Source organism: Vidua chalybeata, chromosome 8 (assembly GCF_026979565.1).
Source record: "Vidua chalybeata isolate OUT-0048 chromosome 8, bVidCha1 merged haplotype, whole genome shotgun sequence".
Classification (NCBI taxonomy): domain Eukaryota; kingdom Metazoa; phylum Chordata; class Aves; order Passeriformes; family Viduidae; genus Vidua; species Vidua chalybeata.
Genome location: NC_071537.1, coordinates 6,355,847 through 6,427,935, shown reverse-complemented (window position 1 = coordinate 6,427,935; position 72,089 = coordinate 6,355,847). Strand labels below are relative to the sequence as shown.

Sequence of the window (72,089 nt, the reverse complement as noted above, 5' to 3'; positions counted from 1 at the left end):
GACTTTGCAAAGCATTTCACTTCTGACAAATGATGTGTTCTGAGAGAGCATATCTTGTACGTGGTCTCTTAAAACCTCCTCCAGTCAGATGTCATTTTACATTTCTCTTTAACAACAGACTATACAAATAATTGGGATTTAACTGCAATATGTTTTTCCCTGCTCTTATAACCCTGCACAAGTGACTGCATTAGTTTTGGCTGGCAGAAACTCCCCAAGCACATCCGGTATCAGCTCTGTCAAACCAGACCTGCTGTCCCTGGCCTTGTTCATTCACATTCCTTGGTCAAGCCACCTTCTTTCCCCCAGCATTAGTTCATTATCTCCCTGCTATCTGTGCCTGTGGCTGTAACTCCATCCTGGAGAACACTAATTCCCCATACTGAGAGCCAAAGAAAAGCCCCACAAGTTCTTTTTCAGAGCCCTGGACAAATGGCAGCTGATTCACTGATCCCTGCCCACCCAAAATGTTCCTTATGCTCTATATTTTCCCTGCAAGTGACACTCCTGGGTGTGCAAGACTGCTGTGCTGTTTCCACCACCAGCTGGCTTTTGGAAATCCTGGCTTTTTAAACTCACAAGGTCACTTTGACACATGGAAAGAAAGCTGTTGAGTGACCTTTATTTTTCCCCTACAGTGATGATATGCATATAGTAAATTGAAGATAATTTGAAGAACTGAGAAAAAAACTCCTTTTCAGTTTGTGAGTTCTCCCTCACAAAGTGGCATTGGTGTTCAGGCAAGGAAATGCAGTATCTGGGCTTGCATCAGTGAAGCCCTTGCTAGCAATATGAACATCATGCTGCAGGACAGGAACACAATGGCACAACTCAAATTCCTTTGCTGGTAAATCACAGAATATCATATTTTAAGATCCCAAACTCTTCACAAATAAATGAGCTGAGAATATTTTATGAAGTTTCTGTAAGCTATTAATTTATTGTGGTCTATTTAGTGATTGCCCTTTATTAAAGGGCACACTTCACAGTTGTCTTGACTACAAACATATCAGGAAAAATAAACAGGTCTATTTTCATGCATTCATAAATGGAACAGATCTAAATTTAGCTTAATAAGGGCTGTTTATTCGAGTACTAAAATGCTTAGAATGGAACACTTATAACCTAATAATCATGTAAAACTGTAGACTTCAAAGTTGCCGTGGCACGACTCTGGTTGACCGCTCACTTTTGACTTTGCAAAGTGAGGTACATTCACTCTGTTTCTCACCTGTGTCACTGAAACCCCCTGACCAGAGCACATAAACCACATCTAAACCAAAGATTTTATGCTAAAGGCAAAATATGTAATACAAAATTAGCTAAAACTGGTGAAAAATAAACATAAACAAACCAAAACCACATCATTTCCACTGGCATTTTAGCTCTCACTTGGGGAAAATGAAGGTGTGTGTCTCCCTCTCTTTGTGGGATTTTTTTGTCTGCATTCCAGCATGGGCACTGGAGAGCCACTGTGAACTGAATGATCTTATCCCGTTAATTCTTTTAGACTTCATTTTAGCAAAATTTAAAATTAAAATTAGTCTCACAAATAAAAATGTTGGGATATTTGAATTCACTGGAGCTTTTGAACACTGGTTAAATTTTAAAATCTATGCTGGTTAAACATAAATTATCATTTTTCTTATGAATTACTTTTAAAAAACATTACAATATAGAAGAACTGTAGAGCTACACAGCCATCCACTAAAATGAGATTTCCCAATCTAATAATTATTTGACTGAGCTAATATTGAAACACTTAATAGCACTTAAACAAAAAATGTTCAAATTTCTTTAAAAAGTAGTACTCTGATCATGAGATTTAAATTATCATATTCATTAGAGAAATCCTGTGCTGTGAGCGAAACTCTAACACTGTAGAGAACCAAATTGACACACAGACATATATTTGCCTTAAAAAGAAGATAGACACTAATGTGGGATATATTGGCACATGGAAATATTCTTTGTCAGGGCTACTGTATTTTTTTTTTTCCTAGACCAAGTTATCATTTAACTTTCCCCCCTTTTTTTTCCCTAATTGAAAAGACAATATTTTGAAAGAGTGAAATAACAGCAACTTCAAACCATGGTAGGAGCAGGCAGCAAAGAGACGCATCTTCATTTTCATCCTGAGCACAAACGAAAAGTGCTTATTACCAGTGTTTATTTTTTTAGCCCGCAGACCAGAGCATCTAATTGATCCTACCTGGGAGACAGGGCCTGAATAAAGGGCCATTATGCTGGGATGAGATCTGCAATTGCCTTGAACTTGCCAGGAGTTCAGGTGTGGTGTCCCCGTGGCCCCAGCCCCGCAGGAATGTCGCTCCCTGCGCTCCTGCTCCCGCATCTGCCTCGTGCAGCCCTTGTAGGCACCGGCTCCATTTCACCAGAATAACCTGGCCATTCATCAGCAATGAGGTTCAAATTGTACTTTCTCTTAACACAACATTAACTCTCAAAGAGCTGGGAATTCAGTATTCTGTTCCCTGAGCTTGGATTCCAAATCAGTCACTGAGAACATTATATGAGCGGTAATCCCATTAAATATATCATCTTGCAAATATCTAAATCCAGTTAATTAACTTGTATTGCAAAAGAACTCCAAGATATAGTTTTCAGTGAGCAAACTTGCATTTTAGGTTTCTAATTATGTCAAAAATAAGTTTCATATATCCTCTTCACTTAAAAATTTAAAGTCAATTACCAATCTATAAGCATCAGCAAAACAGGTGTTATACAAAAGTTTTAAAAATCTGAGTGTTCCTTATTAAACTCTATTTTTGTGGAGAGATTATATACTCTAGAATAGAGGCCCCATAAATATTGACAAAGACAAACACTGTCTAAGAAATTTGAAAACATTTTGTACTTATTAACTAAACAGGAACAAATGACTAGACAGGAGATAACTGAGGTAATTTTGCAGTTTGTGCTGAATGCAGTATTGCAATTCCTCCACTTGGAAATCTATTTACCAAAGGCTAGAACTGGAGTCAGTTTCCCAGATTTTTTATTCTTTCAATGTTTCTTGAAAAGATCTCTTTTCTGTATATGCCAGCCAATGTTGCAACATCACTTAAACCAGTACTGCTTTATGTTCATAAATAGTCACACATGATTTTAAACAGAACTCCCACCAGTTTTAGGCATAAAGGACCAGGCCCTTTGTTTTCAAGTTGTGGATAATGGCAAAGATTTAAAAAATGGGGCAGAAGGGATAAACTGTGCTGTCTTTAAAAGACTGACCACAACAGACAGCATATTTGCCTATTAAAATAGAAAAGAGGATATTTTAGAAAAAATCAGCCACAGTATGTGGTTTGTTGTTTTATTAATTGAATTCTGCCCATATAAAAAAATATTACTACTTTTTTTTTCCTTCAAATTATTCCTATTATGATTTCTCTTATGAAAACAATGATTCATGTTTTAGACTGAGTGTGTGAACAAGAAACAAAAGCAGTATGGAGTAAAACTGAAAAAGAATTCTGAATCATTTCCCTCCAGTTTATCAGTACTTGAGGTCACAGTCCACTCACCAATTATCCAAATGGTACTCGGTCTCAAAAGAGCTAATAACTATTTATTCATCAAAGAGAAACTTCTGGATTCACAAAACCTCTGTAGCCACATCCTCACTTTAAACTGCCATGAGCTGTATCATGGAGCTGCAGCGTCGCTGGCCAAGCATCACAAAAAGTCAGGGATGCATGAACAGTGCTATTTTCCCCCCATTTTGTGGAAATTTATCTCCCTTCCTGGCTTCCCAATCTCCTTTTGCCTTTATGTGTTTTGCTGTTGTGGCTTCTGATCTGCTGGCCTTGCTCAATTCCTTCTACTGGAAACTCTCATTTCTCCCAGCATTTAGGACATCTGCCTCAGGGATAATTCAGAGCTTCAAGATTCCTAATTTTTAACACCCTGGGCTGTAGTTGCTTGTGACTTTGTATCCATTTTGGATACAGGGGCTGAACATCCAGGCCTCCAAAGCAAAGAGAAAGCCTTGAGGTTATGTTACAGCATCATCTGCAGATTGCAAGTTATAAAAAAATGCAAGTATTTTTCACCTCATTGATTAAACAGCTGCTCCATGAGTTGAAAGTGACCTTGAAGAGCTTTGCTGTCTGCAGCCCAGTGTGTTATCTGCTCTTGGCTCCTTTCCTCCAATGGTTTGGACAACTCAGTGCCAGAAACTTCACCTCACATTTTCCAGCCAAGCAACAATTAGATCAACCATAAAGCACATTTTCATTCCCTTTTGGCTACCTTGAGAAACACATGTCATCATTTCTTTATCTTTGGACTCTGGCAAGAATGCACTGTGGCCAGGTAATTTACTCTTCGGTATTGTTTACTACTTGAATTTAAAACAAACAAACAAACAAAACCCTTGTGAATTTTCCAGAAATGCCCATGATATTATTACTTGACTATGAAATAAAATATGTTCTTTCAGCTTGCCTAAATATCCAGCTGTATTCCCAGTGAAAGGGTTAATACCTGTATTTTACCCATTTTGGATCAAGTTGTTGAAAGAGGGAAAGCTTCATGCACCATAGGAACCTGCACTAGTACCCTAATGACAGTATAATTAGAAGTATCATTGTGGTAATGATTCTTTTCATCTGGCAAAAGGCCTTCACTAAAAAAGATCTCTTATTCACTTAGTTTCACCTGCCCATTTTCTTACCTCTGCAACACTCCTTTTCTAGGTCAGCACCAGAAGTTAATACTGGGTGTTTGACAAGGCTTCAGATTTTGTGCTCATCAAACTAATTAAAGAGAAACACATCCAAAGCCTAGTGAACTATTTTAGTTTTTAAAAATGCTGCCCATTCATTTTGTTTAAAGATTTACCTGGCTCAGTGGGTTTGATTAATGAAAAGGACAATGGGGCTCTTGTCAGTGGAACCTGCAGTCACTTGGTTCAGGGTCAGCAGGTTGAGGGAGAGGCCTCCATGTCTATATTTAGTCTCTCTGTACTTTAAAAATCCAAAGAATTGAAACATTACTGATTTTATCATTATGCCACAGTTTGGAGGAAAAGACTGTCTTGCTCTCAAACTTCATTCAACTCTTTGTGTTTGTTTCAGTTAAATAGCAAACAACAGATTGTTCTGGCTGTGGGTAGGTAGGATGGCTTTATGACAACACCAAAACCAAGTCTAAAAGTGGGGTATGGGCTTCAAGTGAGCTTAAAAGGTAAATTCTTTTAAATTGCTACAGGGAAAAAAATTACACTAATATATATGTTTGCATAAACTCTGAAGGGACAAAGGAAAAACAAACCAAAAAGGAGGAGATATGGTACATATTGAAATGCCAGTGAGGTTATAAAATAATCATAAATGCCTTGATCCTGTGAACATTTTGGCATACAACAAGCAATAGTATCACAAATACTCCTATTAATAGATTGGGGTTTTGATTCTGCCATAAATTGGAAACCAGATAAAAAGCCACATTCTTATACTTCCAGAAGCAGCAATAAACAAGATTTCTGCTGAAAAGAGTGGTCCCTTTTGTTTTAAGAGAAGGATGCAGCCTCCACCTGCCCTGCTGGCCTCTGGCTGTGTGTCCCTGTCCCCCTGTCTGCTGGTGTGTTGGGAAGGGCTGAGCGATTGTCCCTCTGCTCCCCACCTGCTGCTGGGAGCTGCTGCCTCCCTGTGCCACAGGCACAGCAGGGAAGGACCCAGCAGGGATTATAATCTGCCCTCTAGTGATTCATACAGTTCACATTTGGCAACATTTAATGTTATTTATGCATTACATAATTACACGATCATTACATAATGGCTTCATTATGCAACAGTGACTGTGCTCCCGCTTTACACCTTTCCAAGAGGTTCTTGAAGGCAATCAATGGACTGAGCATCCAGCAGATTGCTGATAATGATGGCTTGTGATCATTAATAACTCCTTCTACTGATAGGTTTATAGGCATATAAGACACAAATCATGCCTATCGTCCTGGGACAGCTACTGTTGCACAAAGCCATCTGCAAGCACAGGCCGAGGTTGTGCAAAACAGCATCCAGTTGCTTCACTTCAGTGCCTGGGGCCAGTGTTTTCAGTTGTGCTATTGAGCAATAATGCCCAGATCCTCTCCTGAGAGGCTGAGTGAGATTTTTCTGACCAATTTAATGAAGCAGGGCTCAAGCACACCTTGGCATCTTTGGCCACAAAGACATTTGTGGTTTGGAGGGAAGGGCGTGGTCCCCAAGTTTTAGTCTTGCAAGTACTCTTTGACAAGAAAAAGGCTTCGTTATGTGTTACTGTACCTTGATTTTGAGACAGTCTTTGAGGTCAGGAATTAATTAATTGCTCCATGCCAGAAAAACCCAACAGTGCATCATGGCAGAGATCTACTGCCCCACGACCAGCTCTGCCTCAGGAATCATGGAGAGCTTCCACTGTGATCCTGCTAATTCAGCTGGTAAAGGGTCATGAGGGCCTCGGTCCTTAGTTCTGCCTGTGATGTACACAGGCCCCTGAGTACAAATAGGAGAACAAATCCTCCAGGAACACAACCAAAAGGAACATTTTCCACTCCTGCACCCAGAGGAGCTGTGTATGCTTTGGCCCTGGGTTCCATCTCCCCCAGTCAGCACTCACTGCAGTCGCCCCCAGTACAGCTCTCCAAACCCACCCTCATTCAAAAGTCACTTTATTCTTGCAAATAAAATACTTCTGGGCTGGCTTGATCATTTTATCATCCCTATTATCTGGGAAATGCATTTGGATGAAGGGACATTTATTGAACTGTCTTTTATCACACAAGTATGTCTACCAAAGAAAGATTTCCGAGATTCAACTCTGTGTATTTAAAATGCAAAATTCAAAGAAGTTTTATTGCCAGACTTTCACTTCTCAATAATTATGTCTTAATTGTTCTGCAAGTTTGCATTACAATTGGTCATACATTCCATGAATTAGCATTAAAAATCCACCTTCCTTCTGCTTAATAAATCGAGAAGTTGCATTTTAAATGCTGCTTTTTAAATGCAGCCATGCTCTAGCATTCTCCCTAGGTTTTTAAATAGGTAAATATTACACTGGGCTGTTTGCAAGGGAAAAAAGAAAAATATTAAAGAGAGATGAGATTGTTGGGGGAAAGAAAAGTGTCATCTTTTCCACATAGCAAGTCAGATAGCAAATATAGTCAGCTAAGTAAAAGGAGATCAGACACTGAACTCAATTTTTATTGTATTATATTTGAAATACCACTTCATTCCCATGACAGAATTTTATGCAGTCTTTCACACTGTACTTCTGCAAGAGCCATTTGCAACCATCCTGCCTATGGCTTTTCAAGACCTAAATTTCCAGCATAGGGAGGTAAATTTTTCCAGTATGTCATTAATCAGAGTGCACCCACCCACTGAATCCTGAACATTTCCTGCAGCAGCTTTGAGATAAATATTTCCTGATACCTGCAAGCCCTGTAAGAATAATATTGTTTACAAATTACAAATTCTGGTGCCTGATGTTCCAGGCAATGCAAAGTATTCAATGTTCCTTCTTGACATAGTTCCATGTTTCCAGGTGTTAGGCTTTTCATTATTTAAAAGCAGGTAGTAAAGAAGACAATAAATATTCATAAAATGTCAGACGTTCTCCAAAGGGCTGTTTGAGTTAACACAGGCCAAAAAGCTCTCCCTTTTATTAGGTTTGAAAATGATAGTTATTTGAAGGAAATTATGTCACCACTTCTAGTATTTTACCAGAAGAAACTGCTTAGCACCATATCTTTAAACCACCAAGCAAGAAATTCCAGAGAGTTTCCACTTCTCTACAGTCTCCTGAAAACTCTTGTTAGTGTTGCAAGGCAATGAAGATAAAATAAGGAGTAATCTTCTCATTCTGGGTCAAGAATACCAAGGCCATCAACACTGTTTTTGCTCAGGACCTTCTCCAGATGATGTGTTCCAAAGCTGCTTGCTGATTACCCACATTACTGCTGGCCCTCTCCGTGAAGTCCTTTGCAAACCTTTCATCTGCATCCTGAGTTCTTTGGAGTACACGAGGAGACCCAGGGCCAGCTCACTTCCAAAACACAGAGCCAAGGTGGGGAGACAGTGCACATGGCAGGTGACTCAAGATTAAACAAAGAGCAAGGATCAGGAAGCAGAAATCACATTTCAAGTGTTCCTGCTCTTGGTAAGATGTGGGTGTAAAACTAGAATCAATCTCCCTGGGTTTGAATGTGGAATGGTCTCCAGCTCCTGCTAGAATTTTGGGTCTGTGACAAACACTTGCAGAGAGTATTTGTTTGAAGTCTGCAGATCAAAGTCAGTGCATAAACCATGCTGCCACTTATACCTTCACAAAATTCCCAAGCTACTGAAGAACCCACATGGCTGGTGCAAGAAGAAAAAGAATTCTCTGAAACAGCTGAAAGCGATGTCTGTACTTCAGGATTTCACACTGGCATAAATAGATGCAACTTAGCTGTATGGCTTTACAACACCAGCAAGGACTGTTCACCTCTTGGTGGAGGATTCTTGCTACTTGTACATGTGCATTTTAAAACAGGATGAACAAATAAATGGCACCAAAATGTACTGCTATCCATGTTTCTGACCTCTCAGGATAGGGTCAGGAATCAGCAACACTGCATAGGATATTAGCTAATTAAGAGGTGGAGATGGACATTCATTCTGTGTGGTATACTATAATATATGTTTTCTGAGCAGGGGCAATCTAACAGAACCTCTTTATCTTTTATTATAAAATACTCTGAATTAGCAAATTAATTCTGCAGCAGAGAATATTTGCAGCACATCTGTTGAAGTATGCCATCAAAATTGTTGGTGACACAGTGGTTGTCGTAGAGCTGATGGTTTGCCTTTCTGACTTTGGCTGGTTCCTTCAACACAGTCATTCTGAAGGCCCCAGATGTTCAGTCTAACAACTCACAGGCCTTATTTGTGTTACAAGCCCCTCACTCTTCAGGACGGCTGTGCTTATTCCTGTAATGACAAAGTAGGTATTTCTTTCAATAACATTCACTTGCCATTAGAAAAATACCCTAATTATGAATTCAGAAGTGACAGATTGTGAGATTCAGTTTGCAAAGATGATGTCACTGGTGGGGAATTGGTGGGTAACCTCCAATTACCTCCTTGAATAAAGACATCAGTGTTGTATCTCGAGAAATAATGGCTAATGATATGTCTTCCAAAAGGAAATAGTGTTATTAATTACCTTACTGTGAACACACCACTTATTGACAGCTTTGAAGGCCATTCATCCAATTAAGTATAATGACTAAAAGCTTCATTTGGCCTTCATGGTTATACAGATGGGCTAAGAACAGAGAGCAAGATTCTGATTTCATTTATAACCTTCATAAATATTCAGAGAAAGTCACAAACACCCATGGAGCTCCCCTGGTTTCTATTGCTGTGATTAGAGTCAGACTGTGGCAGGTAATGATGGCATAGAAAGCTCTGTAAATTGATACCTCTAATACCTTGAAGACTTATTGTTGTGCAATAATACAATCTGTCATCTCTTCTGATTGTTACTAAGCACTTTGCTTCCAAGTACTTTCCTATCAACATTTAGAGGGTTTTGCTTTCCCCAGCTATCGTCCAGGCCTGCTTATATTTCAGGGACAGATGATTTAGGTGCAAACACTTCCCTGTATAAGTCACTTCTTACTAACTGTGATTTCCACATGTTTTCCCCTCCCTCAGATAAACCTAACAATAATTCTAAAAAATCCTTCATTCACATTATACTTTCCCTCACTTCTACAGATCTGCTTCTGACTGTATTCACATGCTGTTGTTAAGAGTAACGCAACTGGAGCCAACAGAATTTCTTTGGAGAACAGAATCTGGCCTCATGTATAAATGATCATTTTCATGGACCCATCTAGGCATCTCTGAAGTCTTCATTAACGTGGCACTTTGCTGATTAATTATTTTAATGGGTGGCAGGACAAATCCTTGTGCTCAGGTAACGTGTGTCTAGGACAGCAGCATGGCTGTTCACATTGCTTCTGCCACCACTGGCTTTTTTCTTTGAGCAGCAACAGGTGCTAATGACACGTGGTTATCATTTTCACATTTTGGAACATCAAAAATGCTGACAGACTAAGGTGGCAACAGTTTGCAAGCACTCAGGTAGAACATCAAAGACCTTACTAAAGGTTTAATACACACCAGCACCAGCAACAGTTTTAGATCTACCTGTAGCACGGGTCTAATCGCTCAGAAATCTGATACTGATGCTCACATGACATCCAAGAATTGCTTTTTTTGTTAAGTGGAAAGCAACATTACAGCCAAATGGCAATGTGTCTGCAAGTGCTTTGTTTCTATGCAACACTGAGGAGCCAAGAAAGTCACAACCTTGTAACAGCTGACATTGTAGAATAACTTAATGCTGCCGACAGGTCTTGAGAGAATGCAGAATTATGTGTAAATATATCAAGTAAATGTTTTAAAGCGACAGGTCTTCACCTTGTGCAAACAAGTTGCAACAGCAGTATTTATCAAAAGGGTGCCTGATGCAAAGAAGTCAAATTAATTGTTTATGCAGAGAAGCATTCAGTCTGCATTGCAATGAGTACAAGCACAGAAAAGAAATGTTTCTAGAAACCACCTCCTTCACAACTGTGAATGAAATAAACATGGTGGAAGCATGATTTTAATACCTTCTGCCTCTTTGCATGAGCTGTATTGGGAATACTTAGAGCTGACACGAAGAAGGGAGAATAACTGCTAAGCAGGTCAGAAATGTGACCACTTTGCAGATAAGCCTTACACAAGAAGGTACCAAATTGTGGAAAAACACACCCTTGCCTGAGTAGGCCTGGAAACCCATCAACTCAGGGACAAAATTCTTGTTTTGAGCTTGAAGCCAGTAGATATTAATTTATTTCTGCTCTGTTAACTTATTTCTGCTACTAATGTCTCATACTCCTAATGCTACCTGCAAGATGGGCAAAGGATCCCAAGGACTTTGCTGTTCCTGGCTATTCTTCAGGAGCTGCATCTGGCCCCAAAATTTCCAAGGTAGGGCAACCATTTCTGCTAGTAAGAAAATGGGACGTGGGGATGGAGAATCAAAATACAAATAAACCAAAAATCAAAATACAAATAAAACAAAGGAAGCAGATGGAGCCAAGTGAGAGTCTGGATGCTGGAACCTTGCAGTGCTGCAGGGTTGGTTCCACAGCAGGGCTTTGCAACCTGGCCAGCCTGGATGGAGATTCACACTCAGCTGTGGTGCCAGAATTCAGGGCTTATTTGTCTGAGACATCTTTGTTTATGAAAGCAGGAGAGAATGTCTACCCTGAAGCCTTCTCTGAGATTTGAAACTAATTAAGCCACAGGCCTGTCAAGTGACTTCACTGCCACCACACCTTGTGCCAAACATCAGCAAAGTACAGTGGCTGCACAACAGTGGTGAGGCATCTTCCAGCCCTGTGTGCTGCTCCGTAATGGATCTCAGACACCAAAACCAGGCAGGGACAAATGAGACATCTCCTTACCTCTGCTGGTTGACATTGAAAGCTGAAAACAAATCTAATCAGCGCGGCTGGCCCCCCAGGGCAAACAGAAATGTCCTGACCTCTCCAAGTGTTATCCTGCTGGCCCAGCTCTTTCCACTCAGGGACATCAGAGGAAACTGAGGAAAGCACCAATGACATTGTTTCGTCAACACTTTTGACACCTTCAGCATTTCCTTCCCTGATTCTCTGTTTAACCCAGAGTAAAACAAAACCAATTACACCATTCCTCATCTTCAATATCAGTGGATGGCAAAGCTCACACCTGAGCTGCCATAAGCTGGGAGATGCAAATTTTAATCATCCAAGAGAAAACTTGAAGAGGACAAGGTTGCTGTGCTCCATAACTTGTGCCCTAAGCAAAATTGTCTCTTGATCCTGAAATTGCTTATGTGTCAGCAGCTACACATAATGAGGAAAAAACCCCCATAAAATCACCAGGGAAAACACTTTAAATGGATCATGTCACATAAAAAGAAAATAAAAACTTATGTAAACAAAAATTATTTTCCAACAAGGTCTCTAATTATGACAGCTACCATGATGAGTAAAATAAAAGAACATTGCAAATTAAAATCTAATTTTTCTACAGTATCTGAATACAGGGCCTCATTTTATAAACCTCTTTAATATTGAAATAGTGGTGCCAATTTCACATTTTATTTTTTTATTATTATTATTAAAGGTAAAATACAAGCTATAAATACAAGCTTTTTTCAAGAGTAGAACTTAAAGTTAGCAAATACATGATAAAATTTAGGGCTCAAAGAGAAGAGTGTAATACTGTTTACCTTCCACAGACCACAATATTAAGGCAAGCTTTATGTAGGCTTTCAATTTCTTAAACCAACTCACTATCAAAGTGCCTTTGTAGCAAAAAGGGATGGATTTGAAAAAAATATTTTAAGTGCCAATGAGCATAAAGAAGAAATAATTGATAACAGCAATGTTGCCAACCAAAAATTACTCAACTCAGTCTCTATGCACAAAGACATCCATCTAAAAATAAAGTTAGAAGCAAAGCATAGGAGAAAGAATCACATTTCATGTTATACCATGGCATATTTATCATCCATGGCAGGTGTTAAAGCGTGGCTGAAACAATAGTGTTGAAAATATATTCCAATAAATTATCTCTACTGCATCACTGAGGCAGAAATTAAAATGAAAAAAGAGAGGCAAAATTAAAAAATTTGTCAGAAACACATTAAAAAGAAAATAAAATCAGTGTTCTGTTTAATGTTTTTGCCCTAAGAAAATCTCCCAGTGGAGTCAATGAGACATTATCTTGGGAAGGGAGTACTGAGCTGGCCTTAACACATTAAAAGATAAATCATATATAGCTGATGTAAGTCGGGGAGGGGGGGGATGTTATGGGAAATGTTTATCTTTTCCAAATCTTTCTTGAGGGCAGTGTTAAAAAAGGTTGTTGTGATTGAAGCATAATGTCATTACTTGCCAGAGGAAATACAGGATGTTACGAGGCTGATTAACCTGCCTTCACAGCACAAGCATGTGGCCCTAAATTTGTATCATATTCACTTTTTGTCTTCTGAAGTTCTCCAAGTGCAAACACACAGGAAAACTCAAAAGGTGCAGCCACTGCAGGTAGAGGGTGAGATGGGAGCTGTGGGACACATTAAAACCAGAGCTCAGCTGAACTTTTTGCACACACAAGGAGGGTCAGCTCCAGGAATTTCATTTAGATCCATGCTTACCTAAAGGTAACTGAGGGCAAATTATGGCCCCTTCAGTCAGAGACTTCAGAGCAATATTGCTTTTGTCAGCATTGCTTGGGCTTGCACTGAACTTCTTGATGTGAAGAACAGAAGCTGATCTAAAACATGCACATTTATAAGCTGCTCTCTGTGAACTCTGTGTATAATTTTTTTTATGCTCCAGGATAGACCTACTGCTAAATAATTATTTTTCTGCTTTGTAATTAACACTTTTCTTTGGTTTACAAAACAAAGCTCTCACCCTTGGTTGTCAGTCTTTCTCCTTCAGGCTGGGGCAGCACTCCTGGAATGCAGCAGAGCACGACTGGGTGCTGCACCTTTGCTCCATGCAGGGAAGAGTTTCCAGGAGCAGCACCCAAAGGTTTGAGGAGAGCCCAACTGCTGCAGCACAAAGCACCAGAGGCAAATACATGCTTGCCAGCTCATGCCTCTTAAAACTGTAAGAACAGGCTGTTCCAGACATATATCATGAGATTCCCAACCTTGCTGACAACTCAATGCCTGTTGGAACACCAGTGAACAGCACCTTTACTCCTAAATTCATTAATAAGGTCGCTTACTCTCAGGTGACTGAAAAGGTGTGAGCTTACCCACCTCCATTACAGAGAGTCCATAACTTCTCCCAGTTCCAGGAGAAAACAGCATTATGGCAAAATTATACCAAATTTTTGATTAATAAATGTTAAGAATAGAAATTTATAAAGTCAAATGCTCCAAAGCTGAGAAATAACAGAATTAGTGTTGCCTTATTATTCACATCTGATTTTTTCCACAGGATGTACTGTGGAATTAAGAGCTGAAGTTACATTTCTTACCCCACCCCTCTCAGCTGGCAGGAGGAGATGAGCTTTAAAGACTCCTTTCTTAGAGTCATTTACAGGCCCTGAGCTGTCTCAGTGTTTCATACCTCTTAATTCACTATGTTACAACATCCACGAGTTGAATTGGTGCCTTTGCCTCAGCAGTGGATGTGGAAGCTCAAAGCCCACAGTCTGGAGGGATGGATGGATGGATGGATGGATGGATGGATGGATGGATGGATGGATGGATGGATGGATGGATGGATGGATGGATGGATGGATGGATGGACGAACAGATTTTGCAGGGAAAGGAAAAAGGTGTGACACGTATTTGAAGACTGTCACACTGGGAGAGCCTGGCTCTTGAGCCAGGTGACTCACACTGCAGAGCACGTTTGAATTTTATTTTATTTCTCCCAGTCCCCGTGGCTATAACCTCTCCAAGACAGCTGGCAGTGTCCCTACAGGTTTCTCTGCCCTTTGGACTTGCAGATTCTTATCACTCCCATTTATAAACATCTGCTTGGGCACACCAGTGGGTCCTAATTAAGCCTTTTAAAGTTCTCCTTTGCAGAGTCCCTGAGATCTGTCATGGAGAGGATAACTTACAAACAAACCTGATCCTCTTCATAGAGGATCCAGAACAGCAGGGCCAGAGGATGATTTGCTAATTATGTCCCCAGCCTGAAAGATGGTGTCTTTGACTCAGTTTTCCTTCTTCATTACAGTTTTCTGCATAATTTGTGGCAAATCCCCAAAGCCACCACCTGCCAAAGGATGCAAGTGCAAAAAGCAAGAGAAGAATAAAATGTGGGCCCTGGGGCACAGAAGTGTGACTCCTCAGGTCACACATGCACCCACGTTTTCAACAGTGAGAAATCCTTGATGTTTTTAGCCCAGCACCACCATCACCCTCTGGGGGTTCAGAGCCCAGCTCTGATGCTATGTCAAAACAGGGGTGGCATTGCCTTTAACGCTGAACATTCAGCTGCAGCTCTTGCAGCTTGAAGGCATCAAACATGATCATCACTGCATGAGAGAACTGAGACCCTGCCTTTACCAGCTCTGCACTTCCTGTGCTTTCTGCAGTGCTGGAAAAGCTTTAGCTACAAAGTGGAGTGTCCTTGTGCCCAGGACTACAACAGCCAGGGGAAAAGCCTCTTCCTGGGAAGCAGATGGTTTGGACCCCAATACAGTCATGCAGAGCAGGACAGAGAACCTGAATTTCTTATAGCTTGGCCAAGGCTCCTAATCACTAATGTGATTTTTATCCTCCTCACATTCCCCTTTCCCTTCACTGAAATTAAATTTTTAAAAGGCCAGTATAACTTCCATTTTTAAAAGGAACTAGAGAATCATCTTAATTAGAGAAAAAAGTCTAGCTGCATTATTAATGTTTGTGTTTGTGTAATTATACACAAAATAGTAATACATACACATTATTTTGGCCAAATCAATCAAAAAAACAGCTTTCACATCTCATCCTGTCCTTAGATTCATTTGCATCAATGAACAGTCTGCAGTGCATTGCAAAAGCACTTTTCCACATACGCCAGTGAATGTAAGAAAACTCAATAACCATAAAGTGTGCGGTGCCAATTAAATATTTTTAAAGTGAATCTAGAGAAACAGAAGTGGTGTAATTTTCGAGCTACAGGGCGCATTTATGTTACTTGAGTATCAAACCCTTTATTCCATTTGCTGTAACAAAGGTTCCAAAATTGGAGCGCACCCCTGGGAGCACCATTTACAAGATTCATTCGGAGATGTATCAACAGTTCAAGTCCACGAGGTACAGGAGAACATTGTAGGACATTCACAGTTCATAAACCCTAATGTAACAACTGCCAAGCCCTATAATACCTTGCTTTCAGAAGAACAATTCAGCCCTTTATACATCAAACAGCAATTTTCCTAACTGCAGTAATTTTATATGCAATGATAAATTCGTGTGGAAATTAGCCCGATAGTTTCTCAGGAAATGTAATGCAAAGAAACTCCCTAGACTTACTGCACCTTTTTCAATATGCATGTATTATTTAAATACTTAACTATAATTGCATTTCTTTGGAAAAACTGGGGTACCTGTGCTCTTGACACCAGCACAGGTCTTTTTCTCCCAGGATTAGTCTCAGTGTGGTTTGTAGGATTTACCATGACTACTTATAATCACTGGTTGAAAAATTGACAGGCAAAGTATTTTTCCAAGAAAAGTACTTTGTAGGGCTTAAGAAATAGATATCTTGGTAATCAAATTCAGAAAGGGAATGCTCATACATGTAAAGAAAGGTCATTGTTGGCTGAAGTGTGACAGACCTAGTCTGTATTAATTTATACTGACTTGATGAAAATCCATGAGTTCCCTGAATTTTGGACTGACTGCTGACAATTGCAGACCCCAGCCAAATATAACAAACTTTTACCATGGTGACTTTCAGGTTGACCCATTTGGGATAAAGAGCTTCACAAAAAGGGAGAGTGTAAAACTGAGGAGTTCTTGCTGACTTAAACAGCTCCAAGGAATGAGACTGGTAGCAATTTGAACTCTGATTTGCATAAGACTTTGTGATATCTTGCAGCATCAAAATAAATGCTCAATTTTTTCATTACTGTAACTCTAAGTGCCCTAAGTCTTCCTGAGGAAACAAAAAAATAGTCCATCAAACTCAAGCTAGATAGAATCCATTTCAGAAAGAGCCAATTTTTACTGGACTTTAATGATTAAGTTACGCCCCAAAAGCTGGATTAGATATCTTAAATTTAATATTCTTTGTTTTGTTTCCCACTTACCCACTATAAATTGGGATGAGTAAGTAATTTTAAAATGTTAGATTTTTAAGAAGTCTTTCAAAAATAGCAATGTTTACTAAATTCATTATATTTTTAAAATTTAAAATTAGGAAATAGTCACACAAGTTTTCTTTAAACTTTGAAAAAAGTTAAGCTACTAAGTTATTTGAAGTCCTGGTTAAATATCTGTATCAGTTAGTCAAAGTCTAATCCACATTTTAACAACACTATCCTTTTCTATTGCATAAAAATGCCTTTTTTACCTCACTTCATTCCACTAGTTCTGATTAGTAATTAGCTCATCCACAGCTAAGAAAAAAATCAAACAGGAATTGCAAAATGGAAGAGATATTATTTTCTTCTTTCTGTCTGTGTATAACAATACAGTGTAAGAGGGAGAGATTTATCATCTCTAAAATTATGACAGATAAGAATGAATGTAAGTAAATTGATTCAATTTTCTAATTAAATACAATATTCACTTTGTTTAATAATTGAATTTAGATGAATTTATATTGTTTTCTTATATATCTAGCCTGCCCAGGATAATTGATTTCAGTAGCATTAAGATTAATTCCTAGATTTTATATCCACAGGAATTATAATTTATACATAAATGAGGATATAAACACAAACCAACCCATAATAAATGCAAATAGAAACAAATCTATACAAGAGCCTAAATAATAAATACAAGATAAAGTGTGGCCTATATATAAGCAAGTTATTGCAGCCTTAAAGGTGTTCTGCTTGTTTATCAATACTATTTAAATCACATTTTATTATTTTGGTTTAAATCAACTCAGCATGGCTTGGTCTTTGCAGGCTGCATTGCAAGCCTCTAACAGCACATCTCCACTCCCAGCAGAAGCTTGGGCTGGAGGAGCCTTGGTGCTCCCAGTGTGCTGAACTCCCCATTTTGCTTCTGTTCCTGTTGCAGAATTTTCCCTTTTTCCCCTCCTTAACCTCATTATGTATCATACTTTACTATGCCATTCACACTTTGTTACAAGCATTTGTACATCACATTTGGGGATTGGTTCATAAGAGTTCACTAATGATATTCCCATATAAATTTTATATGTCTGTGATTTTTGCCAGTCCAAGGAATGCATTGCTTATCTTGCACAACACCCAGAGCTTTAGGGAATACCAGAATATGATTGTCCAGTTTGCCTCCTGAATTTCCTCATTGTGTTCAAATAGATTTTAGTTCAGTCAGCCCAGCTCCCTTTGCATCCTCTGACTCTTGGGTAAACACCAATTAAATGCTAACCTCACAACATTTTAATTATTTCCCAAACTCCAGATTATTATAATTTTTATGTCTCTAATATCAGTAGTTCAATCAATAAATTGAATATTCCATATTGTATTCTACAATTAAATCTATTTATAGACCCCAGGTGACTTTTAATTTTTTTCTCCCTTATTGTTAATGAGAATGTTACTTCACAATATACTTAGATAAAGTTTTATCCTTTTTACAAATTTCCCTTTCTAACCTGAACCTTGAAGAATACAGAATCATACAGGATTGTATTATTTTTTATAAACTTGTAGTTGTCTTTATTGCTACAGTAATAATTTTGCTGCTAGCATTGCTTGACTATTTTTCATCAGAATAAAAACAGAAAACTCAATATTACCTGTTTTTAGAGTCCATATTAGCTTTCATTGAAGTTTGCTCTTAGATTTCTGGAAGTAGTAGTCACTTTTAACCTCAGCATAAGAGACCTTAGCTACTTTTACACATCTCTGGGAAGTTCTGCAAAGTTTCATTAGAGTTCATTATTGAGTTCATTATTATCAGCTGACTAGAAGATGACCTAATTCCATTCCCATTCCTGACAAACAGAATCCTGTTAACATAAATAGGTCCTTGTAAAAGTATAATGGATTGCAAGGGATTTTTTTTTGTTGTTGCTTGTTTGTTTTTACATCTTTAAAGTTGTTACCCTGTGCAATTTGCATTTTGAGATAAAAAAACCATGAGAGCTGGTTAAGTTCCTGTGAAGAAATTATTTAATTAGCACAGATTTCCTGGAAAGGTGATGTTGCCTGAGGGTATGGGAAGCTGGACTAGAAGATCCAGTCTGAGGTCCCTTCCAGCCTGAATTATTCTATGGTAGACATCCCATCCCAGTGAGTCACCAGATATTTTTAAAACTGACTGGGAATTTCTTTCCCTCGAGTGCTTTGGTCATGAAGAAATTATTCAGCTCTCTTGGTTAGACTTGCTAATGGCCTCCTTGCACAAACTGTCTCTGCTACAGTAGACATGAGGAAGAGAGATGCTTAAATTCAACTTTTTCTCCTCTCCAGGGCTGTGTCCTTGTCTTCCCAGGGGCAGCTTTCCCTAATGTCTCTCCAGACTGACTCCACACGAGGCACAGGGAGCAGAGGGAAGTGCTTTTGATGTGGCAGGTCCTGAAGGGGAAGGAAAAGCTGCTGATGTAGGAACAGCTTAAACCAGAGTCCCCCTGCAAGCTGTGGAAGGCAGAGGAGATGTCTCGGGGGCTAAACAACATCCAAAGACAAGAGAAGATCCCAGAGGGTGGCAGAAGGAATCAGGGCTTCAATTTACTTCCTTTGTCGATGATTCAAAGGAATTTAAGCAATATTTACAAATACACCTTCCTTGCATAAGAAAAGGTGCAGTAGAACTCTTGCAGAATGAACTGGACAGCAAATTCCCAGGCACTCAGCTGATTACACAGATGCACAAGACTTTCCTTCCAGGTGCCTCAGCCCTCCTTGCTAGGAAGCATCACTGTCAAAAGCACTTGAACCACTCCTGTAGCAAATTTGTCAGTTTTGAAACTCAGTTTCTGGCTTTTTTGAAAGAGATATGCTCTGAAAAAGTAAAACATCATGTTTTTATCTCATCCTTAAGATATTTACAATAACTTACTATTTGTTCAAATGGCAAAAATCCCTTTTAATTACATATATTTTCTGAAAAACTTCAGAGCTACACTAGTTTTATGAGTCACTTGTTAGAAAAGACTGAGGTTTTTAAGAGGATCCAGCTGTAACTTGCCCTGAGCACTGTATAAATTCTTCAGTAAGTACTTGTGTCTGAGTGATTGAAAAAAATACCCAGTAGTTTTGTTTATCAATGCAAAAACTTGTTTAAACATATTCAGAACTGTGTTTCTGCTTTTATTGAACATAATCTCTCTGTTTCTCTTATTAAGGATGCTTTCATACAAATGATCATAATTATGAAACCATACACCTCAGAGTCACAGAGAACTGGAGAAATGTAATGGTGGTAAGTTTTGATGTTTTCTGAAGTAGGAAGACTACAACATCTCTCTAGAGTGTTTTGCTCGGGGATAAGTTCTTTAAAAGCATAGCACATTATGTTCTTTCACCCCTCCTCCCAAAAAAAAAAAAAAATAAAAGATACTTTTTTTGGCAAAATAACAACCATCCTAACTTCCACACAAATCATCCAAGTAAACTGAGTCTGATCTCTTCATTCCCAGCCGTTCTGGGAGTCACCACTTGGCACCACTCTGTGCTTGTGCTTTCCAATTACTGGAAAGAAAAGATAAATTTAAAATGAGGGAAAGTTAAGATCTTCTTTTGAGATCTTCTAAAGAAACACCTAGCTGTGATGGTACTGATGGTGCTTGGTTTAACTATTAAGAACACAAACAGTAAAATCTGCACTGCTTTAGTGGGTCACTTGATGTGCCTCAACTGATTTATTTTTGGATTCAGAGGTGCTGTCTCAATGTTCTGCCTGTGCAAACCAATAAAAGGCAACAAGGTGCCAAATGTCTCCCAAGCCCTGTGCTGGGTTTGCTGCCCTCACTGAAATGCACTCACTAAACACTCCTGGGATAACAGTTTTCCTTTGCAGTCACTAACCTCAAAAGGAAAGCTGTTATTCCAGATTGCATTGTCCTCTCTCAAGATAAGGGAGAAACAAAAGAGAACCCTCCCTGAAATTCTTCTGACATTTTTACCCAGGTAACCTCCCAAGTCCCAGTGGAGGCTCGAGGCTGTAACTCAACACATGATTTTGCATAATTGGACCCATCTTAAATTGCTCTCTCCTCAGGTTGCTAACCCTGGGTCTGACCTTGGCTTTAATTTTTAACAGTTTACTTTGCTGAGGCTTCTCCTTCTCAGCTTCAGTGATACTCAAAACAACGACAGAGCAGCTAATAACTACAAAGTGGGCAAACAACAGAGCAATCATCAAACTTTTTTGTTCTCAGATACCATTTTAGACACTGGAGATATTAGGAACAGAGCAGGATTTAAATGTGCTTTGACATGGGAGATGATACCAGGGAAGATAAATGTTCTAAATCAAACTCTGTTTAAGATAAGCACAGCATACAAAGTAGCTACTTGACTCTTGATTTAAAAGTGCAGTTATTCTGATACATACTTAAATATACAGAACTGTCTCTGGAAAATAATTCCAATGAGCTATTATGAGTAATGAAAACACAACTCACTTGGGCTGAATGCCATTTTATTTATTATTATTCCTCAACTAATTTTTACCACTTGCCAATGTTCATGCTCTGTACTATTTTGAAGCCAAATACAGGTACAGGTGCACCAACATGTAAAAGTGTTATCAAACAGCTGATGGAAAGGTTATATTCACAACTGAATCTGCGGCAAATCTTTGCCTGCTTAGCTGTGTGCCAGAAGAGGGAAAAGACTCAAAAAGCAACAGGCTGATGCTATTGCCAACTCACAGAAATCCAGGGCTACAAAGACACTGAATTTTGTGCAACTTTAATATCAGACAAGCCAAAATATTTCATTCCCAAGGACCAAGATTTATGTTTTGTCCTAAATTTTCCTCTTTGTCAGCAAAGCTAATTGCTACTGGTGGGATAAGAGTCCTCTCCCTGGGATCTAATATAGCCATTAAAACAGGGGCAAAGTGGGAATAACTCTTAATATTGGGATTTAGTAGCTCTTTTAAGCTCTTTTTGACCTGGTGTAATGCCAAAGTTTGAAAAAATAATTACATTTATTAAGGATTCCACAATTTTAAAGTTTTGCATAGAACAGAGTCTCCTGAGTTTTGCTGCTCAGGAGTAGTGGTCTGATAAAAAGTGATTCATGTTTTTTAGCAGATATGTTGCCAGCTTTTCTCACAGGAAGCAACAGGCATTGTAACCTCCAGGGGCATATCAAAATAAACACATTTTATACCTGTGGGAAGCAGGGAGGTTCACTGTTCCAATAGCCTAAATAATTAATATCCAGTAGTTGAGGGAGTTGGCAGATTAAGTATTAGGAAGAAATTGTTCCCTGTGAGGGTGGTGGCACAGGCTGCCCAGAGCTGTGCCCGCCCATCCCTGGAGGTGTCCAAGGCCAGGTTGGGCCAGTGGAGGGTTGGAAGTAGATGACCTTGGGGCTCCCTTCCAACCCAACCATTCTGTGTTTCTATAATACAAGCTGATACCATGCACAGATAACAATAATCCAAGTGTCGTGCTGAGATCCTCTCCTGTGCAAACTGCAAGGGCTACAAATTGCTTAAAGGTTTTCAGACACTGACTATGATGTCCAAGTACCAGTCCTAGGCTAGCAATGGGAAAAAGATGAAATCCTGCATATTTTAGAACGGGATGATCTTATCCCTCAGTAATTCTCAACATGCTCTAATGAGAATGCATTGCTTTCTAAAATACTTCAGAGAAAGCATCACTTTGTACCTGGGACTGATGTGAGTGGTTATTCTAGCTGGCCAGCATCACGCCAGTAACTCTTCTCAAGCTAGAATGTCAGCTACTTTGCATGGGGATTTATTGTATACTGATTTAAATATACATTTATTTGTATGGGAAGGACAGTCCCAGGACATAACAAAAAGCACTCCTGACAGAAGACCACCATTGCACTGAAAGATTTTAATAAAACTTGTAATAATAACAGCTCTGCTAACCTGCCATCTCCCCTTTGTAACTGCATTACTCTTTGCTTATATGTCAGTCTTTGAACAACTCCATTAGCCTTTAGTCAGACTAAAATCCACAATTTTTCTTTCCAAGGCAAGTCAAAGGCAGAATCAAATAAAGAAAAGATTTAATATTTTTTTTGTATCTGCTATTGTCCAAAGGCTTGTACTTGAAACAATTTGCTCTGGAAGACAATTTGTGTGATTTTTTTCCCAGGCACTAGGAAAATCTGAGAAACCTGTTACTGTTTGTGTTCACAGCATCCATCGCTCTCCTGAAGAGTGATGCTTTACTGCAGCCAGCCAGTTATTGCCTCCTGGAAGGAAGCAGTTATTGCTTCTCATCCCCTGCCCCTGAAAAACTCAACAAGCTCATTCTCCACCTTTTATATTCTGAGAGAGCTGCTGCTCCCTTCTACAGCTGCCTTATATATTAGCATTATCAATCTTCATCACAGCGACTACCCAAACTACTCCTCTCCCCCTAAAATTAACATTTCTCTTTCCAGCTCCCAATTGCTACAGACCATCATTGCTGAATGGTTTTCTCCAGCTATTTCTAAACATCTTAAAGTCTTGTGACTTTGAGAGATGCCATGATTGTGAGAGAGGCTTAGGTTTCTCACAGAACTCCCTTTTTTCCAATGCCAGCTTTTTAAAACGCATTCAACCACAAAGCACAGCCTTCTGCTCAGTTACAGCAGCTGTTTTTTGCAAGTCTACATGTTTCTGTGAAGGATTCAGGGAAATCCTCCTTATTCAGGTCTCCTCTTTATTCACATGAACTGCCTAAAACTAATGAATCAGAGCTGAATGTTCTCATAGCTCTAAGTCAGATGAGGAAGACACTGTGCGAATTTAACAGAACATGCCCTCAGATTTGGCAACTTTTCAAACAAGTCAGTGATGTCCCACGTGACATGACCAGCAAATATTACCTTTCATTTTGAATGCTCTCTGGCTAACACACTTCTGTGTAGTAAACCCAGACAGAAATTGCAAAGATTTGTGGGCTTGCAGACAAAGAACATCCTGAGCAACCCATTCTGACTGATATTTGAAATTTATCTGCTGATTTGCTTCCTTTCCCCTAGCACCAAAGTGACTTTCTGGTCTTAGGGGGGACACATACCTTATTCAAGAAATCTGTTCTCACCTTGCCATTTATTTCACTGTGGTTTGCTCTGTTTAGAATGTGGCTTTGAGTCATCCTTCCAAAGTTCAGGATAGTTTTCCAGTGAGCTCCTCAGAAACTTGCTTTGATCCCGGTTTTGGCAGTCAGCTCTTGTCACATATTTCATTTGTTACTTTAGACATAAGTCCCCGTCCAAACCAGCCCAAGAGCAAAGAAGAGGAACAGCCTCCAAATACGGTCAGAGCTAAGCCAGTTTCTGGAGTAGTTTAACACATGGGCGTGCGTAAGAATGAAGAGAACTGGAACGAGTTTTAAATAATGCTCTAAATAGACTGTGGTGAAATGTTCGGCACTTAAAACTAAACAGAAAATCCTGAAACAGATAAAAGAATAACCATGAGCCTGTCAGCAGATATAACTGTGCTGATCAACTCCAGCAATAAAATTCTGCTTAAACCCTCTGAAATCATAGCCAATGAAACAAAGGTTAAGCAAAAGACCCTTGTTGAATATTTGGTTTATAAAGAGCTAATAAAGTTTATACCATTAAGCACAACAGAGGAGTTTTTTTCCAAAGCAATTATACTGGACAGTTATAATAAAAATACTTACCAGAAAAACTACTCTTCAGTTTCCACCAACTGGATCTCAACTCAGATCACAAAATTCTTTTGCTTTTAATTAGGATTAGTTCATTTCTCCCCACTATTGATGGATGTTCCTTTCATCAGTCTCTCAACTTCAAATTCACACTATTTCACAGTACTCTGTGTGTGGATTATGAGGCCAATTACAAGAGGGTCTCAAACAGCAGTCACATTAATCAAGTGAAATGTTACATGCATTGTAGCCAAATATAATCTGCCCACTAAGAAAAAAAATAATAAAAGTTTTTAATCTGAAAGTATCAGAAAATAGGAAGTTTTCTATCTGATCCTGGAAATACAAATAAGCCTGGTATTCACATGCCATCTGCTTCACAAACACCAAAAAGCCAAGACCACATCTCACAAAGCATCCACATTTTGCAACTTGGTCCTTACAAGCAGTACCCAGAACCTGCTGCAGACAGATTCCTACTCTCTTGTCCTTGTGTTATTAAGAAAAAAAAAGCAAATTTGATGTTATCCTGTTGGATAAAGGAGTGCCTGAAGCTACATACCCAAATTGAGCTGCTCTGCAGTTCAACACAAAGGTTTGTACAAAATTTTACGAAAACCTTACTTCTCCCAGAGCTCATTTTTAACTTTTCCAAAACACAAAGAGTCTATCAGATATTTTGGCTTTGTGTACTTTGGAAAAGAATAATTTAAAGTCTCACAATATATCCTTACAATTTAAAATAGGTAACTGTGGTAGCTTTTGAATCATAACTATAAAATATTGGAGCACATATCTATAAAAGAATTAAAACTATAAATTGCATGAACACTTCAAATTGTTTCTTGTTATAGAAGTTTAATTATTTAGTTTAAAATAGCATGCAAAAACTCCTTAAAAATAGCATATTTAAAATGCTTATCCAAATGCAATTGCTATGCACAAGGCAAGACTTTTCTTTATAAAAAACCCTGACATTTTGTACTTTGTGCTTCAGTGTTCCTTAAAAATAAGAACTAAGTAATCTACAATTAGCAAAATATAAGCATATTTAAGCTATGAATTATAAGTTAATGAAATAAGCTGTTTTAATGGGAAAACATTTTATTAGGAAATGGAAAATACTCATAGCTGGAGAGTCAGCAGTTGCTTTTAAAGGATGCAATTAAGCTGCCATTATTTTGGCAAAGCTCTGGTCTCAAAGAGGCAGATTTTCCTAATGCATTGTAGAAGTCCTTGGCAAATTACACAGTATTCATTAAATTTAAATGGAGACCCTTGATGTCTCCTGTAAAGATGTCCCAGGGAGTCAATTTTCAAGGAATTCATAATGTGAGCAGCAAGTTATCGGAGAAGGAGACATTCAGCACCTCGGAAGGGCCCAGATGAATGATTTAGAGGAGGTGATACGACACATTTTGGCCACTCCACAAGACCCTGAGCCAGAGCAGAGGAAACCTGGCCAGCCACATGCTGCATACCCCAAGTTTCCTCAGACACTTCCTAACTTTCCTAGGAATGTGGTTTGTTCAATCCCTAAATTTAACACCAAATGTCAGCAGGGCTGAAAAATCAGAAGTGACAGCGCTGCTTCTGCCCAACAACTGTCCCACACCTAAAACCTTGAGAATTCATCCCTTAAGATGAATTCTCATCCCTTAAGGGATCCCTCATTTCTTAAGGGATGAATTCTTATCCCTTTCTTAAGGGATGAATTTTCATCCCTTAAGAAAACCCCCAACTTTTTGGGGGTTTTCACCCTGCCAATAATCTTGTTAGTAAGGGATGCTGTTACTCTTCCTACTACCAACATCACCCGGCTCAGGCTAGGCAAATAGATCCCTTAAAATCAGACTCCTAGCCCTACTAACCTTTTATTGTTATTGGGTTTTTTGGATCCCAGCAATGGAATCTCCCCAGTGTTGCTTCTACTCATTCCCTGCATGTCACACAGCAGACACTGTTTGGGCTGAAACAAACAAAATACATCCCACAAAGTTTCTCCCCTTTTTAGTATTCAGCTTCATTTGAACGTTGCATGGCCCTAAAACCTTTTTAAGCTGCTTACTTTTAAAGTATAAACATGTCAGTGCTTAGCCACGGAGGGTACTTTTCTGTCCTAAATCATCATCCATTTATCAAAGACCGATCTACATTACTAAATGCTGTAAAAACACATTATAAATACATTGTAATAATCCCCCGTAATAGCCACTGGCTTCCAGCACTGAATATACTGATATTTATATAAACATTACACAGTCAATGCCACACACTTTCCAGGCTGGGCTGCACTCAGTGTGGTAGCCTTCTCTCATAATTATTCAATAAGTAGTACAGAAAAAACAACTTCCTTTAGCAGATAGTCTTATTCCTATATCTTAAAAATGGCACTATTACAAAACAATAAAAAAATCCAATTTCTAATTAATTATTCCAAAAAAAGAGATGCATTTTTAAATCATCATTATTTATAACTTTACAAATATGCCCAGTGTTACACAAAAGGGCAACATATCCCAAGTGAGCTGCAGCCAGAACTTGCACAACACTCCCATAAAAACAAATCAAAAGAGGCAAATGAAATCCTGATTTTTATTCTGTGGTTCCATAAAAAAATAACTTCAATAAGTGCAACTGGAAAGAGAATTGTCCTTAATGATACTTCTAGTTTACATGTAATTTCAATAATTCTTTAACTGCTAAACTATATTTAAAATATCCTTGAAAACCTTTATTAGGGGGTTGAGATGGTTAGTAATGACAACTCCAAAGACAACTTCATGCTGGGGAAACTGGAAGCTGTTTAATCCAGTTGGGCTCTCAAATCATCAACAGGATTGTGGCTGGTATCAGCTAACAAACATTATGCCTCTGAGGGAGGGAAATTGTGTGGCTCCCTTTTCAAACGGGCACAGGAGCTGAGATTAGTTACCAGATGTGAATTACAGATGGAAACTGGTATTCAAAAGGCAGTGTGGTGCTTTCCCCTCCTGTCCCATTCCTCAGCTCTCACACACCAGGACAGTTGCAAAACCTGTGAGCCATGGGGAGACAGAGCTGATGGGATCTGCATAACACCACCTCTGGAAGTCGATGGACAGCTCACAAACTGGCTGTGATCTCCCACAACCACCACATTTCATGGACACCTCTAAGAGAAGAACCCTTTCTAAGCTTTCTAAGTCCATAGATGTATTGACAAAGGACCTGCTCACAGAGCAAATTAACCGTGAGGAATCACATCCCTGTGGAATTCAAAGCTCCAAGAAACTGGGTGGAAGATTCACAACGTTCCTCTCCCAAACCAGGACTGCTCTCCATCCCTCTTCACCATCCAGAAAACCTGCTGCTGTCAGGGGACAGACTTTGCTGTTTTGCTGCTTCACGGAAAAGGAGAAAAACTTGTGGGAGCATTAAAAAATATACTTCTGGGTGATGGGGGAGGATGCTCCAGTTTTCTGTCATTCTGGCTGAGATTTTATTCTGTCAGGTACTAAGAGAAATATGTGTCATGTTTTCCACATCAGAATTTGCACAGTGCTTGTTCTCATGCTAAATGCTGCTCTGGCCTGCAGTGCCAAAGATCTCCTGGTAATGTTTACACAGCCATGGCATCAGACGAACAGTGCATTTAAAGGGATTGCAGATACCATACTAAAAAAGACATACAGATTAGGACATTTAAGAATACACCATTTTTTTTTTTCACTAATTCAAAGTTCTGGACACTACTGAAGAAATTTCCCTTAATGGCTACCCTGCAAACATCTGGGATATTCATTTAGAGCTGTCCCTAAGGAAATACCCCTCTCTGTGGTCTGAGAGCCTTAACAGCAAGTTTAGGAGTCACATGCTTTGCATAACACAGATTAATGTCACAATTCAATAAATACTGCAGTAGTGCATTGTGGTGCTTTATTAGTGTTAGACATGCAATATTTATTTAATGAACAGAAATTAAAATATTAAGATAACATTTGCATCAAATTAAAGGATCTGAAGTTGCAATAATGGAACAAAAATAAAGTTTTTCATGCATTCTAAGTTTATAGTTCTCACAAGTGCATATAGTTATGATTCTGTACCGTTATTAAATGTAGACAAACTACCATTGATTGCACAAGACAAAATAAAACCCTTAAGTTATAAGTAGTGTTCCTATCTTTTACAGACTTCCTATATAACCTGGATCTTCAGCTTTTTTATAATACATTGTAATACATCTGGAAGCTTCTAAGATGAATAGGAATGGCTCGACCACTTGTAACATACAGTGGCTTCCTCAACGTAGAAATTATAAAAGATAAAGCAAATGCCCACCATGCTTTAGGAGACTGTGACCTTTTCAACAGAAACAAATCTCAAACCCCTTCATAAACAGATTAAAGTGCTACCTATTGCATATTAAATACTTCCAGTGACTGTATTGAAATTTTAAAGTTACAAATCCCTGAAAATAGGGTTTTCTACCGAAAGTGCTGACAGACCCTTAAATCTAGCATCATGAACACAGCAGAGCTATAATCCTTCAGCAAGTACTTCAAAGAAGGGGAAGTTAGTCAACATGCTCTAAATTCACCATTGTAAAAGCCCAGCTAACACCTCTATCATATCTACAACAGCAATGGTACAAAGAGCAGAAAAGCATCAGCTCACTTTACAGACTTGATGTAGGACAATAATCTTTCTTTAAAGCTGGAAGCATAAATAAACCCCCAGTGCAGCAGTAAACACATTAAGACAGCAGTTCTGCTTGTTTTAAGATGCATCCAAGAAAGGGCATCCTGTACAGAAAGAAATGCAGGCTAGTATCTAATGAGCATGATTTTCATCAGGTCCCCAAACCATGAAACCTTTCTAAATACAAGGCAGCATTTCCACAGCTGGAAAATTACAAATAGTTCTTGACACAGAGCCAACAGCAATAAATGCAGTTATAATCTAGGGAGAATGCTACATTCATTAGGAGGTGGAAAACCAAGCTAAACTTAAAATACAGCAGCAAGAGGTAACATACATAAATATTAAACATCCTTCTTGAATGGCAGAAAGTTTACATTTCTGACTTACAACATTAAAGTATGGCCTTCATATTTGTCATTTTAAGTAAGTAAAATACATGGCAGAGCTGTTTCAAAGGATAATTTCAAAATATAGTGCATGCATGGATGAACTCTTATGCTAATTTAGGAGAGAAAATATCAAAATAATATGGAGATGTTCAAAATTTTCATCCCTATATTTTAAAGGGCAAGAAAGACTGACCACAAGTGGAAAATTTTTATAGGTTCAAAATGATCTGCAAGAAAGTCTACAATTTTATCCTATGGGAAAGACAGAACTTCCTTTGTTTTCAACATACAAATTACTCTGTATGAGAAGTTTTCATTTGAAAGCTGCATGGTTCAAAAAATACATGTGGAGCAAAGATGCTTCTTAAAAATAATCTCAGAATACAGGAAAATGCTAAGATTTTTTTTTCTAAGCAGCAAATATGTGTATGTAATCTTTCAAGAGTTGCTCCAAAAGTAGCCTGTATTTTTACCTATAAACTCTATAAAAATATCTTCATAACTGTTAATGTCCCATTCTGCCTCTCAGCAACTTTACCTTTTCCTAAATTGCATTTGTTGTCCTCCCCTCTTTCTTGACAAATAGTTAGAAACAAAAGGTGCTTTTATTCACTTAGAGATCAGATAAAGACTAGATAGCACATTCAAAGCTTCACTAAATTTCTTCACTAATGCACAAAAATTGATCTTTTCGCTACCTTTAATCTGCTTATCGTTCTTGGTATGCAAATATGTCAAATGATCTGCTTTTAGTCAATTATGCAGTTTGATATTCTACATTTACATTCTAAAAGAAGTGATTTCAGAGGTGCTAAATATAGTAGAGTTTCATTTTAATAATTATAAGTTGGCTTGCATGTGAGAAGTCACTGGAGCACATTCTCTGGTTGGTGCAGTTGTTAATCCTCAGTGGTGTGGGTGATTTAAGCACTGATACTAGAGATGGTCTCATACCAGTTAGCTGAAAATGAGTGTGGAATTCAAAACTATCGCAGAACATTTCCCCATCAACAACATGAGAAAACCACTGGCTTCAGCCGAGCATTTGAAAATGTTTAAGAACTTCTATGGAAATACTGAGTAACTGAAATACATCCTGGTGTAATTAGAAAATGAAAACCTAATTGAGTGCAAACCCCAACTTCTAACAGCAAACATACCATGAACTAGTACATAACCTTTGGCACTTTGAATATATTACAACAAATTTACAGTCATCGGGATCTTAAGTGGATCAAAAGAACATTCACGTGGTTTCTGAGGTACCAAACTTGATACATCCTTAGGCTGACAAAAGAGACTGCCTGGTGTGGGATGGATTTCTGCACTACAAAGTACAAATGCAGAGCTCTACAGCTGGGCAGGGCTGGGACCTCTCAGGATCCATCCAGGCACAGGGATCCACACTGGTGGGTTGGGAACTCTGGCTGCACACATTTTAGGGACAGTGCTAAATGGGGACTGGGAGGTAGTTGCTAAATAAAAGAAGGAAATAAAGGAGAAAAAGCCAAAAATAAGTAAATGAAATCTGAGAATATTTGTACGAAGAAGTTTTTTTTGTAACTAGAATACTTTTGTGCTGTCCTACAATACTAATGATGTCAAAAGCAGTCAGACAGAACTTTCTCAACCCTTCCACATATAAATATTCATAATAGTACCAATTTCTGCAGTTTTAAAAATGAAAATGTATTAAAATCTTTTATAACAACAACAACAAAAAAAAATGGAATTTAATTTCAAGCTTTTTTGGTCACCTCAGCAGCAGCCATGTCATGGTGCTTAAAAAAACCCAACAGATCAGGTGCAGAAAGAAAGGAAAAGACAATTATCTTAAATCCGAATCTAAAATATTCTCTGTACATGTTTTAAATAACATTTTACTGTTTCACAGCAAGAAAAAAAATCCAAGTAAGACTCTTCTTAAGGAAATTAAAATTTAAATCTATTCATCTTAATATTTTGAGGGTTCTCCTATAGTATTTTCCCATTATACCTTCATCACTATATTTTTCCAATTCATTGAATAACAGATACCTTTTTCATACATCATTTTACAAACAATTATTAAATGATCAGGAAGATATTTACTACATTCTTCTTTCATTTGCCTCAATGAGAACTGACTTTTAGAACTATTTACATGGACTACAGACACTTTTAATGAAAAGCCTATATGTGTTTAAGCAACATGGCCTATTTCTAAAGGCATATACTTCATTGTCATAAGATTTAAAAAGTTAAGACACATATATCATGTAAAATTCAACCTTAAATTGATTTATCATGTCTATTTAAGCCAGCCTCTCCATTTCTGCGACATTTTCATTGCAGCAGACTTCGACTGAACAGAAGAATTCATTTCTTTATTCCATACTTGAGTTCTCCAGTTGTACCTCTGGCCCTGTGAACACTGTTCAAAGTACTTCTAACACATAAAATTACATGCAGTAACTTCATACAAAAAGATCCTCAAAACAACTTTATGTCATGAGCTCACTACCAAAGTTCACTCATTATACACAAAATTCAGCATTTAAGTGTAAAATAACTGGTTCCAGCATGTGCCATGACAGAAATGGCACGGGTTCTTTTTTACATTGTTGGATAAAAAGCACATTGTATAGAATACAGCATTTACTCTGCAAGGATTGTGCATCACTGTTTTCCTCTAATATGTGCAGGACTACATTCCATTGCAACAAATCACACTTAGGTTTAGTAGAGTACTACACTGGATTGAAAACAGTGGTCTTGATGGCATGCTGTAAAAAAAAAGAATCAATATATTTGCCTAATACCAATAATCATTCAAGAAAACATTCATAACAGCACAGGCTTCTCTGTTGAAACTGCCACATGGTGAACACTAAGCTATGATATAATCTGCATGGACATATTTGTTATGTATCATTAACTCTATTTTAAGTATTCTGTACCTAAATGTATTTTCAAAAAGAAAAAGAAGTTACCTAAGTAATCTAACATAAAACAACTTTTGGCAGCCTCTGCTTGTGTTTGGATTAAAAAAAAAAAAAGGAAAAAACCCATGCCATTGTCTCTCCTCCCCATTTTGCTGGAATTTCTTAGGAGAAAAGGAATGAAAAGAAGACAAAATATTGAAGTGCGATCTCCTTCCACTAATGTATTCAGCAGAAAGTACCACTATCTCAGCTTTTGGAAAATTTGCCAGCTTTCCGAGAAGGTTCATATGGCACTCTGAGAATACTGGGGGTTTCCTCCATCACTCGTACCAGGAGATTGTCAATGTAATCCTCGAGCTCACGAATGTGGGTGTCCTTCTTCTTCAGCTGCTCCTTGTGTTTCACCAGCTCCTGCAGAACCTCCTCATAAGTGAGGTTTCGGTATCCTGCAGTGGCATCAAAAGGATTTCCTTCCTGCAGGTAAGTGTAGAAAAACACCAGATTTTAGTAAGCAGTTCAGTGTCTCCAGAAAATGAATTGGTTATTCCTTTTTGTGTTTCTCATGTGCATCTCCTGACATGAAAAGCAATTTCTTTCAGCAACACCTCTGTTTGCAGCAGGGTTTTTCCCTCCAGCACCCCCACTGGAGCAGACAACTGGAGATGGGCTGCCCAGTTGAGGAAGCTAACAGGAATTAAGGTGCAATGCCCATTTGGATGAACATCTCCCACTCTGTCATCTCAGAAAAAAATCTTCTCAGTGAGGTGGACAGTCAGTGTGTCAGAGTTAGTGACCACAACAACAGCTGGCAGGTCCATTTTGGGAAACCAACCATCTTAATTATACAAGAATAACAAGAGAAGAGCCCTGAGAATTTAACTCCTACTGTAACTTCTCAGAGTCTTTGCCTCTGGAGAGAATCACAGCAAAGCATTTACTCAGCTCTAAATGACATCAGCCCTCATCTGTCTTTCACATTCATATTTGCAGTCACCAGTGGTTCTCCAGGCCTTGGCTTCTGAATCACATAATAAAACTTTCCACTTTAAATTGTAGGTGAAGGTAAAAGATGCACCAGAGCACTTAAGGCAGAAATAAAGGTGTATTTATAAAAAACTTTGCTTGCTTTAAAGCAGGAGAGGCCCAGAATTAAGCAGTAGGGAAAGCAGAATTGTTTCTGCGATGATGTCTGATGACTCAGTAAGTGCAGGTATTAGCAGAGATGGACAAATTAGTCATCTTAAAAAGGACAACGTGATCCAAAGACTGTAAACTTGAATGTCTTCTTTTGTTTGGTTTATAGAAGTATCAGCACTGTTAGACATGCTAAGCAGTATGCTTCATCTCATTCAGAAATGAAAAAATTTAGAAGATATGGAACCTACAAAATCCTGCACTTCTAACAGGGAACATGAGATAGCTTTTGTTTACAGTACAAGCATGTCATTAAAAATGAGAAAGCTTGCAGAGCTAAGGAGCACACCACATAATAGTCATGCTCATTCCTTTTCCATGCCCCATTCTTTTCTTTCCATACAGCTCCATATTTGCACATTGGCACATGTCGACCCATTAAAATATGCAGCTGGCCAAAGTTTTCAAAGGAACCTAATTAAAAGTGATGGTGCCCTGCAAATAGGCTGAAGTGTGACAGATCAGCCTCTCTCCATCAATTATACTCTAACAGTAGCTCTCAAAAATATGTGATTTTAAGGGTTTCTCTCTGCACTTGAGACATTAAATGTCACATTTATGGATGTATATTCAGTATTTTAAACGTACCAAGTTAATGGATTGTAAGTAATCAGTAACTGCCACTTTATTAATATGGCTAACCTGATGAAATTTATAAATTGGTTAGTAATCCATTTTCAACAAGTATAGAAAAGAAAGTAACTTCACTTTGTGGTCATATTCATAGCACATTTTCTTCTACATGAAAGAAGTAAAACTTTCTCTTTATTAAATTTTATTCTCTTTACAGAATTTTTGTACACACTGGAGAAAATACCATTAACCCTTATATGCCTGAAGTATAGGGTTTGCCTGATTTTCTGATTTGGCAAAGGAACAGGAATTAAGGTGCAATGATGACTTTAATTATGCAATCAATTGTGTGTAATATATATGCTTTAAAGATGTTTTATCATGCACATGCTCCATACACATCCTAATTATGCAAGAAAATTCTAGCAGAAGTATGCTAGCATTTAGAAATTAATATTGATAAAATTAAGAAGTTTTGGTATGTTCAGCTTGAGCCAATAGGTAATATTTAAAGTACATGGAACACTTATTTCTTTACAAAAATAGATACCACAGTTTTAATGCATAAGAATAATCTTAGAATGAATTATAAAGGGAAAACAAAAGATTCTAAAAGAGCCATGCAAAGAATGATTGTCTCAGTTACAAAACCCTGTTGGGGTACACACTGCCAGCCAGAGGAAAGGACAGATAAAATGAAGGCCTGGCAATCCCTGATCATCTCCTCATTGTTCTAATGAGGAATTCTGCTCTGGGAATGTCATCTAAGCTACTTTCACATCTTTTGTCCTACTTACTTCATCTTCCTTTCAGTTCTTAATTAGGCTTTAAAGAGCACATGCTGCCCTTTCAACTGGCTACTGCTCCGTTTAAACACTGCTTTCAGAGACAGGTGTTGGCATCAGAGGAGAAGACATACAAACATAATTACTTAATAGTATGCACAAGGAAGAAATGTAATAACTTGGTGAGGGCTAATATTACAGAATCTAATAATAAATTACTTCAAACACCTTAGAAAGCAATCCTGAATATTTAAAAAGAAATTCAAATGGTTTCATTCAAAACTATGGTTGAGATAGAGTTTCTTCCCCACCTAATTTGTATTTTGCATTAAATGAGCATCACCTCATAATCCTATAACAGACATTTAGGATGGCTGGTATTCCAAAAGAAAAATCATCAAGGATTTCTTTTATCACCTTTAAATCCTTTAAATAAAACAATTCACATCTTATTTCTTAAAAGAATTAAACTGATGCTTTTACTAGCAATAAATTACATGATTTGCAGTAGTACATTTGCAAGCACATAGAAACTGTAATTATGGTTACTTTACAGACAATGGCTGCTAAGTTAAATCAATTTTTTGATGTCTCTTTTTGTCAGAGATTAAGTAACTGCCTGGTAGAATTCAGTTTACTATCTGATCAAAGGCAGCATTCAAATACTCTGACATCTCCCACCAGCTACTTACATTATAAAAACTTGGGCATTTACAATAACATCAAATGCTATTACAAATCATTTACATAAACCAGCAGAAAACAAACAGTACAAAGTCATATTTGCTTGTGAAACTTGTTTTCTATATATTTTAGAGATTGAAAACAAACCCACTTTTAAAGATGTCATCTATTCACAGAACAAATTCTAGTAAGACCACATTTTTCTTCAAACAAAGACACTGTCCAGGCAATCTGTGGATTATTTTTTGTCTTTTCTTAGTACACAATTTATTCGCAGTGCTTTTAGAAACAAGAGCATTTTGAATAATCCCTTCTAGTATTTCTATTTTTTAGTGTTTTCATACATTCATTTATTATGTGTATTATTAATCCTACCATATATCAGGTCATAATTTCAATTTTGATCTGCCTTCTAAAGACTGTCCTCAAGTCTCTGATTATAGTGATGGTAAACTCCTGCCAATTAATAAATCCCTGCCTAATGAAGAATTCCTCACCTGACCATTACTTCTCTGGAGTCATCTAATCCACTCCTAAATTCAGGTTTTGGGGGTTTTTTACTTTTTGTGCAAAGAACTAAATATTTCCTTCTTCATCATATCACAGCTGAACTCCATACTGAGTGCAAAACTCTTCCTTATTTCCGAATTTACATTAAGCCTGTGCTTTTGTATTTAGGTTTTCTGGATATGTCAAAAATAACCAAAAAAAAAAGAAAAACCCCAACATTTCCATATAATAGGTTAAAAAAGAACAAAAGCTTTTAAGCTTATTATACAAGTACCAATTATTTGGCATTGACAGATGGCTTTCCATAACATTTCATAACTCACCGTTTTTTTCCTGAGATCCTCAATGCCAGAAGGATTCACATTAAAACTGTGGGGAAAAAAACATACCAAACAAATATTAGCAGTGCACACTTATTTGACCAAAATATCTACTAGAATACAGTACTGAATTAGACACACAGCTACAAAGTATTTAATATGGTTTATTTTCTTGATTTTTTAAACTTTGGAAAAGAAAATATTAGAAATAATAGGAAATTTGAATATATTCTTTGTTCACAATTCTTTGTATTTTTCGTATTCTTTTTGTCATCAAATTTGAATACCTAATTAAGAAATGCAAGAAAGGTATTATGGATTTGGCCTCCTTATCTCTCCTCTCATCTCTAGACTTAGCTTGAGCTTGTAAGCACAGAGTGCCACTTTAAATGAAATATCCTAGAAACAGGTCCCTGGGATGAGATTGATAAAAACCAACAACCAAACCCTACAGACTAACACATATTCCCAGCTTTCATGGCAGCTCCTAAATGACAAAGTTCCTATAGAAATTCCACTGAGATCACCAGCTTAGGGCTACAAAGCCAGCTTCTGACAGCTACATTTATTTTGTACTTAAAATTCAGTAAATAATCTATTATTTTATAAACCTAGTGATTATTGTGCATATCCAGAAAGGAAAGCTCTTTCATAATGTTGTTGATAGTGATAAAAACAGCCACTGCCTAAATGTCAGGCTTAAGAAATTGTCCACACAGTCTGCTGTAATTATTAGCAAGCATCTTTAAAAACCAGTGATGCTGTGTTCTTATGTACTTGCTACAGCAGGTTTGGAGAGAAAACATTCTCTGAAAATGTGTTCAGAATCTGAATATGGCTCACAAATATTATTTACTTGGTAGCATCACAGCAGGCACATTCTTTCACAGCACAGAATCTGTTTTGTTAGACTGCATGTACTGGCTTTGAGGGTGATGTGTGACTGAGAGCTACAAAAATTTTTCTTTTATTTTTTTTAATTTTGAAGATTTTTTTGTATTAGGGAACATGTATTTTGTGACTGCTCACCACTCTGTTATCTGAATTTGTAAGCCACATATTTCATGGTGTAAAAGCAGAAGGGCAAAAAATTTACAAACTAAAAGTATGTAAAATATAAATGATTATATTTCTCTGTAAAGATTTTTTTTATTTTAAAATCTCTTTTTTTTTTTTTTTTACTTTTTTTTTTTAGTCTGTGCACGATTTTTAATTTCCAAAGCAGGCAAACTTTTGCTCCCACAGAAGTCCTGTAAACCATCGGAGGGTATTTGACAGAGACTGGATTAGAGGAACAGTCACAACCAGAAACCCAGAGGTGTCATTAAGTCTGGCTAATTCCCATTCCACCTGTCTGTAACAGCGATCCCCAGCAGTCTGCCCCGTTTGCTGGAGACCCCTTTTGAATGAGGGGCCTTTTTCACGGGGTATTGTGTGCCCAGCCAAAGGCAGGGTCCCTCCCTCGCAGCCTCCTTTCAGCCCCGCTCTGATGTGTCAAACACATGATGAACTCGCTCCATTCATGGCTGCCTTCCGTGATCCCAGCACAAAAAAAATGAGTTAACTGAACTGGATCGAATTAGCTCGGTGAAAACCAAGAATGTCTCTATTTAACGAAGTGTGGCGTTAATTTGGGATATCTTTCTTTTGGGACTGTTTCCTCATGTTAGACAAGATATAGAATAATACAGCCTGACTGCTCAACTGGGTGACTTTCTGAAAGGTTAAAAAAGCAGGATCTTTCACTGCCTTGAATGACTTTATAGTTTCTGTGAAATAAGTTCTGGGACTCTTTTTCGTAGTGGCAGCTTAAAATGAAAGCAGCGGATCTGACTATGAGAAGCTGTGTTTAAAAATCAGAAGTATAAATCACTGGCAATATGGACTAGTTGTTTGGGGTTTTTTTAAGCAGTAAAAAACCTGCAATAATTTCTGCAAAATTGTGGACATCATAACTGCAATTTCAAAAGGGAACATCTGTGTATTTGCAAGAAGAAATTTGAATACACTTGCAAAAAAAAGAAAAGCTATTAAAATATTCCCCAATAAAAATCCAAATGCTATGAGGGCTCTTACTCATACTTTAAGGAGATTCATAGAAAATATACTGCTTCTCGAAGAAGAAACAGGTGCTGAGATTGCATATAATAACATTTTTGTAAATCAAAGTGTCTGCTAAGTAAGGTGGGAGCTCATCAGCCTTGCTGAGCCCTGCAAGGTTTCCTGCCAGTGCCCCAGCCCAAGGTGAGTGTGAGCAGATGCAGACTCCCACCACTGCACCCCTGTTTCACTGTCTGAGGGGCAGGTAACACCTCAAAAGAAAATCCTATAAAATTATGAATGCAAACAGTTGGTGGAGTTGTCTGTTTGGTGTATTGAAATTCACGAGAGCATTTATTTTTAAATTTAAATTTCATCACAATAATAGACTCCCAAAGTTACCACCTCACTCAATGACTGGCAATAATTGTATAAAACAGGCCTCTAGGACTGCAGCCCATGCTGTACAAGCATCACAAGCTTCCTTGAAGCCATTCTCTTGACTTCCTAAAAGCATTCTGAAATCATTGATCTGAACAATTATAAAAAATAGCATGGTTTTCTCCTGTGTTGCAGTCAGTTCATAGTGATAGTATTAGTTATAAACCAGTCTCTGGGTTTTTTTCCCAGAGTTTGATAAACTGACAGGGAACTCCTGCTATGGAAGAAGTTCCCATGTTCACAGCTTGGGAAAAAAGTATCTATTTGGATTTTTGTAGGGTTTTTTTGAGTGAAGCTTACTGTGAACACTGATTGTGAAAAACTGGCACTGTGGGATTCTATAATTATTGTTTGTCAATTATGCCCAAACTAAACTTTCTCAGTTTACAAGTAAAAAAGGTATTTCTTTTCTAACAAATGGACTTTCCATGTGCCTTATGTGCCTCCAGGTGATGTCTCATGCTGATTTTTAAGTTTGCCTCTTACAAGTAATAAATTTTCATTCCCTCAGATCACCTTCAAGACAGGAGCTACTAAAAGGGAGGTAAATCCTACCAGCACAGATTAAAAATCAGCTGCAGTAGGATCATGGAAGTGACACTGAGCCCCCAGCTTGCACATCACCCCTACCCTTCTCCAGGTAGAACAGACTTCTCCAGTCCAGCAGAGTTACTGTCCCCCATTTCACTCACCTGGGAATTCAATTAGTGTCCTTGACAGTTACTTTATATAACAGACATTTTTACCAGATTAAATCATATCCATTATTTTATTGTTCCATATTATTTTACAGCTTTGGATATAACTTTCTTTTTACTTTTTTTTTTTTTTTAATAGTGAAGTTTGTTTGAATTTCTGGGGTTTTATTAGCTTAGATTTCAGTTTTAGCTCATCTGAGATGAGACCTCTTTTCTGTTGTTTTGCTCCTGAGGGGAGAAAGTGACGAGAAATAAAAATAATATTAACTAATAATGGAGACAGATATGATGCAGGGCTGATTCTGTAGAGTGGTTTGGGTTACTATTTCATAATCACAGCAAGCATATTATTTTGTACTTTATTGTTATTTTCTTTATTTAAAAACATTTCATTAGAACAGATTGAAACTTTTTTCTTTGATAACACTTTTTTATGGTAATTAAATACTTGCATTGCACGTTGATAATTTACAGTTTGCATAGAGATAATACAGTGGACTTGAGTTCAGGATGTGTCACAAGCTTAAGTTTATGACTGCATCTTACAATTCTGTCTATTGAAATTTAATGGTAATTAAAAATTCAAACATCAGGTCTAGTGGCTGCATAAATATTTAGCTTCTGAATGCCTAGAGATTAAAACAATCTTTATCAAACCTTTCCTATAACTAAATATTTTAGTGCCATTTAGTCTGACAATATAATGCATGGGAATCAGACTCCTAAATCTGCTCCATGGAAATAGTATTTTCTTAAATAGTATTTTCTTAAGGACCAAAAGCTTTTTACCCCTCTTTTGCTATTCCTATTAGTTACATGATAGTAGTAACTAATCTAATAATAGTGTATACTATTAGAAATTAAAATAAGGATATTTAAATTAATCATTACTATTCAAAGTATTAAAATTTATGTTAACTTAACATTCTGTAAAATATCTATTATACCAATGAGCTAAGTGTGAGCTTTCAGTTTCTTTCCTTTAATATGGAATGTCTGCATAAAGGTAATTAGCAAAGCTCTGCCATATTCACTTTTCACTAGAGTTAAAATTCCTATTCCTATCCTACTTCTTGGTCTTTGGACTGATTCTGACTACAGTGCTTGTGCATTTTTCTTTGGATTCTCACAATATATATCTAAATCTTGAACTATTAGGATGCCATTTAGATTATTACTATTGCACAAGGAAAAAAAAACAAAAGAAAACCAAAAACAAAAGAAATGAATAAAATCAGATACAGTTCATGAAATTCAGAAACTTAGCCTTCCATAGAATGTCAGCCTGCTGTGCCTGGCAATGCAGAGCTCACTTGTAATTCTGAGAAGGAATGACTGTCTTGTCTGGCAGCTAAACAAGTACAGAATAAGCATATTACCATCTATTTTACAATTAGATTCTGGGGAACATCACTTAAGACACTTCACTGTATAAACTGCTCTGCTGTCAAACCATGTTCTGTGGCCTTTTGGAGCTTGGGTAACCCCAGGAGGACACAAAAAGAGGATCAGGTTTTGTGGCTATCACTACCTTTCCTTGACTAGTTAGAATTCTAAGTATATAAATATTTCTCCTTTTACTAGGAGTTGTGCTATAACAAATAAGTTTTTTTCTCAGGAGAACACTAAAGAACTGTTAGACTAAATGTTGTGCCAGGATCTCCACTGGAAGACCCTATTATTAGAGATCTCTAAGTCAACAGCAAACAAACAAATCAAACAATCCTAAAATTACATTTTACACTGAAACTTACAGAGTCATGTTTGAATTATTAAAAGAGTAGAACTAATCCTTAGTTCCTGTAATGAAACAGAAAAAAAAAAAACCTGCATTGCTTTTACATAGTTTCTGCATTTATTAATAAAGAAACAATAGAACAAATTATTCTTTTAAAAAATGAAATAGAACAGGCAGTGCATTTTCCCTTGGGAAAGATAATATGCTTCATGCATCCTCTCAAAAATATTTCACATGCCCTAATGTGCACCGAGAGACAGTGAAAGCTTGAAAAAATCTTGTCATGAAGCCAGCAGGATGAACTTTCCTAACAGTATTCCTAAAACAGTCAACTAATTAGGAGTGACTGATTGCTGGTGAGGAGTCTGCAAAAGTCAAGATTAATACCAAGTATTTCTACAATATCCCTCAAAGAGTTGATTGCTCCAGCCCACCTTAGTCATGTCCCAAATGCTGTGACCACTGCTTTGTAGGAGCTTTGCAAAAGATCTCATTATTCTCTTATCACATGCAGTGATCTTTTAAATCAGATGATAACAGTCCTGGCAGGACAGACTAAGAATCTCTGCACGACTCCTGCTTGTTTTGTAATTTCTCTTTACCTCTCATGTGCCATCAATGTATTTCTCTTGTTGAAATAATGTTCCACTGACAGCTTTACCACTCTGAATTAGTCTAGAGTACAGTTAAAGCACTGTCACAGTCCATCAATATTCTTCCTAGACTGGAGATCACAGTTGACTAAAGTCTAGTCAAATTTCAGTAGAGAACTGAAAAAAAATATTCATTTCAAGAAAAGCAATGCAGAAGTACACTGTTCTTAAAATAAGACATGCTAACACTGACAGAGGAAACAAAATTCTGAAAATACCATAGTTCACCTGATGTCATTTTTTTACTAACTGAGAGATAAATGTGCTAAAATGTCTTAACAGACCTTATTGCTTTAGCAAGCACAGCAATCTCTAGAGAGCAACATTTCTGAAAAAGGCATGTGAAAAGTAGAAAGAGTGAATTGTGGTGTACACTGGATTTCCTATTTGGCAGAGAAATACACAGCCACTACAATCCTTTGCTCTCATCAGGCAACTTTTGGGGTTCATTCCAATGGAGATGTTGCCAGTAACTCTGCAAGACTGAAATCATTTAACAGTGACTTTGATTATACTGAAGTTATTTATTGCTCTAATAACTCACCCTCAGTGTGGTTTGGGATAACAGGTTTTACTTTAGAACTTCAGCTCACTCGAGATTGGCACCTGCTCTACTGTCACAGCTCAAGTGAGAAGCAGGAACCCAGAGGAACACCAGGATGTTGCAAAAGCTTCTTTAACCACCTGACCATCACACATTCAAAACGTTAATGTTGCTGAAATGTAGCAGACATCAACTGTTCTTCAGACTTAAAAATTTAATATGATCCAAACACATCACTGTTAATGAAAGCCTCCTGTTTTCATGGCACCTCACTCTAATAATGACCATATCAAAATGCAGAGATATTGCTTATTTCAAACATTGCCTCCACTGGGAAACACAAAACTGCAGTCCTTGATTTGTTTGGAACATGTGACATTGAGAAGACAGGCAGCTCTAACAGCCACATTGATGAAGGGAGAGAGGCTGAAGAAAATCACCACATTCAGAAACTACAAGCAGAAAGATGCAAAAGAGTTGAAGGATTGCGTTGGTGTTTTTTCTTTTTGAGTTGCAAATTCGAAAACTGCTGAAGCAGTAAGAAAATACAGAAAAAAAACCTAAGTAATATTTTAATAATTTATGCTCCAATTCACCAGTGATTAATAGTATAAATATGAGCATTATTTTTAATTGTTACAATGAATCCTAGTAAGACACAAGTTTCTTTCTCCTCCACTATTCCACCTTCCTAAGAATGTAACACACTTATTGCAACAACTTGAGATAAAGTGTAATATGTATGTAGACACAAGCTTTATCTTCTTTTCTATAAAGTATAACAATAGTTAGGTCAAGGAAATGCAACGTTAGAAGGAGTTTTTTAAATGCCTCTCTCTATTCATGTATACATATATGTGTATATACAGACACAGACATTATTTGGGGATATATATATATATGTATATACATACATATATATACACACACACATATATATATACATATATATATATATATATATATATATATATATATATATATATATATATATATATATATATATGTAAAATGTTTAGTAGAAAGCTCCCAAACACCTACCAAACCAGTTTCCCAGATCTGGAATTTGATCTGACTAGTAACAACCTGTCAGCTTTAAATATTGGACTATTTGTCTCCCTATGTCCAGTGCCTGAGATCTTGTTAATTACCTAAACTCCCTTTCTGTAGGTCTTGTTAATTACCCGTCTCCTGTCTCAGAGGACCTTGTTAATAACTTGTACAATCTCTCTAAAAAGGTCCTAATAACACATTAAAATTAAAGATGCTTTTCTTTTAGCACTTGTCAAGTGGTGTAAATTGAGAAATTTTCACATCAGTTTATTAGCCTGTAGTGTAGTGTCATGTATTTTCCTAAACAAAAAACAATTTCAGAAAAATGATGCACAAGCTTTGGTTATGGCACAAAACAATCTTTGTTTTCCAGGAGCACCCTCAGTTTCTTTAACTGTGTTCAACACAAAAGCCACGTGGCTTCTGACTGCAAATCAACCTCCTGAGAGCCACGACAATAGCAGTGATTGTAAGAATGAGTGCAATTTAAGGCAATATTGGATAAAAGTTTCAAAACAGTGCATTAAGAAGTACAAAACCAAAATTAGTATTGGTAAATGCTGGCTAAGAGCACTAGATATTGTTTGCTTAAAAATTCTTCATTGGCTTTATGATACAAAATCTCTGGAACTAAGATATTTTGTAGTATTTGCAAAACCAGCATTTTTTGTTTCACTATGCGACTCCTGCATTTTTAAATTGTCAAGAAATCAGCTCATAAATATCTCTATGCTTACAACAGACAATGGAACCACCAATCAACACTTATGTAATACAGCAATATCATATCTATAAAAACACTTTAAAAATCTTCATTTATCCATTCAGCATTTGCAGGAGGCAAAGTATCATCCCTATTTTACAGATTTAGCCAAAACCAGGGAATAACTTTGCCAGATCAGAGATTAACAGAAATTAGGGGTCCATATTTTGTGATTTCCCGTCAACACGTACTATATGCAAACCAAATAGGCTTTTTATTTTGCTTTTCCAAAATACTTCTAAAACCTCCTTGAAACAACAATAATAAATAATAGCAATAAAAAAAAAATCAAATAATCCTGGCATACTTGCTTTTGGAAAAAAAAATCCTACAAGTATTGCTGAACCACTTCCATAATTCTTGGATCAGCAGCTGAGCAACACGTGGAAGATGTATTTATCTTAATTTGTTTAATTAGTAAGTAAGAGTAATTAGTGACAGAGCATGCAGCCAGCCAGCTAAGCAGGGCAGGATGGGCTGGTGAAGGGCTGTTCAGCAGCTCACCCAGCTGATGTCATGAGCTGCTGCTCTCCACATTGTTACTGCTCACTCAACATTAGCAACCACAATTAATTAGGATGGACTTAAGCCTGACCCAAAGTTCACCCAAGTCACTGAAAAACTTCCCACTAAGGTTACAGATGTGGCTTCACCAGAGCTGAGAACGTGACAGTCACACCACAAACATGAAGGAGCTGGGTTTGGTGGATTTTTTTTGAGGGTTGGGAAGGACGGATGCTATGGGTTGGGTTTTTTCCCTTCCACTTTTCTCTATGCCCAGCCTTGTCCCACAGACTGGATGTTTTATGGCTACAGTGTGCTCCTGGAATACATCCTCCAGAGGGATTTCATAGACAGCAATCCAGCTCAGGATGTTCCATCACCCAAACCCAGGCTTAGCTAAGTGGGGTTAAATGGGAGAGCCACCTGCAAAGCAAACACCTGGTCCACAACAGAACACTCATTTTGGACACACCTTAATAAAAAATATACTGCCTGGTTTATTTGCAGAAATGAGATTCACCCAAAAGAGCTTAATAGCACGTTGAGTAAATAAGAAAAAACCCAAAGACTAAATTCTCTGTCTACACTTTCTGTCTACTGAATTTGTTACCCAGCCTCATTTATTTTGTACCCACATATTCATACAAATTCTTTCTTTAGTATTACTAGTTCAAAAAAATTAAAAATGGATTCCATTACAGAAATCCTCCACAGATAAAAGGTAAACTTACACTGTAAACTTATTAAATATGCACATTTTGTATTAGTTTCTACTTCAAAAGAAAATAATTCTACAAGATACATTTGGAAGGAAGTAAACAAAGTCTAAAAGGTTCACACAGAACATCATAATGGAACATATAAAAATCAAGAGCTTCTAACTTAACTTATTGCATGCTAGATATTATGCCATAAGAGCTGTTTCACAAAAAAGGTCAGAATGTTTACTATTTTTGGCTCTTTAAAAATAAAATAATATCTATTTGTCTTATCAAAACTTTATGTTTACATAAAAGTCAAGAACTAGTAAAAGGGACTCTCATACAAAGACAGAAACAAATGACTACAGCCCTTCAGAATGGGCACTGTGATGAGCTTTTTAATTACAAAACAAAGAAAAAAAGTCCATCATGATTACCATTCAGTTTTATATTTATCAAGATCTGCTGCATTCAAGAACTTCAAAAGATTGCACTACTTATATTTAGCATCTGCCTGAATACACTGTTTCATTGAAAAAAAATTAAATGCTATGCAATTTTAATTGTTATTTGAATTATTTCTCTTTAAAGGAACTTACTAAAATGGAAGTTTAACTTCTGACAAACCAAGCTACAACCTAACCTTACACTAATCCAGAGAAATACTTCATTAAATAAAAAAATATTCTAAAGTTGTCTGTAGAAGGCACTAAGAAGATAATTTGTTGAGGTCAGATGAGCTTCTAGCAATAAATTCTTTTCTAAGGCAGTTCCATTTCAGTTCATTTCCCTAATTCACATCCATGATTAGTTTTGTTAAGAAAATGACGCTAAGTTTAAATCAGGAGTGCATGCATTCTAACCCATGGAGAAAACAGCTGGGACAGAATAAGATCCCTCTCTTCTAAGAAACAAGGTAATAAAAACATTTTCTTTTTTTAAAGAAACCACTCGTGTCATTAATTAAGGAATTAATACACAGGAAAAGGTGAATTTTTTAGAACTATGTTTTCCATTTAAAACAGTGATTGACTTTACAGACTTTAGATTCCAGTTTGAAGCATTTTAATTTCAAATGCATTTTCTACCAAATTTAAGTCATTACATAGAAATTAATTATTACCTTGAAAATGCAAGGACTGCTAATTTCTGGCATTTATATTAAAAAAAAAAAAAGAATGCAAAGGAATGACAGTTAATTAGCTTCTTAAACATTTATCTATTGTAAACAGTATATGTGGGTGGCACTGTACATAAATATATATATATATATATTTATAAATGTATAAAGAGAGACAGACAGGCAAGATTATCTTTCTCACTAGCATACAAAACCCAGGAAGGAAACAAACTGTGGGTTACACTTTTTCTTAAGGAAAACAAGTAAAGCATTGATAGACAAACAAAGATTAAAATGGATTATTTAAATCAAAGTTCCTAATGAGCCTTGTAACTTAATTCATTCTGCTCAAGACATAAACTACTGCCTCGTGCAACAATTTCAATACCCAGCAAAGCTTCAGTGAGCCAAATGAATTCAAGTGAGATAAGAGCTCATGTGGGTGCTCCCATTTAGAAACAGAATGTTCTTTAATTCTTGTACTCTAACATATAGAACCTAAATGCTCCATTTTTTTCCCTCAAAATAGTGACATCCATAGGATTTCTTTTCACTACTACCATTTGCACCTCTCTTTTAGTTATTCAGTTTCCTCTTCCCCTTACACTTGAATCCTTTCCCTCTCAAAACCTGACTTAGGGCAACGTAATAAATTAGCAATGAATGTTCAGTTAAAGCAGAAGTCTTCAGGGAGAGCCCATTCTGAAGCACAAACAAGGTCTTCCACAAACACAAGCACCCAAGAACCTTCACAGCACATATTAGTAATAAAAAACTCACTTCAAAACAAAGAAGGAAACTACCAAATTATATAAAAAGTTTGTAACATACTTAGAAACAGAAAAGCACCGATATAAATGTGTACAAAGCACAAAGATTGTGTTCCTCAATACTTCACATTTTCATTTATCTAACACGTTCAAGATAGCAGACTGAAATACAGCAAAAACCTACCTTGAAGATGGCAACGTGCTTGTAGGCTTGAAGTTTGCCATAAACGGATTAGTCGAATCAAATTCAAAACTCTCCTGATGAGCTTCCCCAAACGCACTCGGTGATTTCAAGTCACTAGAACTCTCTGATCCCCCATTGCTAAGTTTATCTGACCTCTTGCTATCTTTTTTCCCAGTCACTCTTTCAAAAAGACTAACTTTCTCTTTTTTCTCTTTTTTAATTTCTTTTCTGATCTCGACAGGTTTGGAAAACAGACTTATGTTTTGATCCCACGTTGCTGGGCTTTCTTCAAATGGATTCTTCTGTCTTGGCAGTGTAGCAAATTTTTGGGGTAATGAAGCACTCACATTAAATGGGTCATTTTGTGCTTCAAGTGCAGTTTCATCAACTCTGCTGTCAAGTTGGCTCATTTTAGAAGTATCAACACTTAATGTCCTTCTGTGTGGAGATTTTAGACTCCCTGCAAACAATCTGTCATTAGTATATTATCAATGAGACACTATATCACAGTTTATGACATGCAGAAAACCCATTTTAGCTTAGATCTAGAAGCTTTGCAATTGAGCCTCAGTTCAGAACACTGGTGATTAACTAAGCTATTAAAAAAAAAATAAAAGCTGTGGCCTTTTTTCATGTTTCAGAAATATTTATGGATAGGCACCACAGGAAATTTTTGTTTCCTGCATGAAAATGAAGTTCTACGGAGAAGACAGCTATGACTGGTGTGCCATTCCAGAAAGAGACAATAATATGTTACTGCATAATAACTTTGAGCAATTCAAAGTATTTTCAGTTCTTTGTATAAATCAGGTTTAAAATTTGGTGATAGTTTTTGACTTTTTAATTAGACTTATTTCTCACAAGATGCCATTTTGCCTACAGTCCCCTCTGGAATGCAATATACTCTCAGATGAGGACATAATAAGAGAAAAAGCTAAACTATCTTACATCATGAGCGATGTAAGTTATTTCTTATGCTCAGAAACACCAATTATGAGTTACCAGCAATTAAAGAAAGGATAAAAAATAGGCCAGTAATATTTCTTAACATTTTGGCCTTGAGCTGTAATTGTAATGGTCATGAGTTTTACTTACCCCCTTCATCAACGGAACCAAAGGACTCCAGCTGACGCCTGAAAAGATGGGTGTAGCCAAGAGCACTGGATTTCATCTTCTCTGAGGAGACATGTGGTCCTGTCAGGTCTGACATGGAGTGAGCTGAGGACAGCCGCTGAGGTCCCAAGAGGAAAGGTTTTTTTGGTTTTGATTTCATTTGCACCTCACCACTACACACCTCTAGATTTGCATCAGGTATGTGAGTGCTCGGGATGATTGCAGAGGATGTATCTGAAAACGTCCCATCGTTTTTCCGACCCTTCATTTTGTCTTTTAGCTTAGCAAATGGGGATTTGGTTTTGTCCTTCATTGACAAATCAAACATACTTGCTGTCATGTTATTCCTCATAAACTGAATATTGACGTTTATTTCTCCTCTGTCTTTAGTTCTCTTCCCTTGTCTGGATTCTAGGGGAAACCACCTTAAAGGAGAAAGAGAGCAAATTAAGTTGTGTTTTCTGAAGGCTATCATTACACCCCTGTTAGCTGGTTAATGTATCTGGTTAGAACAATTTAAAGTATGAAAACCCAAATCCTGTATCAAAGATTCAACCATTCCCACACTGAAAAACTTTGTTTCTATTTGTTTTCAAAGGCAAATTCTTTGTTTATATTTGTTTCAAAACTAAATAACTAAGCAAGAGGAAGCTCTTTAGTGTTCACCTGTTTCAAAATCAAAATCAACTCTGATAGCTGACCAAACATCATCAAAGTTAAGGGCTTCCATCTGCTTATGTACTTAATTATAAATACAGATATATTTTCTTTTTTTACAGTTTTCAAGTGTCCTTTATTTAGTCGTGATGTATATTAATGTATTCTATGTGGCAACTACTTGATCTAGTAACCTTTTCTCCTTGGATTTTGCTCAGGTTTACACAATAGAAAACATTTTCCCCTCTTTCCTTCCTTCTATGCACTGGTTAAGATTCATGACAACTGCAGCAACGCTGGCTAAGAAATACCTGAGAGCCCTGAACAACCAGCTACCATTTCAATTCTGCAGTTGCCTCCCCTCTGGATGCTAAGAGTAACTCCACAGGCACAACTGAACATGTAGGTGTATCCAACAGCATCCTCTCTTTTGCAGGTCACCAGCAGGATTAACTTCAGAAATATTTCCTTTGGAACCATGACATAAATCCCCACTCCTTGAAAAGAGATCAAAGATGTGATCATCTGTTTCAAAAAGCCAAGTGTGCTTCTTTGCCAGGTCCAGCAAAAGCTTTAACATTATCCAAGTGTCTTATTCATTCCCTATTGTGCTCCATTGTCCCATGGAAGCATCTGCAGAATTATGGCTCAATCTTCCTTCCACAGCTTCACCTCAATGAATGACCAACACACAATCCCTTCTCCACAACCATCACCAAGAGCCTTTCCCTATTTCAAAAGGTTACAAGGGCACATTTAAGATCCACCAGCACAAAAGAAGTGCTCTAAACCCATTGTCAGGAGAAATCCATGCACACAGACTCACCCAACAGTGCCTTACCACCATTAACTTTTGAACTGGAGAGATTAAGAAATTAAATTGCCTATTAACATAGATACAAAATGGATTATACACTTATACATATATTATTCAATCCTGCCAAATACAGAAAAAAAAGGTCAGGAAAGGAGAAAAATAGCCCTCAATTTATTTTCCAATTTCATAAATATATTTTAAATGTGACAGCTGTAATCAAATTTTCAGGCAGAGATTACATGTTTTGGGTTGAGAAAATACTTCCAGAAGTGACACACCAAAGACATAACAAAAGGATAAAGAGTATTGCCTCTTTTTTTTTTTATGTTGTTTTGTGATGTCCACAAGATTTTATATTTCATACTAAAACAAAATAATTAGGAAATATCAGACCTCCTCTGTTCTCACAATGGACAACACAAATCCAGATCAGTAGACCCAGAAGCTCAAACCAGGTGAAGGATAATTAAATCTTCAGGAAAATAGCTTTTCTTCTGTTGTGAGGTAACTTCATTTATATACTTTAAGTGAAATACAAAACCTGGAATATGTGTCTGAAGAAGATGGATTGTTTTTCCTTTTAGTTAATAATGCTTCAATTCTTTGGTAACTGATTCCAGAAACACTTTAAGTCATCTATAGAGTTGCTACAGAAAACAAAAACAGAACCAAAAGTCAATTGCCTTTATGCTACATAATATTGCAAAAACTGGAAGACAAGATAGCCTACTTTCATTAAAGCTCTTCTTTAAATGAAAATATGTTCATATATTCCCTTAAAAAAATACAAACAGTACCCAGCCATAATGAGCAAGCCTTGCTCAGACAGCTCCTGGGCAGATAAAAAACCCCAAACAAAAACCATCCTGGACCTGAGAAAGTCCTCCCACGGCTCCTCAGCCACACACTAAACACATACAGCAGCATAAATAAGGCTTGTGAGTGGTTTAAGAAATGTAGGAGGCAGAAAGGACTTCACTTTTTGACATTCAAATTTAATAGCTCAGCATACACTGTAACACAACATTCCCTTTTTCCTTCTCCTCACAGGGTTCAAACATTAATACTCTCTCTCTGATAAAGCTGGTGAATTTTCAGTTTCTCCTTCTGAATGATCAAAACCTTAAATTTACCCATGACACTTAACTTGTTTTAGAACAAGTATAAGACATAAATTCTTAAGTTTTTGCTATGGGGAAGAACTTATTTTATTTTAAAAATTTATTTAACAATTATTGGCACTCGTATCACCAATCAACAACGCTGTGTCATTACCAGCACTCACCTGCTAAGGGCAAATGCCATGAACTATTTTGACATTTACCTCTTCTTAAAGAGAAGCCCACAACTAATACCTTGCCTTCATAGCTTCTACATTTCTTTTCAAAGTCTATCTTGAAGAACTTGACATTAAAAATAAATTCAGGTGGGAAAACAAAGAAACTCTCCTTTCCCTAGGAAGACAACAGAAGGTCCTGCTGGAACCAGGTTCAACACTGCTACTGATTCCAACAGAATTTAATCATAAACTCTTTTACTCCAGCAAAATTCCTCTGGTCTTCAATGGAATTTCTATTTGAATAATGATTGCTGGATCAAATCTTTGTATGAAAGACAGATATTTAATTTTCATAGGCATTTCAAGGAGGTTTCTTTGTTACCTTGGAGAGTTTATCTTGTTTTACTTATAATGAAGGTTCCATATGCTTCAGCTTATAACGAGACAATACGAGAAGCAGACTCAAATCATGATTTTCTTCAAAATTCAAAGGCAACTAATTACTTTTTTAAACAGATGAGAACAAATGCAGGCAATGCATTTATGTGGAGCTGCACGTGAATGAGCAAGTAAGACTATAAATGTTTCTTATTAGAATCTGTTTCGACAACACATGGGCGTGAGCAGCAAATAGAAAAAACAGCTCCATATAGGAGAGAAAAAAGAATCGGGAAATGAAGTCCGCTGTTTTCAGATAACATTTGGGTCCTAAAACAGTAAATTCCACTATACTACTGCCAATTTTAAAAATTGAAATGTATTATAAAAGCCAATAAAACTTGCTATTTTGGTTTTGTTTACAGTACTTTTAGCCACAATAAATGCTCCATTTGTCAGGCTGCCATGAGCTTATTCTATAGAAAGCCTGTACAAAGTAGGAAAATAGCCAATAACATACATGAACAAAACAGGGTGGCTTTTATGAGAGCAGATGCCCTTTTACTTAATAACCAAATATTACATCCAGTCTTGCAGACAGTCTTTATTTAAACAGACCTTGTACAAAGTCTGGCAAATTTTCCCAACTTCAAAGGAAGCCCTATTGCCTTTGGAATCACATTCATTCTTCTTGCTCTCACCTTCAAATGTTCTGTAGGGCAATGTCCTCCATACACCCTCTAATTTCAACTTTGTCCTGATGGCTTCCATCAGAACAACTCTTGCTTCTTTCTCTCATCTGTTTTTCAGTGTGCTAACGGGCTTTGCCTGTCTTGCACAGGTTTCTGTTAATTTTTACTTTTAAGTATTCTATAAACTGCCACTCTGCATGCCGACAATTTTCTTGAATGTGCAAAGAGAAGCTCAATGTGCAAGGCTAAATAGGAAAAATCCTGCTGACCAGGCAGCCCTGAAAAGCTAAAACCCTATGTGAAGGAGCATGGCTACTTTCTACCCATGACAAGATTAGCTTATTTTGGCCACACCTACAACTAGGGGTGGCAAAAGCAAGCTCCACTAACTTGAGCAGCCTTACCAGTTATGAACCCTCACCTTGGGGAAGACAGACAGGAAGGGTGAAGGAGAAAATTGCAATAAGCTACTATAAATGAGCAAGTTACAAAACCCTGGGCTATTTCTTTTAAATAGCTAGTGATCTACAGACTTTCAGCTGGTTTTTTCCTCCCCTTTTCTGATTCTATTAGTCCTCCAAATCTGCCTCAGAATCTGACAGTTCCAAGTCTTATCCCTCTCTCTCTTTTGAAGAAGCATCACTCAGCCTGTTCTGCTCACCATGTAACAGTGAGCAAGATGGGTAAGAAAAAGCACTACCTAATTTCAATTACATTTTAATTATATACTTTGACAGCCTCCAAAACCACTGGGTAACTTATCTACCAATTTCAACAGGAATTAAGTGTTCCAGCCAGCACATTCATCCTGTGCATGACACATGATCTCCCAACTCTGTCTTCTGGACAGTGCCAAAGATGGAAAGTATTGAAGGAATTTTCCCATCTTTCTGCTTCTCAGATACACCACTCTGCCTTCACTCTACCGGTAATTATCTGTTGAGATGATCTAGTTTTCCTCTGCTGAAAAACCCAAAGAATTTTACAAAATCTTTATTTCAATTCACAAATTACTGAAGGAATTTTGCAAAAAGCCACATAATCATCAAAATCAACACCGTGATCTGCTACACATTTAATGAGAATTTTCTATACAGGCAGATACTTCTAAACTTACCCCTATAAAAGGCCATCAGAATCTCAATGCTAGAACCATTAGCTAGACGTCCATCAGCTGTCACAAAAACGAAGTTGATGACTACTGTTAAGCTAGATACACTGAAGAAACTTGCTTCACAAAAGCCCACTAACAAATGCCCACAGCTAATTGTTAAAAAACAACATCCAAAGCCCAGAACTGTCTGACATTTTCATTTAGCAGCGTATGCACTTTGAAAAATGCAGAAGTATGTTTTGTGATAAATCATTCCGATACCATACTGAGAAGCTGCCCCAAAAGTCAGCAAGTAGGAAAATTAAGAGGCAAGGGGTTGAGCACAGACTACATCGTGTGTGAAGGGAAATTAAGAAGAAAACAAATTATTTATTAAAATAAGTGATGACACTCACAAAGATGAATACTCTTACTTACTGGAAGCCAACTGAAATGAGATATTGAAAGCAGTTTAAAATAAATACTACAGAGTGACATTGTAACACCACAAAACATATGGGAACTGACAACTATCACAACACCCTCACTATGGGGCTTGCTAACATCAACCGGAATCACAGTCATTAAAGTGGTCTTAGTTTACTTATTATTTTGGCTAAAGACTATGTGTGAATACTTCTATGTTAGAAACAAACTAACTGAAGGTATGAGAATTAAGGCCAGTTATTTGAGTTGAATATGTTTGCACAGAAAATGAAGAAGCATTTCAATCCAGATGGCACTTAGACTCTGACTCAGAGTTATGGCTTATTGAGAGGATGTGCATGGATTTGTTGTCAAAATGTAAATGCTGGGAATATTACTAAATAATTTTAAAATATCACTATAAGTTCATAAAGCTACAATTGGGCAAAATTTAATTTTCTCCTATAACCATCTTTCTCTTTTGTTCCTCACTACTCACATTCCTTTTTTTTTTTTTTTTTTCATTTAATGAGTGGTACAACAAGACAACCCATACAGAATCTCCAGGCTATTCTTTATTTCTGTGCCTTTCACAGATTTCTAAGTTACTACTCTTCAAAATTTTGACTTGAGTGGAACAAGATTTTTCTCCTGCTTTAGCCACAATAAAGACATTTTCTGTTACACCCTGCTATTTCTACTATTATTGAAGCTCATCCCTTCATTTTTCTTGTTTAAATTAAGACTAAAAATTACTAAATAATAGTGTGTTGTGTTTTGTAGAAATATTATTAAAATGGTTCCCACTCATTAACAAGCACTGAGCCCATATATTATCTATTTACTAGTTGTTTGCTTGCTCATAATTCCAGATGTATTTGAAGCCTTCCTCTCGTTATGCTGCTACAGATGAGAGAGAGGACAGAGAGGAGGCAGTTGAAGAGGGAGTTTATATCCAAGACAGAGGCTGCCAAGAAAGAATTCACATTAATTTGGAAAAAGTCACACCATTTGCATATCTTCCAGGAAGCTCAGCAGCGCTAAAGTCAGTGCCTACCACACAGGGGTACTGATCATGGTCAACCATGAGCTCTTTTTGCTTTGCTTGCTGGTTTTGACTCCGTTTTTATGATCAATAGAAGTTGAGAAGTATCTTCAGAAAAGGCCAAGATTCCTTCACTGTATTATGCTCAAGGAAGCATTTCTTTAACAAGTGCTGCAATATGTGTGTGTGGAGGGGAGTGATGTTGAGGTATTATAGACCCCAGGGAGAAGAGGAACTAAATCACAAATAAAAGATGTCTCCTTCACCATTTCCATAAGAAATAATAACTCTACATCACCTGCCTTCTCAAATTTATAGCTTTCCAAACAAGTGTTACATCTTAAATCAGCCGAACATACAATAAAATGAGACGTCCAGGAAAGCTCATGAAGGAATGGACAATAACCAGAGTGGAATTAGAGAGTAACAAGGATGAAGCAAAAGCAGAGGAAATAAATAACACTGGGAAAGTTAAGAGTCATTGTAAAAAACAACTGAAAAATGCTTCAGTAAATTAAGACATGTCAGAAAATGAGCATTTTTTTTTATTTCATGGCAACTCAAAAATTTGTTTTGATGCTATGCAATCAGATTATGAGCAGCATTAAGGCAACTGTGAATTATAACTGAATTGAAATGATTACAAAAAAACATATATGCTTTAAAACAATACGTTCATTGATCACAATTTACATTTCAAATGGAAGAGTAGAAGAGGTATATTTATTTTGCAAGAGCAGACGGAAACAATTGCCATGTATTTCTTAGGATGAATTAAAAAACCCACGTGTTGTTATTGCAAAAAATAAAAGCCATGTCAGAAATGTAACATTTGAAAACTTATGCTAAATACACTTCCAATAAAGCAGTTTTTCCACAGCTTTTTGAAGTGTTAAAAAACCTCAGTAAAATCTTTCAGCATCTGGAGCCTAGTTTTCAGCTCTGGAAAAAAGAGCAGAAGTAAGGAGTCCCTGTCCATTTCAACTACAGCAGAGATGTCAGAGACACAAATTTACGAACTTTCACAGTACGATGGGCATTTCTGCACTAGGAAAGAAAGAAAATTAACTGGGATCCTGCAGATGCTTGGGTGAAGTCTCTGGAAGAGAGCTAGTGAGGGACCATCTGAGCTGCATCTGGATCTAACTGTTCCAGCAATTTTTACTTTTAAGAAATTGAAACATCTTCAGTTTCAGAAAGGAAAAGGACATCATATGATGCTGTGTACAAAATCTTCCCTATCAAGTTATAATAAAGAGACTACATTGTTTCATTAAGTCTTGAGCCAGAGCAAGTTTCTTAGAACAGAAGACACATCCCATCATGAGGCCTCTGCCTGAAAACTTTACTGCAGGGAGTATTTGTCTTAAGATGTGACAAGCAACAAAAAAAGCTCCACAGGGAAAAAAAAAAAAATCCCTAACATAATGTTCCTGAGTCTGCAGTGATTTTTGAAATTTATTTCTTCCAAATTATAAAACATTAAATTAAAAAAATATGTAAAAAGCCAAATGTCACACACCCCACGGTCTTCCTAGGAATTCAGAATCAGCTGGTAGCCTTCACTTCTCATACCTCCTTACTAAAAAAGCACTAGGGAATTGCTGACAGGGTTCAGCATTGTGCAGAATATTAAATATCTTTTTTGCAATACCCTGGTGACTCTTGAGTCTGTCTCTTACAGCACCATATGTACAGCTGTGTTGGAAAGAGGAAGCTATTAAATATATTAAAAAGTAGAAATATTACCAATAGACACTTCATCAAATAACTGGATCTCATTCATCCCCAAACAAAGCAAGAAATGTTAAGGTTACATCAACATAAGAAAATAACTCTGGATTTAATAACAGCACAAGCCTGTTGAACATATTTGAAAGTAAAAACATTGCTTAATAAAACAGATTAGTGTTTCTGAAACAATGAATATAGCTTTCAACCATCAGAATGCTTTGGTAACAAAGACATTGGACTTGGTTTTGAAAGGTGCTGGGTGTCTCAGTTCCCACACCACACTCACAGTTAGAAGGTCTTCAGGTCCAAATATATTACCCTTAGTTTACTGCCAACACAGGAATAGGAGTATTTTCTATCAAAAAGGATTTAATAAAGAGGGAGGGAAAAAAGAGCATTTTGTTTGAGATTGCATTCGTAAATCTATTCTTGAAAGTTTGCCCTCGTCCCACACACACGTACAAATATTGCATCCACATCTCCAACGAATGCTTAAAGGAGACAGCCACGACACACCCGCGTGCCACGGGGCACACAAGCACAAAAACTTCTCAAAAACATCTAAACTTAAGAACTCAGAGTTACTTTTTTTTTGAAAGTGAGTTTTAGAAAGGACATTTTTGAGCTTTCTAAGCACCTAAAGACACCAAGGGGAAAACTGGACTTTCAGTGGCTCCTTCCTCGTAAGAATTTAAATCGGCATTAAGCGAGAACGCGCTGCCAAAAATCCCACTTGCCGCCCAGCCGCACTTTTACACTTACATAAGACTTTTACAAGTACGGCTGCTCGGCCCTAGAAGCCTAACACCCATCAACTTTTAATAAGATTTGCAATCTTAAATGCTCAAGTAACTTCTGAAGAAAGGACTTAGGCTGTTTGTAAAACTTTCCCCATAGGCCCCCATCTCGTGCAGCAGAGCTCGCAGGCAGCGCGCAGCATTCCCGGGGAGCCGAGGTGATTTCAGCAGTGCTCTGGGAGGATCTGCTCCACAGCTACATAGCAGGAGTTCCTCTCTCACACTTCAGAGAAAGAAATGAGAAAATAAAGAACACCTATGGAGCCCTGCTACGCATAAATTCCTATAAAAATACCGCAGATCTGAATGTTTGTTTAACTATCACAAGGACTGTGTTACTTACCCCACTTAAAAATTTCTGGAATAATTTTGCAAGACTGACTCCAGCACTACTTTTGCTAAACCTGATGCAGGGGCCTATGTTTCTTCTTCTAGGGAAAAGAAGTTTTGTTACTCAGAGTAATAATGGAATAATTTACATATTTTACTCCAGCTTCTTAACACATATTTCTATCTAGATTTATAGTTTTTACTTTTAGTAGTGTTCCTCCCTCATTCATTCACCTTGTTTTTCACCTCGTTGCTAGGTGTTGCAACTAAGGCAGTTGACTACTGACTTGCAAGATAATTACAGCTAATGAGTCAAGAATTTTCAAGATACATGTCTAAAGAGCAGTGAAACTTCTTGAATCAAGTGTTAACAGAAATTAAGACCCTAAGGCTACAGGCATTATCACGTATTGCATCAAGATAACTGGTTTGTCCCTAAAAAGCTAAGCAATTAAAAAGCATAATACTCCAGGCAGTGAACCCACGAGAGATTCCACACAGACTTCTTCTTTCCTATCATAAAGTTTGTGAACATACTGTTTTGCAAAAAGTTCAGTTTACAAAAACAAACACCAGGGCACAGAGAGCTTGGACTTGTCTTTGGTGCTCTTCAACCTCAGCCATGCATTTAAGTAGGACCAAGTTTTGAGGTGGTTTCAGCAGAAACAGTTGTCTGACCAAGAAGCCCTGTCTGGTGTTAACCATATGGATTTCCACCTCCAACTGCCAATGCTGCTGGAGGTCCAACCCTGGCACAGGCAGAGACAGACAAGCAACACCAGTCTTTTAGTGGCTTGGATGCAAAGTCCAGCACCTCACCACAGACCCACCATCACTATGGACACCAGACTTTAATTTTAACATCTGAGATTTGGGCAAAGGAGCCTTTGTACTCTTCTGAAGAGACGCTAGAGGAGGAAAGGCACCTGGAGCAGGAACTCTTTAACCGCTGCAGACAGGTCTGTCGGCATCCATATGTCACTGCCAACACGGAGCTCACTTGGAGCTCTCCAAGCTGTTCTGATTTTACTTCTGCGGGACAAGCATATCTACAGCAAACCCAAAGCATGGAGTTGTAGGCATGCCTGCAGTACTCTCATACCCACAGTCTGAGTTACACACACGGAGGATAAATTACACTGGTACCAAACACCTTTGGGCAACCATGTCTTGAATTATAACAACTTTACTCATTTAGTTGAAAAACTCAGAGAATTAGATAAATACAGTTCAACTTAATAAACTGCTATGATGCCTTTAAAATAAAAAATCCTTTGTTTGCATTCCAATGCCTGAACTTCCTGGCTAACACTATTTTATTTGACAAAAGCTTATGTAGGTAGTGATGGAAGCTACCACAAGAGCTGAATTCTCTCTTCAGTCTTCTCAGCAGCGGCCTGCTGCACAGTGCAGCCCGTGGGATCATGGCCTAAGATTAATCAGGACCAGCAAAGCATTGTGCTGTTGTGGTAAGCCTTCATTAAGTCACAGTTCATTGACCACTAAAACATAAATATAAAATATTTAAAGACACGTGGTTGAAACAACTGAAGGAAAACAATTTTAAAGAGAACCACACCAGATTTCAGGGCATCTGAATCTCACGCATGGTTCAAACTGAGGTAGGAGATGAATGGGGGTATGGTCCTGTGCAGAACAAAGAAAAATGCTTAGATAAACAAACTGTAATGAGTTCATGTTACACACAAGAGTTTGTCAGAAAAGTTAATGTTATTGACAATCCTTCCCTGTGCAGAGTAAGCACTTTGATTACAGTAAACTTCTCTGGAAGAGGTCAGGCCACAATGACATAACTGTATAGGTTAAGAGATTTGAACACAAAATCAATGACAGGAATGTACTAATTTCATTTCAAAGTACGTATGTTGATAGTAAGGCTACTATTTCCCACCCTCCCCAAGTGCAACTCTCCAAGGAATACAAATTATAATTTAAAAAAGCCAACCATCACTTACTCTGTTTTCCGTCTTTGCTTGTCTTCAAATATATCATTCAGACTTATGGCTACCTGTCCCAAAAACCTGTCCAGCCCCACCAGCGACCTGTGCATGACAATCAGGTACAGGATGTATTTTTCTGGATTCTCCTGCATGAGTAGTCCAGGGAGCTCGAAGGAGGCCTCTTCTTTCCAGATGGGATCCAGCGTCTTCTCAGCCACCGATGTGGAGTACTTCTCCTTGCCCAGCTGGATGATGGTGTAGGCATCGTTGCTGCCATTTTTACCTTTTGGCTTCAGACCTTTGGCTTGAAGGACCGTAACTTGCACATGAGTTGGGAACCACTTTTGGGCTTGCTCCGCCAACATCATCTTTGAAGATCGCAGCAGCAGCAGCAGCAGCAGCAGTAATAAACGCAAAGTCTATCAGTCCTCGAGGGACTGCGTAAGGGCACTTACGGCGGAGACACCTGTCAGGGGCTCGGCTGGTCCTTCCTCTAGCGCTGCTGGCCGCGGGTGGCCCTCACCAGCCCGCGGGTCCCCCCCTTCCCCGGCAGCCCCACCTGCGGCTCCATGGCCGGGGGCTGCAGGTCCCGCCGCAGCCCCGGCCCCGCCGCCCTCCCGCGCCCGGCCTGGCCCTGCCCGCCGCTGCCGCCGGCCCGGCCCCGCGCCGCCCCCAGGGCATCCCCCGGGCAGGGCCGCTCCGCCGCGGGGCCCCGCAGGCCGGCGGCGGCCTCCCCCTGCTCGTCCCGGCTCGGTGCCGGCGGCGGTTCGGTGTCGGCGGAGGGCTCGGTGCCCGGCTGCCCTCCCTGCCTCCGTCAGTCCGCCCGTCCCTGCCGCGGCCGCCTCAGCCTCTCGCCGCGCTGCCCCCCCGCCGCCGCCCGGCCTGACGGGCCGGCTCCGCCGCTTCCGCCTTCCCCATGCTGCGGGCGGCGGCGGGCAGAGGGCAGAGGGCAGGGTTCGCTCCCTCCCTCTCTTCCCTTCGCCGCCGTTCCCCGGCCGCCCGGGCGGGCGCTGCCCGGCGCCCCGAGCACCCCCGCTGCCCGCGGGCAGGGCCGGACAGGCCGCGGCTCCCCCGGGCGTGACGGAGCGCTGGGCTCCCGGGGCCCCCTCCCGGCTGGGAGCCCCGTCCCGTTAATTAATTCATCGCTATTTTTGTTTCTAGATCGAGCAGAGAGCTCTGCAGGAGCCGTGGAGAGGAGGGTACTTGGCTAAAGGCGCCTATTGTTGTTATTTTTATTCAATATTAGGGGCTCGGGGGTGGCCACGGAGCCAGCCGGGAGCGATGCTGCTCTGGGACCCATCGTGCTGCCAGCCGGTTCGGAAACGTCTTTATTTTTCAGCCCCATCCCCCCGCCCTAGCAAATCTATTTGATTTAAATGAGAGAGTGAAAATTAGAAAATATAAAAATATTAATAAAAATATTAAGAAACAAGATGTTTTGAGGACATGCTTATGGTACACACGGACACTGCACGTGTTTACATGTGCACCTGTAAGTGAAGTCGTTATTAAGGTATTAACATTGTTTCTACCAAAAAAAAAAACAAAACAGTTGCAAGTTGTATCCCATCCCTGCAAACCATATGAAGCAGGGAAACCAGCAGCCAGGTCAGATACTTCACCCACCATCCCTCACTCACGAGTCCCTGGTCCATGGCTTACAAGTTAGTGAGCAAAGAAAACTTGTGAGACCTTCTCATACAGCTGAGACCTACAGGAAATTAAAATTTTAAAGCTGAAGGCCTTTAGGGAGAGTAAAGTGTGATGCTACCCAAAATACCTAATGCCAAACAAGTTATTGTCTGAGGTCCCAAAAGGGGGGATCCCCCGTCTACACACAGTCATTAGCCTGAACCCAGCTCATGACATCTCTGTACACCATTTTAATAAATAAATAAATTGATGCTCAGTTTTTGGCTGTCAAGGACAGCTGTCTGCATGCTGTGATAGTTAACACAGAGCTGGCACTTCTATCCTCTTCCACATTGTATCTGATTTTTCCTGAAAGGAAAATAGATGGTCCAGTTGGAAATGGTAACTTCAATACATGTTCTGGGATCATATTTAGGAAAAAATGTGTAAATGGATCATTTAGGATAGTAGTTTCTGAAAGTGTTACAAATGTTGTGGTTGTCTGCCTTGCTTTGTGATGCTGAGACACTAATGGCCAATTAAGGCTGCAGGTCAGCTCTTTGGGATAAATCACCATCCCCTCACCTGAAAACCCCTTCCCCTTCCCTGCAGCTGTCATTCTTCCACATCCTCAGGTATCTTTCCCAGATATTTCACAGTGAAGCTCCCAGAAGGAGCTGCTGTGCTTGGGGAAAGAGTATTTTGGGCTGGAAGAGCCAGAGGAGATTATGGTGCCAGTGTTCTGCGGGAGACTTAGGCCATGGGGGGAAGGCACGGGGTTTCTTGGAAACCAGAGAGACTTATGTGCATCAGAATATTTCTGAAATTAATTTTACCACATACAAATTCTGTTTTAGTAGAATAATCTTCATTGAACTAAGTAGAAACCAAGCATGATGAACTCATCAAATCAGAACAAGAAATGAATTTTAGGTAGGCAGAATGTATTTATTTAATAGAAATTTAAGTCAAACATCATGTCCTGCATGCTGCGTCTTAGGAAAACTTTAATGAGTTTTTATAAGAGGCAGGATTTGTGCTTTTTCCTTGCCTTTTATTGGTATTCTCTAATTTCTTGTTATTGTCTCTTTCTAAACAGGAGCTGACTGGACTACATGTGCACACAGCTGAACAGGGAAAGGTGGAAGAACTTTTGTACTGCTGCAGACCATATATCAATGCAATACCCAATCTGCCTTTCCTGCTTTCAAAAATAAACAGATTATTAGTCCTCTACTCCTTATGTGCAATCTGGCATGTGAGGAGTGTAAAACCTTTCCCCTTTCTCATGTTTCTCCTCTCTGCTCAGCTGGTGGAGCAGGCACTGGGGAGATGCCCCCTCAACTCCTCCACCGCTGTGCTTGAAGAGAATTCTGCTCAAAGGTGCACCAGATATATTTTATTCCCTCTTACACCCCTCTAGGGTCAAGCTGAAAGCTGGCCTTTTGATATTGTCCTCTTTGGAATAGGGTAATTGTCATCTTCTGGAATGTAGCATGGGATATAAATGACAAAATATCTCAGAGAAATAATGATATCTCCAGCAACACAGTGTCCCCTGGCACTGTGTTAGAGCATTAATCCAGAAATGACTCAGATTTTCATTCACTGAGCCACCACAACTGCTCAGTGCCTGTATGCACTGTAGCTTTTGCTCATTACTGTCCATGATTTAGTGAATATTACATTAGTAAAACCATTTTATTTCCTATGCACCATTTTGGTTACAGGACTGTACCACTCCTTCAGTGCACCATAGATATCCACTGTTGTTCTGTAATAATAATCTTTCAAACTCACTGTCACTGCTGTATCATGTTTTCTGTCCAAATCCACTCACTCTGAGGATGTCTCATAATCAATTTTCTAGTCCTTCATTTCTTTTAGAGGATTTTGAGCTCAAAACATTATGTTTGGAGCTTGCAGTCAAATGTAGCTCCTTTGTATGCTACACTGTGGTAAAAAGGATTTCTCCCTGTGGATGGTAGGTAGCTCCTGTAGTGTTGTGTGCCCTGCCCATTTTCCCTGTTCTGCCACCCCCTGTGTAGTGTTGGAGAAAGCTGAGAAAAGCAAGCCCAGAATTCTTACTGATGAAGAAAAAGCCATCAAAGCTGGAATATGTGACCTCAGAAAAGTGTTTCTGCATTTCTAATTTGCAATAGCTGGTGGTGACTCCAACACCAGCTGTTCCTGGTGGCTACTCCAACACTCCATCTCCTTGTAGATAGTGATGAGAGCGAGTTTGAAAAGCAATTGTTAATCACAGAACAATGTGATATCTATGGTATATTTAATACAGACCCCTAAAGCTCATGTGTGCCATCTATCTCTATTACACTTTCTTCCAGTCATTTCTGAACCAGGAGATAACACTGGTTTGTTTGTTTGTTTGTTTGTTTTTTAGAGAGGGAATTCCAAGAAGTATGGTGGATTTTTTTTAAATTTCAGTATTTTGTAATTCCCTCTCATTTCTCCCTCCTGAGCCTACAGTACATCTGATTAAACATGAGCCTTGATATTCTGGCTGTCCTTTCAAAAGAAAATTCAAGAAAATCTTTTTGCCTGTACTACTGAGACAGTTCCACATTCTGCTTCTCATTTCCAGTTGTGTACTTGCTAAAGAGGGTCAGAGCAGTTGTGTTTACACTGGTAAACTGCAGTAGGTAATTTGTGACCTGATTTCTCCCTGACTTCTGTTTATGAAGTAGGAAACATTTTGTTGTTTTTTTCTTATGAAAATGTTATCTCCTATTTGAAATTATTTGCTGAATAATTCTTAGTTGGCAGATTGCAGGCGTTGTGTTTGCTTTGAACACTACATTGCAGCGAGGAACAGGCTGGTTTTGTCTCAACATGTGACAAGCTTCTGCTTCCTGCCTTGCTGAATAACTTTCAGTAGCTGTTGCAATTGTCCAGACTGTTTTCTGGAAAGACTGTGCAATTTTTGAGATGGAATATTGTTGCCTGTTAGCTTTATCTTAGCTATCGTTATTTTTTCAATTAGTGACTTCAGGAATTCACTAGAATTAATTGACTGCAGAAATCAAATAGCTGGGCTCAAACTGCTGTGAATTGGAAAGTTTTTCTCAAGCTACTGGTTTTGTCTGCTCTCTTGGTTTCTATGAATTCACTATGCTGGAAGTATTTTGATGTAATTATTAAAAGCTAGAAGAATATTAATGAAATTTCTGTTCTGACCCCAGATTTTGCAACCCAAAATGTTCAAGGTTTGCTGAGGCTGGGTCAGTTAGGCCACTGTCCTGCTCTGCGTGCTTTATTTTACCTTTCACATTCACTCTTGTGGACCATCTGCTCAGAAGGAGGAGATCTTTGGCCTCAACACTAGGGCTGAATTTTCTCTGGTAGGTTTTGAAAGCCCTGCAGAGATCTCAATGGTCCTGAGCTCTCAGGTACTGCCACTGTAATTTCTTCTGTGCTGCTCTCTCCAGCCAGCTGTGAGCTTATCTGCTTGGGATGCAGTTTGTCTCTGCCCTGCCTCACTCTTCACCTGTCTTTCTTGCATTCATGCAAAGAACTGGACTATACAAGAAACAGCAAAGGAAATGTGTCTCTGGAAAGGGGAGTGGGGGCTTGAAATCAGGCAAATGCCATAGAATTGTCCATTGTTCTGATAGAAATCTGGATATGGAAGTCCTGTGTGCAATATCAGACTTCAAATAAATGCCAGGTACCACTAAGAGTGTTGGAAGCATCATCCTTTTTTTGTTCATTTTTAGCTGAACATGTTTCACAGCCTTTCAACACTCTCATCCATTGTGAAGTTCAAAGAGGCTTAAATGTTGTAAAACAATCAGCAAATACTATAATTAAACTTGCCAGTCACCCAGTTTGACCCAAACTGCCTGTGTCTCAAGATGTTAGTCAGCTGTCTAGCAGGTTAGATTTCACTTCAGCCTTTTAAAAACATGAAAATACCTCGTTCTCAGCAGCTTCTGCACAAACCATTGTGCTCTTCTGTCAAAGCCTCCCCATCATGCAAACTCCAGCACTTCCAACCTGACATAGCCATGGGGTACATCCTGCCCCACGCCTGGTAGAGTTCAGACTGTCATCAGCAATACCTCCACAGGGGACAGCACCAGTGACATGAAACTCTTTTAAAACTAACCTCTAAGGACTAAATTCAGATTTGCCCTTCGCTCACCTAAACTTCAAGGACACCTCCAAACTGACCATTGGAGAAGTACCTGTTCAAAAATCACAGAAACACAAACTGAAGCTCAAAATGAAGCGTTAAATTAGGAATAAAAATTGCCTATATGGCATGTATTCTTAGATTTAAATACATTTTTTCCTGTTTTCGGTATATGTCCAGTGACTGAACATCTCAAAGAACTTTTATGCATTGGAAATGGAAATAAGTAATATAGGGAGAATCAAGGATAATTTTGTCATCTTTGCAGAGAATAGTAATTTTTTTTTTTTGTGCTTGACTTGAACCTAAGAAACATTAACAGTAGAAAAAAAAACAACTTAAAAATGATGACCTTTCTAGTTTCTTAATGAACCAGAAGAAGAAAAAATAAGAAAGATTTTTATCATTGTTTGAATATGAGGCTTCTTCAGAGGTACGTTTCTTGTGTTTAAATAACTCCTGCATTTATTCTCTAGATCATTTATTCTTTATGGATCTCCAACAATCTCAGAGACCATTACCTCACAAATTCTCCAAACTTATCAACTCCCTTAAGGAGAATCTTGGCAAATACCAGAAAATTATGTTCTAAAAGGAGTCCTTTGTGAAGTAAGTTCTGAACTTCTCTAATTGTTTTCCCTCTCTTGGACCTCAAATGGCTTTATAGGACCCACACATTCAACATCATTAGGCTCCCATGGGGGGACAGACTAAATGGAATTATTTGTATGAAGATGAAATTGTTATATTTACCTCGTGTGTTTGTGCACCAAGGTGGCAGTCACATCAAGTGGGTAAAACACCTACCCACCTTCAAGCATGGTGCACTCCTTTAAATGAGTGACTAAATGAGTCCTCATTCAAGTCTGGTCTTAGCTAAACACACTTGAACTTCCTGCTCATTCCAAGACTTTTTCCCAGGCTTAGCTGCCCCCAAAACTTCTTCCGAGGGATTTTCTTCTACCAGAGGACTATCCTGTGTCTCTTCTGATGTTGAAGGGTCTAATGGAATCCACCTGCAGCACTGAGGCAGCCGTGATTAATCTGCATTTAACCGCAGGGTCTCAACACTTCCTGTGTGTTCATAGCAGGAGAGTTCTTCTCCCCTGATGATCCAAAAAACCCACACCCCAACCAACCAACCAACCAACCAACCCAAAAGGTAAATAAATTAACATGAAGGGAGGAAGGGAGGTTGGTTGATGTGTTTGTTACACTTAGGCTTAACATGCCTCCTCTGAAATCCAAGGTACAGCAGGACATGGATTTTCTAACTCTTCACACACCACATTGCAATGCTCATATAAAGCCCAGAACAATACTTGGTATTTTGGCAGATTTTTTTTCTCTTGCCAAGCCAGTGAATAATTCAGATTTTTATACCATCTTTCCTCCTACAAGTCTCAATTTCAAATTGGCTTCGGCAAGGTCTTAACATAAATATGTGATTAGAGAAGGAATCTAACTCAAATTGCTGTAGTTAATTTTTATGTATGTTAAATGTATGTACTCCAAGCACTCTTCTCCAATGTTACTTAAAACCCTTATATCTTTCAAATGTGGTTTATTCTTAGAAAACTCAAGCTGCTCCTAGAATTCTGCTCCCAGTAAGAGACAAATTAGATAAAAACAACTTCTTGAGAGGAGAGAGCCTGCAGAGCTCTTGCAAGTAGACATGGAGTGCTGCTTAACAGCCTCCTATGCCCTTTTGGTAAGAATTATCCAATAACTAGTATATAGCAGATAGAATTTCACTTTTCCAAAATGTGTGTAGTGCATCTTCTTTCCAACCCCAGAAGTTGGAAGGATTGAGAGGGCTCTGGGAATACTGCAGATTTATTTTGGCACTGCCTAGTGCTTTAAGCATCCTGGAAATCAGCACTGGATATGTTCTCATAGTCTGGATGTAAATTAGCCATATGTGCATTAGAGGCATTATTTACAGATTGAATTGTGCAACTAACTATACTTAGGGCCTTAGATAAATTATTTCTATATTGGGTCCAATTTTTGCTGTCATTTACAGTAATATAAATCTAGGATCACTACACTGAAGTCAGTGGGGTAATTACTTTGAATTTTCTCCAGCATGACAGAGAGCAGAATTTAGTCTCTGGTTATTATTTGCAGCTCTGAAGGCCTTTCCCCTACACTAGGAAACTACTGAGGCTCTTCTGTCACTTTGTCCACTCTCACTTTAGAATTATGCTCAGAAAGTGTACCTGCCTGGGAAAACAAAGTGACAACAGGCAGAGTTAGTTGGTTTTGGAGTCTGATTAAATAAAAATGAGAACAGTTGCCCGGTGTTAAAATCTCTTGTTGCTTTGCTCTTTTTATTCCTTTGTCTTTGCTTCTGAAAGTTTGCAACCAGAGTTCTTTCTGGTTAAACCTCACTAAAAAAGTCACCACTAACTATGTTAGGACATAGACATCACCCTCTGAGCCTTTTCACCACCACTTTAAAAGGTGCTTTAGCAAAAGTGATTTGTCATTATCTCAGAGTTTTCACTGTATCTTCATGGTTTGAACCAATGATGCATCCTCATTTTCTGTTGATGTTTGACAGCATTGCCTATCAATCACTGAAAAAGCAGTGAGTAACAGTAAAAGCTCTCTACAGCAGCTCTTTTGAAATTCCCATCAGCTAGAAAATGATGAAGTCAAAGATAGAGCATACTAGTCTCGATAGAAAGATAGAAACCATGCTAACACATCAGGAATTGTTCTCTAGAAACACTCTTGCTGATGCTGGGGTAATGTGATTGTCCATATAAGAACACAGATGTCTCATCATCCAGCAACATATGATATTAAGGCATACCAATGTTGGATGCAACTTCGTAGCTGTGGTTCAAAAGCTCATGTTAGGGGAACACACTGGGATACTGGTTAGATCTTTTTCAACTCAGTGTTTCTAATGAGAAGAAGATGTCTGAATGTATTTTCTGTAAGTCATAATCATTTGAAAAAATGCATTAGCAGGCACAGGTCTCATAAGTGATTTTAAATCATCTCCATATTTTGTTTTCCTTCAGCTTCTTCTTTGTTTCTTTGCTGCTGCTGCTCAATCTCATTTTTTCTCTCCCCATATTACTGTAACAGCATGTCTGCCTTCATTTCCAGTGATAGAAAAGCCTATGTGATTAAATGCTTCACTTTGGCAATCAGTTATTCTTGGTATTTATTTATTGAAGGGTCTTTTGTGCAACGTCCTGCCACTGCCTGGGTCCTTCCATTGCTAGTGACAGTATCAAGATGTCACAGAAGCTGATAATTGCACAGCTGCTGAGTTTGAGCAGCATGGTAATGGCTGGACAGTGCTGAGTAAAGAGGCACAAGACTAATATTACTGTGCAAATAACCTTTACTCAGCAAAACTCACAGGCAGTTGTAAATACTAACTTAAATATCATCCCAGCCAAGATACGACTTCTCAGGGTCATCCCTGGAATTACTTAAATTGCAGAAACAGAGATTTGCTTCAACATTTAAGTATCCAGCATATGTTCCCAAAGAAGACTTTTATCCAGTGGCAAGCCTGAAATTTTAAGTGTGAAAAAAAAGAGGTAAAGGAGAGTTTAGAGCAGTTGGTTTGTGCATGGCACTGCGGGGATTGCACAGAGCAGATTACCTGGGTCCATTGTTATGTTTTCTGCAGGAAAGCACAGACAGGGAGTGAATCAGGATGGAAAGAGGGGGCAGTTCACCAAGCCAAGCACAGGTGACATGGCTTCCCAGAGCATCAGCGTTGCTGTGAAGAGGGAGCTCTTCAGGAAGGTTTTGCCTTGGTTCATCTACTGATATTGGCTTTGCCAGCTAGTTCAGCTGAAGAAGGCTGACCTGCCCCAGTGCATCCTTGGTCATAGGGACCATCATGGTTAACACATTTGCCCTGCCCAGAATGCCTCACCTGGGAAACCTGCACCCAGCCCTCTTCCCAGCTCTCCTTGGTCAAAGAGCCATCCAGGCTTGACTGAAAAGATTCTCGTGTGAAGAACCCACAATCCCTTTGTAAAAGTTTACCTGAGACCTAACTAACCTCATTGTTAATAATCCTATATGTTTTATCTATAATCAGAATTTGATAATTTCCAGCTTCGAGGTCTTGATTAATTTTTATATTTTAAATTATGGAACCCTTACAAATTTTCTCTACATGTAGGTATTAATACACTGATCAAGGCTTTTAACCTTTTTTCTGATAAAATAAACAGATTAAGTTGCAAACATCTATCCCTACAAAGCAGCTATTGCAGATCTTGAAATCATTCTTTTCTGATCTATTTTCAATTTTCCATGGCTTCTTTGAAGTGTGAGCACCAAGACTAGTCATGATATTCCAGTAGTTTTCCCACCAGCTCACACACAGCTGTACTTCTTGTGCCAGAATCTCTGGCCCAGTAATTCTGCTGCTAGCTTAGGTTCAGGAAATTCAATCTAGGGTATTAAAACACTTGCTATATATTTTCCCTGCATAATTGGAAAGCAGTAAGAGATCAAGCAATGGATCAAATCTGCGGGGGGAGAAAAAAAATTCCAATTCTCAAGTTAATTGTCCTGAAAAGTTTGGAGAAATTTACTGCAGAGATACTCTCCCATAGAGCAATCAAGTGCTGACTGTAAGTCTGTTTATGCTTTGGACACATCTGTATGGCAGCAGCATAAAGAGTGTGGCATGCTGTTTAATATCTGTCAGGCTTCTTTTTTAAACCACTTAATAAGCATGTATGTAAATTCTACGCAATAAAAAAGTTCTTACAACTAGAACAAGAATAACCTTTTATGTGGTGGCTCCCACCCTTAATCCCAGCTTCTACATGCCAGTTCCTCCCCCCACTTTCACATCCCCATTTCTTGACAGGTGCCAGAATGTTTCAGAATTTTCCTGCAGCTTCACCATGGGAACTGCCATTTCACCAGGAATGAATTTGACCCGCTGAGCAATAAAGCTGAGGCAAAACACTCACACTCCAGCCAGGATGGGGGAATTGCTTGTTTTTCTGTTGGCATGTTCTCCTCTGGCATTTTTTTTTCACCAAGGAGCATTCCATGTTCATTCAGCCTTCCTCTAACTTCACCTTGAGAAAGAAACAGGGCTTTGAAAGTGTTGTTTTCCCAGCAACAGCTGCTGCTTTTAGCATCCAACAGTCTTTAAATCCATAGAAAGCTAGTTTATATGGACAGGGAAGCATTAAATGCTAGGAAATGAGGGTCTTTAGGTAACTATTCCAGATCTGCTATATCTGCAGTTACAGCAATTGGTGGTGTAGGTGGTGTTCTTTTACTGGCTTTTAATGAGACACATTTATTACTGCCTTGCGATAAACCAAAGTACAGCCATAAAAGTGACTTTCATTGAACATTTGTTTGAGTTCTGCCTGGGTCTTATAAAGCTTCATTTGTTCAAGACTTCAGCTTTTGTTTTACATGCTTGCCACCTTTTTGGTAGCAGCTGTTATCTCCTTCCCTAGCTGAATACAATAGGCTTACCTTCCACGACACAACAGGAACTGGTTTCATGACCCGTGTGAGACAGAGCTGGGATTTGGTCCTTCATAACCTGCTAAATCAGCAGAGTATCCCAACCCCTCCATACAACCAGGCAGAATGTAGTTTTGAAACCATTCATGTTTATTTGTTAAAATGTCACAGCAGTTCAAAACAGTCACTGTGAAGGTTGGTAACAGAAGTGAAATTTTAGAACAGCATCAAATCCAGCAGTCTTTGTTCAGAGGACTGAAGACCCGTTGGCTTGGGAGATCCTTGATAGACCCAACAGCCACAGCATGGTGATAAAAATAAATGTGCTTTTTTTAGGTCCAGCAGTGAATTTAAAGCTTATGCATTTCCTTCATCTGCTGGGCTAGTTCACATTTCACTAAATATATGTTCCAATATTGCAGCTAAACTCTCTGGAAATATTCTGCAAGAAATGTACTTAACAATTCACCTCCATAAGTTAATACCTATTAAAACCTAAAAATGAATTAGATTTGGAATTTCCTGGATTCTTGTGTTTGTCATGCAAATTTTCAGTGCTGTTCTTTTTATGATAATATGAAATAAAGTAGTTTCTTCTAGTAACATTGTAAATCATTTGCTTTCTATTACATGCAGCTGGTTTTGTTACAGTAATGATTTTGTATGGGTGCACACTGCAGTGCATA

The 72,089-nt window shown here is 38.2% G+C and overlaps 1 protein-coding gene and 1 long non-coding RNA gene across 3 annotated transcripts; one reads left to right on the top strand and one right to left on the bottom strand.

The window, feature by feature from the left end:
• Positions 1 to 28,422: 28,422 nt before the first annotated feature.
• Positions 28,423 to 60,739, bottom strand: RAB11FIP2 (RAB11 family interacting protein 2). The gene is made up of 5 exons (XM_053949080.1): positions 60,150 to 60,739; positions 48,908 to 49,350; positions 47,813 to 48,272; positions 36,607 to 36,652; positions 28,423 to 33,011 (listed from the first exon to the last, which is right to left on the bottom strand). The coding sequence occupies exons 1-5, from the start codon at positions 60,500 to 60,502 to the stop codon at positions 32,784 to 32,786; spliced, it is 1,530 nt and encodes a 509-aa protein (XP_053805055.1). The 5' UTR covers positions 60,503 to 60,739; the 3' UTR covers positions 28,423 to 32,783.
• Positions 60,740 to 60,827: 88 nt separating this feature from the next.
• Positions 60,828 to 63,007, top strand: LOC128791423 (uncharacterized). Of its 2 annotated transcripts, none has more exons than XR_008432046.1 (3): positions 60,828 to 61,448; positions 62,627 to 62,699; positions 62,866 to 63,007. It is a non-coding gene; the product is annotated as an uncharacterized LOC128791423 (long non-coding RNA). The 2 variants fall into 2 exon arrangements; XR_008432045.1 differs by having other exon boundaries at positions 62,624 to 62,699.
• Positions 63,008 to 72,089: the final 9,082 nt, after the last annotated feature.

Bases quoted from the DNA above. Each gene is read 5' to 3' on its own strand.
- RAB11FIP2 (XM_053949080.1), bottom strand. From the start codon at position 60,502: ATGATGTTGGCGGAGCAAGCCCAAAAGTGGTTCCCAACTCATGTGCAA. The intron at 49,351-60,149 runs GTAAGTGATGGT...TTCTCCTTTAAG, and splicing joins AAGCAAAGACGGAAAACAGA to GTGGTTTCCCCTAGAATCCA. The intron at 48,273-48,907 runs GTAAGTAAAACT...GATTGTTTGCAG, and splicing joins TGGTTCCGTTGATGAAGGGG to GGAGTCTAAAATCTCCACAC.